Source organism: Chenopodium quinoa, unplaced genomic scaffold (assembly GCF_001683475.1).
Source record: "Chenopodium quinoa cultivar QQ74 unplaced genomic scaffold, ASM168347v1, whole genome shotgun sequence".
NCBI lineage: Eukaryota > Viridiplantae > Streptophyta > Magnoliopsida > Caryophyllales > Amaranthaceae > Chenopodium > Chenopodium quinoa.
Genome location: NW_018745177.1, coordinates 3,173,736 through 3,244,378, shown reverse-complemented (window position 1 = coordinate 3,244,378; position 70,643 = coordinate 3,173,736). Strand labels below are relative to the sequence as shown.

General features: G+C 36.9%; 6 protein-coding genes and 1 long non-coding RNA gene across 9 annotated transcripts; 4 read left to right on the top strand and 3 right to left on the bottom strand.

Annotated features, from left to right (window-relative positions):
* The first annotated feature begins 12,963 nt into the window (after positions 1-12,963).
* On the top strand, positions 12,964-16,912 carry LOC110710869 (ferritin, chloroplastic-like). The gene is made up of 8 exons (XM_021889210.1): positions 12,964-13,366; positions 15,244-15,327; positions 15,443-15,503; positions 15,632-15,719; positions 15,866-15,927; positions 16,194-16,259; positions 16,369-16,432; positions 16,581-16,912. Exons 1-8 carry the CDS (start codon positions 13,068-13,070, stop codon positions 16,613-16,615), a joined length of 759 nt encoding a protein of 252 aa, XP_021744902.1. The 5' UTR covers positions 12,964-13,067; the 3' UTR covers positions 16,616-16,912.
* Positions 16,913-24,563: 7,651 nt separating this feature from the next.
* On the bottom strand, positions 24,564-25,644 carry LOC110710852. Of its 2 annotated transcripts, none has more exons than XM_021889191.1 (3): positions 25,325-25,644; positions 25,103-25,132; positions 24,564-24,970 (listed from the first exon to the last, which is right to left on the bottom strand). In XM_021889191.1, the coding sequence occupies exons 1-3, from the start codon at positions 25,437-25,439 to the stop codon at positions 24,798-24,800; spliced, it is 318 nt and encodes a 105-aa protein (XP_021744883.1). In that variant the 5' UTR covers positions 25,440-25,644; the 3' UTR covers positions 24,564-24,797. The 2 variants fall into 2 exon arrangements, with proteins under 2 accessions (XP_021744883.1, XP_021744884.1); XM_021889192.1 differs by having other exon boundaries at positions 25,103-25,129; positions 25,325-25,643.
* A 3,086-nt stretch (positions 25,645-28,730) lies between these two features.
* Positions 28,731-31,926, bottom strand: LOC110710707 (40S ribosomal protein S4-3-like). Its single transcript, XM_021889039.1, has 5 exons — positions 31,778-31,926; positions 30,617-30,694; positions 30,351-30,531; positions 29,805-29,902; positions 28,731-29,528 (listed from the first exon to the last, which is right to left on the bottom strand). The coding sequence occupies exons 1-5, from the start codon at positions 31,778-31,780 to the stop codon at positions 29,097-29,099; spliced, it is 792 nt and encodes a 263-aa protein (XP_021744731.1). The 5' UTR covers positions 31,781-31,926; the 3' UTR covers positions 28,731-29,096.
* A 16,444-nt stretch (positions 31,927-48,370) lies between these two features.
* LOC110710878 lies at positions 48,371-48,966 on the bottom strand. The gene is made up of 2 exons (XR_002509217.1): positions 48,661-48,966; positions 48,371-48,513 (listed from the first exon to the last, which is right to left on the bottom strand). It is a non-coding gene; the product is annotated as an uncharacterized LOC110710878 (long non-coding RNA).
* A 3,919-nt stretch (positions 48,967-52,885) lies between these two features.
* Positions 52,886-55,806, top strand: LOC110710689. The gene is made up of 5 exons (XM_021889021.1): positions 52,886-54,299; positions 54,383-54,531; positions 54,627-54,817; positions 54,870-55,113; positions 55,270-55,806. The coding sequence occupies exons 1-5, from the start codon at positions 52,886-52,888 to the stop codon at positions 55,804-55,806; spliced, it is 2,535 nt and encodes an 844-aa protein (XP_021744713.1).
* A 1,533-nt stretch (positions 55,807-57,339) lies between these two features.
* On the top strand, positions 57,340-58,398 carry LOC110710688. Its single transcript, XM_021889020.1, has 4 exons — positions 57,340-57,407; positions 57,608-57,911; positions 57,999-58,235; positions 58,324-58,398. Exons 1-4 carry the CDS (start codon positions 57,340-57,342, stop codon positions 58,396-58,398), a joined length of 684 nt encoding a protein of 227 aa, XP_021744712.1.
* A 1,783-nt stretch (positions 58,399-60,181) lies between these two features.
* On the top strand, positions 60,182-64,338 carry LOC110710779. Of its 2 annotated transcripts, none has more exons than XR_002509211.1 (6): positions 60,182-60,452; positions 62,921-63,373; positions 63,457-63,726; positions 63,806-63,949; positions 64,041-64,130; positions 64,235-64,338. XR_002509211.1 is itself a non-coding variant. In XM_021889120.1 (6 exons), exons 1-6 carry the CDS (start codon positions 60,201-60,203, stop codon positions 64,240-64,242), a joined length of 1,158 nt encoding a protein of 385 aa, XP_021744812.1. In that variant the 5' UTR covers positions 60,182-60,200; the 3' UTR covers positions 64,243-64,274. The 2 variants fall into 2 exon arrangements, 1 of the variants encoding a protein (XP_021744812.1); XM_021889120.1 differs by having other exon boundaries at positions 64,041-64,071; positions 64,235-64,274.
* The last annotated feature ends 6,305 nt before the right edge of the window (positions 64,339-70,643 follow it).

Sequence of the window (70,643 nt, the reverse complement as noted above, 5' to 3'; positions counted from 1 at the left end):
TGGTCCTGACTGATCAGCCGCTGGAAAAAGTTCTCGGCAAAGTTGAAAAATCTGGTAGGCTGGCCAAATGGGCTTTTGAGCTCACGGAATTCAGCATCAACTACCAGCCGAGAGCAGCCATAAAGGCTCAAGCTCTAGCGGACTTCCTGGCCGAATGCTCATACCAGGAGACGTTAGAAGATGAAAAGAAAACCTGGACCGTTTTCACAGATGGATCCTCCACCATAAATGGTTCGGGGGCAGGGGTGGCTATAACCTCTCCCGAAGGCAAATCCTTCGAGTATGCACTAAAACTTTCTTTCAAAGCTTCGAATAACGAGGCCGAATATGAGGCAGCAATTGCTGACCTAGAATTGTGCATTTCGTTGGAAGCCGAACATGTTTGTCTAAAGACAGATTCCCAGGTAGTTGCATATCAGATTGGTGGCAATTACGAGGCCAAAGAGCCCTCGATGATAACCTACCTTGCCAAGATCAAGACAATTATTGCAAAGCTGAGAACTTTTGAAGTTAAGATGATCCCAAGGGGTCAGAATGCACAAGCCGATGCGCTCTCTAAACTCGCTAGTTCAACTCTCACTAAGCTGAACCGATCTGTTTATGTGGAGGTGCGCCGGGAGAGAAGTGTCGACGAAGCACCTGAAGTGTGTTGCGTTGACCAAGAACCAAGCTGGATGGATCCCATCCTAGCTTTCAAACTTCGGGGAGAAATTCCCGAAGATAAAATTTTGGCCTCCAAATGGAAGCGAACCAGTGCAAGGTTCATCGTCTTCAAGGGGGAACTTCTGAAGAAATCCTTCTCAGCCCCATTGCTGAAGTGTGTGGGCCCGACAGATGCAGATTACATCCTTTGGGAAATCCACCTCGGCAACTGTGGGAACCACATTGGGGGAAGGACCCTAGCCCACAAAGCATTAAGGGAAGGGTACTACTGGCCAACCATGATCTCAAACGCTAAATAGCTGGTAAGAAAGTGCGAAAAATGTCAAAAATTTGCACCAGTCATCCATCAGCCAGCCGAGGAACTTCAGCCCGTGCTGAGCCCACTTCCATTTGCCTAATGGGGGTTGGATATCCTAGGCCCATTTCTGGATGCCGCATACCAGAAAAAGTGGATGATAGTCAGTGTTGACTATTTCAGCAAATGGGTCGAGGCCGAAGCAGCCTCGAACATCACAGAGCAAACTGTCAGGAAATTTATCTGGCAGAATATCATCACTCGTTTCGGCATCCCGAAAGTATTTGTCTTTGATCATGGAAGGCAATTTGACAATCTACCGCTGAAGAGGTATACAGATCGGTTCGGCATCAAACTGGCATATTCAGCGGTATGCCACCCGCAAAGTAATGGACAGGCCGAAACTGCAAATAAACATATTCTTAATGCCCTCAAGAAGAGGGTGGAGGATCAAATATCCAAGTGGCTAGAGGAGCTCCCAGGAACTCTCTGATCTCTTCGGACAACCGAAAAAGAAACAACGGGTCATTCACCCTTCGAATTGGTGTATGGCGCCGAAGTCGTTCTCCCAGTAGAAATCGGTTCTTAGAGCCTGCGATTGCACCACTTCTCAGCTGAGAATGAGCAAATTATGAAGGAATCCCTCGATTTCCTTGACGAAGTAATAGACTCAGCCCGAGTTAGAATGGCTGCATACAAGCAGAGAATCAGCAAATTTTACAACCGAAGAGTTCAGGCAAGGCCTCTCAAAATTGGAGACCTCATCCTTCGGAATGCTGCCGCGGTCCAGAAAAGCCGAATTCATGGGAAACTCTCAGTTGCTTGGGAGGGGCCCTATGAAATCTATGATGAACTTCAGCCGGGAACATACCGCCTTCGGCAGTTGGATGGAACTGAGCTGAAAAATCAATGGAATGCAGATGTACTTAAGAAATATCATGTGTAAACCCTTCGGGGTCGAATAATCTTTATAAGTACATTCTGAATTATTAATGAAAGGCCTCCGAGCCACTATTTTCTACAAACATGTGCAATCTTTACTCTTTCATCTTTTCTTAATGCTATCTACTCTTCAAGGGTTTCCTTCGGCCCTGTCCGAAACCTTCGCCCACAGGGCACCAGGTTTTGGATTGCCGATAAACTCGCCTTTTTAAAGAACACTAGTCTTTCAGATGAGGTGAAAACCTCAGTAAGACTTATTCTACAAGGCAATGAGTCCATGGACAAATCTGGGATATTGCCTTAACTGAGACCTGTATCCCAGAGAGCCATTATTTGAAACACTGCCTTCGGTTGGCCCAATGTTTGAGATATCCATTTTTTCATATAAATAGAAAATCAAGAGCAAAAGCACAACTGATAGAAAATAAAAAAATGTAACGAGAAGCGATCTCAGAAATCTGAAGATCAAGTCTTCAAATCTCTGGGGGGGACAAGAAGCACTACAAGTGCAGACTACCTCAGCTGAAACCTTCAAGCCAAAGCTTTTTACTTAGCAACTTGCGCAAAAAAAAAAATCAAAATCAAGTCATCAGAATTTAAAAATTCAAATACGCAAGCATGCAAATTCAAAGCAAGGCAATAAGAGGAAAGCATCAAATTCATAGATGGAAATTATGCTCGGATTGCGAGCTACAAACATGAGTGTCCGAATAACTAGAAAGAAAATATCGGCAGCCGCCCACAAGCAAAAAATAACAGCTGCCGAAATACGTATAAAGACAAAAAGTAAACTGTTTGTACATCAAGGCAAGCTGAAGCAAAAAACAAGGCAAAAAGAAATATTCAGAAGGCGACAAGTTTAAATTTAAGCACATGTCAATCCGCAAGATTCTGAAGACGACTTCCCGAGTCCCTATGCTTCAGCCGAAGGGTCGGGCTGGTCAGCATTGCCTGGTCCCTGGGGAGACTCAGCTCCGGCAGCAGAAGAGGCAGGTTGGACTCTCGTCTGGGCGTCAAAAGCTCTCTGTTCAGCCTCCATCTCCCTTCGTTCGGATTCCTCCTTGGCTTCTTCAGCTTTTAAAATCTCAAACTCAACGGGAGTGGGGTACTTCATATGGGGATCTTCGGGATCCTAAACCCAGAGAGCGCAGTTAGCCCAATCCAGGGAAGGCTCAGCATGGAGAGCCAACCTCCTGGCCACCCTAAACCCATTCGTATAGCCCATCTCATATTCTTCCTGGGTGTAGAGACGAACTTGGAGCAGGGCTTCAGCATCAACCAACTTCTTTTGACTCTCCTCCAAATCCTTTTTAAATTTTTCCAACTCTTCAGAGAGTTTGGAGGAAGAAGTCTTCTGTTCATTAAGCTCTGATTGGACCTTCAAAGTTTCGCCCTTGGCTTGGGACAGATCATCCTCCTTAGCCTTCAGCCGATCCTCTAGACTCTTCAGCTTTTGATCCTGGTCCTCAGCGGCAGCTTGAGCAGCGGATAATTGGGTGTCCCTGGCCTGATGAGCCTCCTCAGCAGCCATCCTGCTAGATTCAAGGGCCTCCAGCCTCTGCTCTACCTCTTGGACCAGCCCAGCCGCTTCGTCAGCCACTCGGCATGCAATGGCTGCCCTGAAGCTAGGGATGTCGAAAGCCCCAAGCTCGTTGATGACTTTCTCCCCAGCCATTAGAGTTGGGAAAACTTCAGTCTCCATGGCGTGGTAGAAGGTATGAAGGGCTTGAGCAGCTTGCTTCTCATACTTTTCGGCTTCGGCCTGCTTCTCTTCAGCAGCCTGCTGCTTCAGCACTGCCAGCTTCGCCTCTTCCTAGGCAACCTTGGCATCCTCCCAAGCACTTTCCAGCTTGTCCTGGAGGGTGTCTGTCAGCTCTACAGTAAGAGTCTGATTGTGCACAACCTGATTATAGGGGCACGTCAGTAAAAAAAAACAACTTTGAACTGAAGAGCTGAACTAGCGAAAGGGAAAAATAAAGGGCAAAGTACCTGCATCAGCAGTCGTTGATTGTCTCTGGCAGGGTCAGGGACCCTTCAGCTGGACTCAACCATTCCAGCAGTGGCCTTCAGCGACCATACCCTAGCTCGATCTACCTGGACATACCAGTAAGGTCGCCGAAGTAGCCCGCAGCTCCTTCTCGGTTCTGACCCCAAATAAGTTCCCAAACTAGGTCGGGGATTATGATGCGGGGGGCCAAGAAACCCATGTCTCCAGAATGTAACGTCTGGAATGAAGGAAAGGAAGACGAAGGAACCTCTTGAGCCTTGTCAGGCTCGGCATTCTTTTCCCCTTCGGTGGAGCCCGGCTGATCTCCACCCAGGTCAACAACGGCGACCTCTTCTTCCTCTCCCAGCTCAGGTTGACGAATCAGGGCGTCAACCTCTCTCTCAATGTCATCTGAGAAACCCTCAGCGGCGGGTTTCTCAGCAGCTTCAGTAGAGTGCCCTACAGCACTCCCTTGATTCGGATCTTCTCCCTGAGCCCCTCCTTTCGGGTCAGGAGTTCTTTGATCCACCTCCATTTCTTGAGTTTCGGGAGGTGGGGGAGGGGTTCGGGGAGGCGGGTTTTCTGGCAGAGGTGGAGCCCTCGGCGAGCCTATACCTTCATCAGGCTCCCTTATGCGTATGCCTCCGGTAGGCATCGGCCTCGTCTGAAACTGACGAGGACCCAGTACTGCTATCCTCGTCCTCCTTTTCTTGGCCAAGGGTTGTTCGTTCATTTCTTTAGATTCAGATGAAGGCGAATCTTCAGGACGGGCAGGCGCTTTCCCTCCCCTCCTTCTATCTCCTTCCTCAGACTGCAGAAGTAGGGGGCAGTAAAGGCTTGAGTAAAAAAAAAAAGAAAAAAAAAAGAAAGCAAAGATTAAGGAACTCACCGAAACCCTCGGCTGAGCTTCGGCTGCAGAAGTCCCCTGCTCGGCATCACCAGAGGTTCCTTCACCTCCTTCCAAGGAGTTAATCGCCCTGGTCACGTCCTCGGTTGTCTGAGCAGCTTGCGCTTCTTCGGGTAGGAGGGGCCTCAAAGGATCCCGCTTCTCCCACCAAGGCTTCTGTTTCAGATAATCTGCAGCAGCCTCGATCTGAAGGCCCGTTGAATGCAGATGCAGCGGACGGTCCTTCGGATTAGTGATCGCGGGAGCCCGGTCTAGGATGACCCTTTCAGCATTCACTCCCAGCCGATCGTGGTCGATCCTTGAGGTGACCTCGCTCAGCTCTGAAAGGGCAAAGTGAAGGTTAGCCTGAAGGAATGAACATAAAAAATAAAGCGATAAGAAAATAAATAAAACAAGTCCTCGGCCCCAGCCGAAGATACTTACCGCCTCTGTGCTTTCGGCTGAGGCCGACAGCCGCCAACATCTTCTCTTGGAAGACGTAATGGTTATCCGGAAGCCATCTCGTTGGGATGAACTTCATTCGGCCAGTTCCCCCATGATTTTCCTACTTCCCGAAGAAACTCATCTGCTCGTAGCTAGGATGACGAGCGGTATCAGGGTCTTCGGGGCCCAAATCCTGCATGTTCGGATCGGGCCTAGAGAGGTAGCGGGGAGCCCCAAAAAAGTGGGGGTGCTCCGGATCTGCTGGTACCCTTACCCAGATCCACTGGCCTCTCTAGTCCTTATCCGAAGAATCGTTCGGCCACATGGTCAAATATTGTGGATGGCTCTCAATTCGCTACCAGCCAGGCCCGTGCTGACCATATTGGCTCTGAGTGTTCTGCACCAACTTGTGTATCTTTCGGAAGCAGTGCAAGTTCGGTTCAACGGCAAAAAACCGACGTACCCATAGATACGTCATCACCCGCCGAATGCTGACAGGCGTCAGCTGGCACAGGGAGATCCTATACTTTATCAGAATGTCCCTGACGAAGGGATCTAGAGGAAAACGAAGCCCATACTGCAACTTCCGAGTGTATACCCCTACATATCTAGGAGGGGGACGATGAATTCTATCAGTCGGCGAGGGAATTCGGCACCAGTACCCATCCTCCTCGAAAATGCCGTAGTGCAATTCTATCTGTTCGGCAAACCGATAAGCTTCGGCATGCCTGACCCACCAAGAGTAAGGGGCATTTTTCCTCATAGCTCGCTGGGCTTCGGCATTTTGCCACTCAGCGTGCCCAGGGAGCAAATTCCAAAGCACGGCGGGCAGATCCTCCACCTGTTCTGCGCCATTAGCTAGGGGTGAGCAAAAATATTGGGTACCCGTAACCGGTTAGGACCCGCCAGGTCCAGAACTGGAACCAGTACAACCAGTTCCAGTTCTGGGTCCAAAAATTAGGACCCGGTTATAACCGGTTCCGGTTCTAAGTCTTGATTTTTAGGACACGGTACCCGGTGGGTACCCGGAACCATTTGCATTGCCACATAAATGTTCATTTCATAGCCCATTATAAGGAATATATTATCTCATTGGGCCAGTATATTACTTGGCCCACTTTCTATTCTAAATATAAGGAGTATTATTTATACTTAACCCTAAAACTCTTTTCATTTTGTCAGCCACCTAACACCAAATTACCCACCTTTCTAGTTTCATCCGCCCCCTTCAACTCCGTATTGATGATATTTTTTTCAAAAAATTCACTCACCCAACTTTAAGAAATCACTCTAATCTTATCTATTTTTAGATTCTTAGATCTAAACACCCCTTTTCACCATTAATATTTACTTTTGCAATGAAATGAGGTGAAAGATAAATTCGAGAAGACGATGCTGATGAAGATGATTTTTTTTCTTTAAAGATAAATCGAGCTCCATAATATGAGTTTTAGGATGATTTTGTATAATTCCAGCTAATATATTTACAAAAAATTTATACGTATAATATGAGTCTAGCTTGTTTGCTAATGTATATTCTTTAAATGTTTTGATCTAATTTTTCCTTCTTTCTTGTTTGCAATTTTCGTATAATATGTTTGGGTTTGATTTTGATTTTGTTTTTTTTTTTTATTATTATTTTTGTTAAAGGACAACTTTGATATTTTTTTTCTCTTTTACTTTGTATAAGCCAACCGGGTACCCGGTTCTGGAACTGGTTCCTACCAGTTCCGGTTCCGGATCTGAAAATTATGGACCCGGTACTAACCAGTTTCGGATCCGGTTCCAAAATCTTGGACCCGGTACTAACCAGTTCCGGGACCGGGTCTTTAGTTTTACACCGGGTACTCGGTAGTGCTCACCCCTACCATCAGCCCCGGCGTCTTGCTGGGGTGCCGCGGCGTTCAAAGGGACGGCCGGAATACCCCTCTCTGGGTCTTCCCCGACTCGTTCCCCATTCCAGACATTGGCGCGACCCCTCGGGTCCCTAGCCTGACCCCGTCGTCCGGTTTGGCGTCCTCTTCCTGGAGCCATAGTTGAATTCGAAGGGAAAAAAGTTGGGAAAAGGGGAATTCTTTCAAGAAACTAAGAAAATCAAGGGAAATTCGAAGAAATTTACCTTTATATGAATCGAAATTCGCCGATTATTTCAGTCGGAGCAACGGATTCGAGTGTCAAGCTTTGATTTCGGGGTGTGAAATAAAGTTTTGAAGCGGAGAAAAATGGTTTCTTAGGGAGTTCGAGCGTGAATTGGTGAAAAAATGAGGAGAGAAGGAACGAATTTGGCCTTATATTTCCAAAAATTGGAATTTCGAAGGTCAGAGTGTTTAATTTCACTTAAATACCTCCTTAAGTAACCGTTAAACACACTCTCCCTTAATTAACCGCCCATTATCCATTCAACTTCCCACTAATTATCATAATTACAGTTATTTCGTTAATGACTGTTTAAAATTTAAATCTTTTGATTTGATTAAATCATTTACTTCCCTCCATTTTTATTAAATTCAAACCCGCCCGTCATCATTCCAAATCGGGTCTGGGGGGCAAGTTGTTTGGGGTCCAATTATGCCCAATCGGGCCCAGTCATAAAATGATTTAATCCAAGCCAAGGTCAAGGCTCAAGCCTCCATTTTTTCAAGTCAATGAAAAGTCAGCGGCCCAAGTCATCGTGGTCAGCCCATGTGATGTCCAGCCCGTCCATTCTCCTTGTCATGCTAAGGTATAAAAGCCTTCAATTACATCATTTATCATTCATTCACATTCAAGCCTCGAGCATTAATTCTCTTGCATAGCTTTCTCTCTCTAAACACTATTTGACTTCGGCATCGGAGGGGCCTTCCTCGGAACCACCCCCGAGGCCATTTTACGTGTGTTTGCTGTGCAGGAAACCCTCGGCCCAGCATCAATGTGGACCGAGCAAGTCTTCATCCACTTCTTCGGACCTTCGGCAAGGTCCCATTGTTTTCATCCGAAACATGGAGTAATTATTTTTACTCATTAGACTTGATTAAATTTAATTGAAAGTGAATGACGAATTGACAATCTTGATTAATTCTGATTACAAGATAGTTAACTTGTTGAAGTTGATTGAGATTTAATTAAACTTCGATTTAGCGACTCGATATACCCCAAAAGCTCCGCTTTAGCATGTAAACAGCTTTTCCATATATATAGAAACTTATACTTTCTCTGATCCTAACTATGCAACGTTTTCTCCTATATGCACCTTGAGTTAATTTTGTTATATTATAGAGCATCCCTTTGTATTAACTATCTAATCATTAAGTGCATCACTTTGACTTTTGCATTAGATCTTTATTAGCTTTGACTTGATTTGTGCTAATATATAAAAACTGAATGTTATGTGTAAATTTTTGTCGTACTAGTTGTAACGTATTTTTTAATAACACAAACTATTGGGTGTGGACATCCGCACCTAATAGTTCGTGCGTCCGTACCATTTTGTCTTCTCTTTCTCTCTCCTTTAATTTGCTTCTTTTTTTAAGATCTAAATCAAAATCAGAATTCACATCAATTATTGCATTGAATCAAATTGCTATTGAATCAAAACTGATGATTTTCTCCGTTTGAAAGTAGATGACGGATACGAAGGTGAAGACGTTTGTTAGTGCTGGTGGCATTCGCTGCCTGGGTTCGAATCACTAGTGATGGTGGTGTTCGCGGAGGTGGAGTCGTTCGCTGGTGGTGGTGTTCAGTGGTTTGTGGGTGTAGTGGTCTGAGCTCGGTAGCTTGTGGGTGCAGTGGCCTAGGTTTGGTGGTTTGCGGGTGCGGTGGACTGGATTTGGTGGTTTGTGGGTGCGGTGGCTTGGGTTCGGTGGTTGAAGGAGAAGGAGAGGGAATGAGGGGCGTGATTGAGAATATCGGCCAACATGAGAGAGGAAGAGGAAAGAGAGTGAAATAAAAATAGCTATACTTACACATACTTTTGGAAAAATGGAAATAAATAATCTCGCTTTTGCTTGGTCTGACAATAACAATCCCACTTTTTGATTATTACGAGACAGCCCCACCTTTGCATGTCACCTTCTTTTAATAGACCCTGACTTGTTAGTGACCAATTTTTGTAGGTTATATGTCACATGTCAATATGTAATATGTTTATTCCTTTTTTTTTCTAAAAAAAAAAAAAAATCCAGCCACCAACCCCTACTGTGAAACCATATCCCCTACCCCAACCACCACCAAAAATCGGCCGGCCACCCTCCTTAACCTCCGAAAATGGCCGGCCGGAACCAAGGATGTGTTTTTAGGGTGTTTAAGGGGGGTTTTGGGGCTAGGGTGGGGATATTCGAGGTGTTTATGAAGGTTGGGCGGGATTTTTAGGGGCTGGTTAGGGAGGTTTGGATGAATTTGTCTGCGGTTTTCAACGAGTTATTGGCAGCTGGGTCTGTGTGGGGTTTCGGCGGGCTTACGACAGTTAGGTGGGGTTTTCATGGTGGTGGTTTTACCTGTGGTAGTTTCGAGGGTGAGGTTGTGGTTCACGAGGTAATTTCGGGGGTAGGTTTTGGTCGACGGGGTGGTTTCGGTATAAGAAGTTTCGACCGGCCGTTTTCAGGGGTTTAGGCGGCGGGCGGCTAGGGAAATGATTAGGGTTTCACGGTGGCTGGTGGTGGTGGACTTTTTTTTTTTAATTTCTTTTACTTTTATTGTTCAAATTTTTTTATTTTGACCAATTATTGAATGAAACGTGGCTGTAAAAAAAATATTAATAACATTTTAACCTGTTTAACAAGTTTTAGGTAAAAAGGTTTGTTCAAAGAAGATGACATGCAAAGATGGGATTGTCTCGTAATAATCAAAAGGTGAGATTGTTATTGTTAGACCAAGCAAAGGTGAGATTATTTATTTTCATTTTTCCTATACTTTTTACATCAGCTAATACAAGTAACATATTAGCCAATTGAGGTTTGATATTAGTCAACATTAAAGACATTATAAAAATGTATCAACCAATAAAAGAAACCTATGAGCCAACAAAAGATACATATTAGCCAACAAGAGGAATATATCAGCCCACAAAAATTACAAATAAGTCAATAGAAGGAACATATCAGCCAACAAATAAAGCATATCAGCCAACAAAATGATGAAATCAGCAAACAAAAGCAACAGGTAAGCCAACAAAATAAACATATCAGCCAACAAAATAAAACATATAAGCCAACAACTAAAATATACATATAAGCCAACTAAAAAAACATATAAGCCAAATGATGTCTTATATCAGCCAACAAAAGGAAAAAAAAAAACATATCAGCCAACAAATGAAACATATTAACCAACAAGTAAAACATATTACCCAAGCCAGCCGCACGTAAATTTGTGTGCGGAGACATCTGCACGCAATAACGTCTCTTTAAATTTTTATAAGTTTTAGCAATGAAAAATTTAAGTTATTAATGGTCAAATTTATAATATATGTGTTTGTAAAAAAAAAATGCACTTATTAAAATGAGAATGTTTTGCGTGAGATCGGATTCACCATGAGTTCCAATATATCTGACATTAGTAATCTAATACAATCTGACATTAATAATCTAATATTTTACATGAGAAATCTAATACTCTCTTTATTTGTAAGTACTTGCTCCATTTCTCCATGTGTGGAGTTTTAGGAGAAGTTGAAGAAAGTAATAAAGTATGGAGGTCGTATGATAGGTGGAAAAAATTCTACAAAACAAAAGTAATTGAGAGAATTAGAGAAGAAAGAATATAAAATCAATAAAATATGATTTATGTTAGGGAGAGAAATGAATTAAAAATTGTAAAAAATTTCCAAATAAGGAAATGAAGCAAGTATCAATAAATAATCAGAAAAAAAAGGTGGAGCAAGACAGCAAGTATTTAAAAATAGAGGGAGTATGACATTAATAATCTAATTATATACTCTCGCGTTTCAATTTATTAGTCCCATATACTATTTTGGGCGTTTCAAAAAAAATCTACCCATATTGAACATATTCCACTTTTAACTTAGTTTTTATTTCCTATTTTATACTCCCCCCATCTCCAAAACTTTAACCCTTTTGAGTTATTTTGCGGTTATTAAGAAACTTAAATAAAAAGAAATAAAAACATATTAGACAGATAAATTTACATGGGGTTTGTAAAAAAGTAGAGAGATAAAGTATTAAAAATACAGAAAAAAATAAAATTTTATATGGGAAAGCTAATTTTGCAAAAATATTGTTGTAAATTGGTGGGTATTTTGATGCAAATGGGTCGATTATTTTAGGACTAAAATTAGGCTAAAAGGGTCGAAGTTTTGGAGACGGGGGAAATAATTTCTTAACTTTTTACGATTTTCAAGTGTAAATTTAATGCTTATATGTAGCCCTAACGACTATGTATAATATTTTCCAAATTAAAATAATGTCAAATATATTGGACTCACCGTGAATTCGACTTACCTAATTTTTTTTGGGTTTTTCTAAGCTATGCCCCCCCAAGTTATTGAATTTCTAAGCTGTACTCATGCTTTTTCAAAGTTACAAGACGTGCCCTCCACTTCACGATATTTTATCAACAATACTCTTTAACAGTCATATCCGTTTATGAAAGTTAAGTTATTTTATCGACAATGGTGTCATGACGTTATTTATTTGACACGTGTTTCATTCTAATTATTTTAACACTTTAAAAAAAAATTAAAAAATCAGAAAATAAAATAATAAAAAAGGTTGTTGTTAATCTCAAAGGTTATTGTTAATAAAAATTAGTGAGGTTGAGGGCAAATCTTAGACGTTTGAAAAGGCCTGGACACAGGTTAGAAAATGAAGAAGTTTGGGGACATAACTTTTTTTTTATTAGCAAAAATATTTCAGTTTGGGGGCACAACTTAGAAACCCCCCCCCCTTTTTCACGAATTTAGATATTGAATGAGCATTTAAAAATACAAATTCTTAAATAGACTTGGTTCACACTAATTTATTGTGGACCACTAACATTAGAGAAAGTATGGTTGTTTTATTAATAAAAAAAAAAGGTCACTATAATTAAAAAAAAGTCACTATATTGAAATAAAAATCATTTTGGTAATATATAGGCCTAAGTGGTTATTTTTGTAATGAAATATTTTATATATTGATCAATATGAATAATAAAGGCCACTATGTTAAAATTAGGGTAATAGCGTCGTATTTCAAGTTCACAATATTTTTAAACGTTGTAGTAGTTTTAATAAAGGTTACTAGGTTAAAAATAAGGTTACTATATTAAAAATAATGGTCACTTTGTTCAATATAAAGTCAGTTGCGTGTGTATAGACCTTGGGTCCACAATAATATTATTGTGGACCAGGTCCACGCAAGTCTTTTTGATTTAAAAATTGTTTCATAAATCCATATTATCCTATTATGTAAACTCTAGATGACGATCATATGAGTTGTTATACTTCAAAATTCCACAAAATTCCATCCCCTAATTTGAAATTTCTCCAAAATAAGGCGGTGATTAAAAAGGCGAGTACCCAATCTTTCCCGAACAAAGCGAGTAACAAGAAATTAAAAAAACGACAAAAGCATAAACAACGAAGAGATAAATTAATGGACAACGTGGATTGGATATTTCCCAGATTCTCCATGTGACACGAGCTCACCACACGCCCTTTCCTGCCTTTTCATCTCAACCGTCCACTCCACCACTTCTTCCAACGGCTCATATCCTTCTCCAATGCCACTCATACACTTGTCCTCCTCCTATATAATCTCCCCCCTTTTCTCACCTCTTCTTCACCCTCACCTCTTCTTCCCTTTCAATTTTTATTCTTCCCATTTTACCCTTCCGCCATTGTTATACTTTCAAATTCCTTCATTTTCAGCCCAGAAATGATGTTGAGGACAGTTGCTTCAGGTGGGTCTCCTTTGTTCAGCTCATCCCCTGTTTCAGGGAAGGAAAATGGTTTCTGCCATGGATTTTCTTCGAGTTTTGTGGGGTTTGAGAGGAGAAATGGGTGTGGAAAAATCATGGCGAATGTTAAGGAAACTGAGCCTATGACTGGGATTGTTTTTCAGCCTTTTGAAGAGGTTAAGAGTGATAATTTCATGGTTCCTATTTCTCCTCAAGTTTCTCTTGCCAGACAGAAATTTGCTGATGATTGTGAAGCTGCCATTAATGAGCAGATCAAGTAATCTCTCTCTCTCTTTCTTTCTTTATCTCTCTCTTTAATTACGTTTTTGTGTTATTGGTTTTGATATATGCGGCCGTATCCGTAACCCGTGTGGGTTATAGGGAATTAGATTGAAATTATGCATCGATTGGTGTTATTAATGTTTGTATTTAATTAATGACTGAAATTATGTGTCAATTGATGTTATTAATGTTTTTTTGTTTGCTTTTAATTAAGCATCTTTGTTTTTTTACCTGAATTTGGCTTTTCTTTTCTTTATTTATTGGAAAAAGTAGTTGTGTCTTTGGTGGTGAAAAGAGTTTTATTTTTAAATGATGGGTAAAAGTAAGGTGAAAAATAATTGATAAATTGTACCGTAGAAGTTTTTTTAATTTTTATGTTAAAGTTTATGCGCTATGATATTTGACATAAAGAAGATGCCTATCAACTGTTTGTTAAAATGGTTCAATGAAATTGAAAAATGTCGTCAGATTATTAGGTTTTAGTCTCTTCATGTTCTTGATGTAATCTCTTTTGTCCGTCATAGTTGTTTCATAGCTTCATTATATGCCTTTTTACCATGGAAGCTTATCGCTAGATTATACATACGAGAGCATGATCTACGTAATGTTAGTTCAAAGTAAAAGAATGAGTATATTAAAATATCACACGTATTTCTAAATAAAAGTACAAAGTGACAGAAATGAGATACTACCTTCTTTATTTTTGAGAACGTGTTCCTTTGATTTGAAGTTTTGAACTATTAGTTCTTTTGGCTCTAAAATGCCCATCATGTACTCACATATAGGATCTAATTACCGTGTAAATAGCTCCATTCAATTCATGATTTTGACATAAATTTAGTAATCAAGATGGTCTTACAAAATCATAATTATGTTTGTACAAAATCCGTAACCTATTTGCTTATTTGAGGTTTTAGTTGCTTAATATGGTCCTTGTAGAATAATTGTGTAGTATTACTAGTATTTTCTTCAGTGGGGGATGCATAGCAAGTTACCTTCTATAGTTCGAATGGGCGGGAGTCCGGAAGAAGAAGTTGTATATAAGGTGGCTAATGTTTTCTTATGTAAGGGTGTTGAAAGGGACCAACGGGTATTGGTATAAGCATAAGTAAGCTTAGAAAAGGTCTTAATTGTAGCTAGCACAAAAAACTTGTATCAAGGTGGCTTAATTGTTCGTCGATTAGTTAGTTTTAAGCCTTTAATCAATCAACAAGCTAGGCCTATAATTTAATACAATGAGTATATGGTAAAAGAACATGTTATTTAAGGTGGATTTACAACAAAGTATTGCAAGACATTAAAAGTTAACCCTTATATAGTAACCCTTGTAATTAAAAAAAGCCACAATAGTCTTGCCATTAGTTCTTTTTAGTATGCATCAAAGAAGCTGCCAAAAGTAAGATGTTGGGGAGATATTGGGAAGTACTGTATTAGAGAAAAAGAAAGCCATATAACTCTTGTGTGTCTCATCCTATACCCCATTATTTATAAATATGCCATTATATTAATATGCACCAATAACATTAGAAAAACGTTTGTAAGTTGGTGATGAGTCCCAATTAGAAAAGATGTGGAACACTGAATATGACTCAAGCTGAGATATGTTATATACTGATATGAGCTCGCTATTGGGTGAATTAAGTTCCCTTATGCCAAACTACCAAAGTATGTGTATTGTCAACAAATAGTCCTCGTACATGAACCTAATTTTGATGTTATCAATCACATCTTGTACTCAGGGAAAAAAAAAATATAGGAAAAAGATGGATTGCAAAAATAAGAACCTGAATCTTTAAAAAACTATGATTTGTACTTTACATTAATCTTTGTCAAGTGATTATTATTTACTTTATTTCCTGGTGTGATTTGCAGTGTGGAGTACAGTGCATCCTATGTGTACCATTCGCTGTTTGCCTACTTTGACAGGGACAATATTGCTCTAAAAGGCTTAGCCAAGTAAGTACACTATTGGTTCTCTTACAACGCCATTCAGTTGTGATTTGTAAAATTCAGCTGCATTAGTTGAAGGGATGTAAATCTTTATCATATATTGTCGTGTTGGCATCTTTAGGTTTTTCCGAGAGTCAAGTGAAGAAGAAAGGGAACATGCTGAGAAGTTAATGAAGTATCAGGTGAATAGCAACGTCTAATAGTGTCACTTTGTCTGTTAGTTCTATAATTTTTGAAATGGTAGTGATTATTGTAGCCGGGATGGTTCATGATATTATCTTTATTATCTACTTCGTATTTGTTGATTCAGAACATGAGAGGAGGAAGGGTGAAGCTGTTTTCAATCCTTATGCCTCCATCAGAATTTGAGCATGTTGAAAAAGGAGATGCACTTTATGGTAAGGCCTTTATCTATTTCCAATGTTTTATCGGGATGGCAGTGAACAACTGAACATCGACGTGTCTTGTAGTACACATATTTCTGTATATAATATTGAGCAACATCTTTCATTCAGTTCTAATTTTGAAATATATCTTGTGGCAGCAATGGAGCTAGCATTGTCATTGGAGAAGCTTGTGAATGAGAAATTGCTGAACTTGCATGGTGTAAGTTAACCCACCCACCCCCACAAAAAAAAGGAACCCTAGATGGATACTTGTCAATGTTGTCTTACTTCTACAACTAGGCAAAAAAATATGAAAAATTTAATGGCACTTCATATTGCACCTTAAGCAACTAGCCATCTTTATCTTGTATATATTTTATGACTATTGACCATAGATTTTAAGCTTATCACGTTTCCTGTAAATTAGATTCAGCAGATTTTGTGATTCATTTTTCCTTTCTTTTTTTAAATAATATTGACCAACAGGTGGCTGAGCGAAACAATGATGTTCAGTTACAAGAATTTGTTGAAGGCGAATTTCTGAATGAGCAGGTAAATTTGTTTTACTACATCCTGTTTCAATCTTTTGAGAAAATTCTTTACCCCTTTCATTCTAAGTTTTTCTTAGTGGCTCATTAACCTTGTTTTCTATCTTACTTAGGTTGAGGCAATTAAGAAGATAGCAGATTATGTCACTCAATTGAGAATGGTTGGCAAGGGACATGGTATGAATCACTCTTTCAATATTTTTACACTTGTAAATTGTCATCGTCGTTACTCTTATTCTGCAAAAGAACGTGTATTTTTTATTTTTGCTATAGTTATGATTTTTAGAGATGTACACTCTAAAAGCAACCTATTTGCTTTTTGCAGGAGTTTGGCACTTTGATCAAATGCTCCTTAACTAGGGAGATGCTCTGCTCTGTACTGATCCGAAGTTGAAGATTTCTCCTAGCTCTAGGTGTAAACTATCTCTCATCCAGGGAAAAAAAAACCGCCTTCAGTTTGAATGGGAATGGCTAGAATATAGGAAGCTTGTATAAAAGTATGTATCTCAGTCGATGTTTAAGAAGATAATTGTAGGTAGCCACTTCACATTTCGTCTGATTTCTGAATAATGAGGATTGTAGCTGATGTCTGAAGTTACTTGCTAAATTTTTCTCTAATATATTCTCTATTGTTAAATCATTTGGTTTGTTCTAAGATGCCCTATGTGTTTGTTAATATTAATAATACCCTTGAATTATAACCAGTGTTGATATATTATTATAAATGTTACTGTCAGTTTGGTGGTAAGAACTAAAGACAGTAACAAGTGGAATGGAATGATGAATGCAGGGTACTAAGCCTTCATAAAATCATGTATGCAAAATAATCTGACGCATTGTCAGGAAGTTATTCTTTTACTATCGATAATGGTAGTCATCTTCAGAGCTGTGATCTGCAATTGTAATGTATCACTTTTTCGTTTTGATAAACCTGTTATATGTGAAGATAATAATGCATCTCATCCTCTTCACTCCCACCTAAAGCCACAGGAGGTGGTTGCAATTCATTAACTTTTTCTATCTTTACCTCAGTTTGGAATTTACACTATTTTAGGATGTTCGGAAAAAAAGTACATTTTGACAGCTAATTTAGAAGTAGAGAGTATGTAGATGACTTGTCTTTATTAGCCACTTACCTTCTATATTCCATTCTATCTTTACCACAGTTTGTATTATGTTATTTATAGTCGTCCTTTGAAATAAAACTACGAGTACATAACTTCAATTAGTGACAGCTAATTTGGACGGAGAGAGAGCTATGGTTAGGAAAATGTGTTGGGGGGTTACCGGGTTAGGGAAGGTGTGAGGCTAATACTAAATCGGAGACATGAAATCTCTGTAATGAAATCTTCTTTAATTGATTGTACGGAGTAGATATTATTCGATGATGTGCATTCATATAAAACATTACGGCCTAATAGATAGTTTATGAAAGCTTGGAGTTTAAAATCATCTATATCTCTCAAATTTTGATGTTTTATAGAGTGAATGAGGTATTTCTACAAATGTGTAAAACCTGGTACGAGGGACATTGGAGTAATGGTGTTATAACTAAAAAAAAGTAATGGTGAAATCTTATTATTTATGGGTACAGTTCAAAGTTGTGAAGTTTTGGACAGTGATTTTGACATGAACGATGAGATCTCGTCTTATAATTAATATTTTCTCTTTAAAGTTTGTATATTATAGTTGTCAATCCTTTTCCCTCGGGCTCTCCTAATTTGCCGACTGTATTTATTTAAGAGCATGTAGCATTCGTTAAAACCATTTAGCCATGGTTTATTCTGAGTACTGTCCTACTGTACTTTGTTATATCTTATATCTTATATCTACTTTGCCCAAAAAATGGATAATTCAGGAACTTTGCAAGTTATTTGTGGTCTATATCTGTGTAAAGTTCTGAGAAAACTTGAAATCAGAGTTGTGAATTGTGATCATGTTCTAAATGTTAAATTCAATACTTTCTCATCGTTATACTGTATGTGTAAAAATTTAATCTTGCATCGATAAATCTCATCAGTCTTATACTGTTATACATACATAAATACATTGTGTTGAATTTAGAATCTGGTTCAAGTTCACTTAGCAAATTATCTCATTTCTCAACAACAGATGTTATGTACAGTACAGAACTTAGAAGTTATTGGTTAAGTAATTATGAACTTTTGTCCTGTTTCTTTTTGGAGCCGATGATTTAGCCTTCAACAAAGTTAAAAAGCTAATAAAGGTGACTTTTACGAGTGAATGAGTGACTTTTACAGACAACAGAACTCTATTATGGTGGAGGTTGCTGTTAATACCAAAGGTAAATATGGAAAGTTTCTTTTCGAATACAGTATAAAGTTATTAGGCTTTGACATGAAGGGGGTGTCAACTAACAATTTGTTAAATGTCTAAATTAAATAGCATCAGGTTGTAAAACTCTGCTTTCGTGTTTGATTGTTTGATGGTAATTCCTTTGCATTTGATAATTGCCTATTCTTTTCCTTTAGGTGGTCCTTAATTGTCTGCTGTTATAGTTTAAGAGCATGTAATATTCCATTAACTTTTTTTAATCATGGTTTATTTCGACTCTTTTGTAGTCATTTGTGATTCTTATGTTGATTTTACAGACTAGGAGGTTTTTTTTTTTTTTTTTTTTTTTTTTTTTTTTTTTTTTTTTTTTTTTTTTTTTACACAAAAGAGCTATCAAATAAAAGGAACAACAACCAAAAACAACTGTCAACCCAAAAAAAAAAACTAAAACAGAAAATATAACAACTGACGACGTCGGGCACAACCAGCCAACCAGTGAGCAGGATTGACCCACAAACAAGGAACCTTTTGAACCTGGCAAACTAAAAAAGACTGAACCGAACCCCGCAACTCCTGAATGAGCCACCAAGCAGAGATTTCCAGTGAACCAGAAGGAGGAAGAAGAGCAAGGAGGGCAGCACAATCTGTATAAATCCGAATTTTCAAAAAACCTTTATGAATCGCAAACTCCAAACCCCATATACAAGCCTGAAGCTCAGACTGCAACGCTGAACTAGCCATAAAAGCCCGACAACCACCTCCTAAGACCTCAGAAGAATCAAGATCACGGACTACCCAGCCTGCACCCGCCCTGTTAGTAGAACAATCCCAGGCCCCGTCTACAATCAAACATGTCGTTGGAGAAATATAAGGTAACCCCCGCAAACACAACCACTTGGCCTCCAAACTAATTGAACGAGAGGACCTCACAAGCCGCTTCCAATCTAGAGCATGCATATTACGAAGAACCCAATCTGACGCCAGGCCAACAATTGACCCAGGCGACCAAACAGCTTTCCTAAACCTCAAATGATTCCGAGAAATCCAAATCGCCCAAAGGAGAGCAAATAACGAAGCAATACCCTTCCAATTTCTCGAAGACAAAAAGAGAGAAATTGTTCTCGAGAACCAAATACTAAATGGAGGAAACTGTTTAAGATCCCATTGGATGTCCAACGCTCCAGACAGCCAAATAGTACAGGTAGCAAGACAATCTCTGAATGTATGAGACACAGATTCCACATCCATATGACAAAAGGCATAAACTGGATCAAAAGGGAGACCTCGAGAATTGAGAATAGACGCCAAAGGAAGTGCGTCGTATAGCAATTTCCATCTAAATATTTTCCACCTAGGAAGAATTGGTAAAGCCCAAAACTTCCTCCACCATGCTTGAGAGATTTGAGATGGATTACCTAACTTGACCCCAGGCTCACAAAGAAGGGCATACGCAGATTTCGTTGTAAAAACACCATCCCTGGCAAACTTCCAGTAAACAAAATCATCGATTAAACGCACAGGTCGATCCAACGAAAGAATTCTAGCAGCAGAGCTAGAATCAAACAACCCATGAATAATAGTAGCATCCCACGCGCAAGAACGCGGATCAAGTAAAGAAGACACAAGAGTCGAACGAACCAACTTGGACGAAAGATCCTTAAAATGAATTGGACACCACGGGACCCAAGAATCCTCTAAAATACGAACTCGAGAACCCGAACCAACCTTCCAACACAAACCCTTCGACAGCAAGGACATCCCTGAAATAAGACCCCTACAACCCCAGGAGGGACAAGAAGCCGAAAACAAATCAGTAGAACGAAGAGCCGGATACTTCGTCGACAGAAGCCGAGAAACCAACAGTTAAGGGCACTGAATAATTCGCCAACTCTGCTTTGCCAACAGGGAAGAATTAAAAGGGAAAATACTACGAATTCCCAATCCTCCTAAACCCTTCGGAAGATGGAGCAACGACGAAGACCGAAGAGCTAGCCCTCGATTAGAAGAAGAAGATTTCCACCAGAACCTGGCTAACAAATTATCCATTCTGGAACATATAGAATCAGGAATTTTGAAAACAGATAGGATGTGATTAAAGGAGGCAATGAGCACTGAGTTAATAATAACAACCTTAGCTGCCGGCGAAAGCCGGAGAGCTGTAAAGGCCTGTAGACGTTTGGCCACCTTGTCCAAGAGAAAACCAAACTCAGAGCATTTACTACGACCTAAATCAACAAGAAGGCCTAAATAAGATCCCAATCTAAATTCAGAGCACATTTTCAAACAACCAGACAGATAAGCTCGGTAATCCTCAGGAGTATTAGGACTAAACTTGACAAACGACTTTTGCAAATTAAGCATTTGACCTGAAATATCACAAAAATCAGAGAGCACCTGCAACACCTGTTCACAAGCCGGAGGAGAAACCTGAAAAAATAGCAAGGAGTCATCGGCAAAGAACAAGTGTGAAATGGTAGGAGCCCCCTAGCAATTTTAATACCCTGAAAAAGGCCTTTTGATTCTGCCTTACGCAGCATAGCCGAAAGAAACTCCATGCATAACACAACAGATATGGGGATAGCGGATCTCCTTGACGTAGACATTTGTAGTACATAAATGAAAGACATTTTGTTTCTTTTCTATCAGTAAGTTCTGGTTCACCGAGGAATGTCCTTCCTACGCTCAAGTTAGTAAGGTACTTTCTAGGGAGAGAAAGTAGATAGAGCGAGAGATGGAAAAAAGTTACCCATGATAAACCATTGGCTTGTTATATATAGATGTACTTTCATGTGGAAAAATTGTACAATCTTGGCAAATTATAGGGTAAATTCGTACTTTAGAATATTTAATGGATGATTAAGGATGTGTGGTATGCATACGAAATGGACGCACACTCAGCTTAGTTTGAAGGGTAAACTCTCATATTTTGATATCAAAGTGGATCTTTCTTTATTAGACCTGGCAATCTTGACCCAGACCCGATGACCTGACCCGAATGACCCGACCCATGACCCGAAATCGACCCGAAACCAGTGACCCGAAATTGACCCAAAACCCAATTAATCCGACCCGACCCAAAGTGGAACTGACCCGACCTTGACCCGAAACCCGAAATGACCCGACCCGAGATGACCCGACCCGAAAATGACCCGACCCGAAGTTGACCCGAGACCCGAAGTTGACCCGACCCGAAAATGACCCGACCTTTAACTTCTTTTAGTAAATAATTTTATAAATTATAAAAATTTTATATTAGGAAACTATACATTAAAATAGACCCAACATCTTACATGACTACATTGACTTTCATATAATAGGTAAAAAGACGGTCGAAGTGAGATGTGTAAATAGTGCAAAATGTCAAATCGTTAAGAGTAATTTGGGACGGAGAGAGTATAAGAATAATTCAAAGAAATTATTACAACAATGACAATGATAATAAGAGTACGTATTAAAACTAAGATCAATAAGAGAGTGATGAGGTATAACTCAATTAGTTAGAACATCCCTCTTAGTTTCAAGAGATCCTGAAAGTGATTCTCAATCTAAACACACACAAAACAAAAAAAAAAGTTAATATAAGTCTAACAATTACTATATTCCATGAAAAAAATAGCCTTAATAAATATAGTGAGTTTTTCGTCAAAAAGTAAATAAATAAATATATATAGAGAGTTGAATTTAACCCAATGAATCACCCGAAAATGACTCGACTCGAAGTTGACCCGACCCAAGGTTAATCCGAAAATTGACCCGACCTGAACTGACCCGGCCCGAAAATTGACATGACCCGACCCGAACTCGACCCGAAGTGTTGACCCGATACCCGATCCGACCCGATTATCAGTTGACCCGAAACCCGAAATGACTCGACCCGACCTGAACTTGACCCGATAACCTTTTGACCCGAACTTGACCCGACTCGAAATGACCCGACCCATACCCGACCCGAATGACCCATTTGCCAGGTCTATTCTTTATTATGTGTCTGCTAATCTTTTGGGGAAGAAACGTTATGTTTCAATCATTATCAATACTAAAAGGAAAATTTGTGAGAAAATGACCTTTTAAAATAGAAAATACCAATTAATCAATTTGATAACAAAATTTGTTTATGAAATGGCAAAATTGTAAATAAAACAATATATATGTTGAGTCATCATGGCATTTGATAAATAAAATTGTTGATTTATTTACCATTTTTCCATTCGATAAACAAATTTGATTAATGGGACTACCTCCTTTTAAAATGACTTGTTTGTGAAAAAAGATATATAAAAAAATTGGTAGATTGAAACCTTTTTTCAAAAAAAAAAGTTGTGAGATGGGACCTTATATTAGAAAAACATAGCAAAATGGGAACTTTTGATGGATTTTGGTGTGATGGGGGTGGTTTTCGAGGTGGTATTCGGGGATTTGTGTGGGATTTTGGCGAGGTGGAGGTGGTTTTTGAGGCTCGGGGTGAGATTTGGGCTTGGTGGAGGACTGGAGGTGTTTTTCGAGGGGTTCGGTGTGGGATTTCAGCGAGGTGGAGGTGGTTTTCGAGGGTTAGGGTGGGATTTCGGTGAGGTGGAGGTGGTTTTTGAGAGCCATCCCAATTTGCCACTTTTGTTATATAAGGTCCTTTCTTACAAACAATTCACTAAAAAAGGTCTTTTTTCGCAAATTTTCCTTACTTAAATGACTTAAATTGGTTTTGATTTGCTATACGCCTATACATACACCTTCAGACATGCTGTTTCCTGATAGCTCCATGATTCCATTTGATGTCACTTTTTACATTTTTTAGATGTTGCAAATTGAAAGTAATTTAGAAAGACAAAGGCATCCAGAAGCTGATAAAATCAGGTGTTCAGCAAGCTGCAAGTGGTCGTAATCTGTGTAAAGTTCTAGAAACACTTGAAATGGGAGTTGAGATCATAGTCAAGCTGTTAAGTAAAGCAGATTTGAATAGAGAATAATACCATCTTCAAAGATTCAGCATTTTGTAAAAGGAGACGCACTCTATGCTTATGCTATATATCTTTATTCTAACTCTTTCACAAGGACTGGTGAAGAACATTTGATTTGATCATAGTGGAATCTCTACTTTCTGTAAATTTTTATCAATATTAACCACTAATTAGACCAATATGGATGGAGCATTACTTTTGCACCGTCACAAGTCACCCTGAAACAGGAAACCAGGTAGGTAAAGTGATATTTTGTGTCACTCGGACTCTTCATTTTACCTCAAGTATCCATGTCAACTCCTCGACATTCCAACATGTTTAAGGACATATGACTGCTCATACAAGTACAAGGAGTAAAGGAAATTTTCACAATATAATCAAGCCTACAACTTGGACACATATGCCATGTACAAAAATGTACAGAAAGCTGATTTCGATTGCTAATCTATGTCGGTTTTAAATAATTTGTACTTGATCTCAAACTGCAGGGAAAGTTTTAGCAATCGAAGCACTCTTATCTTACTAAGAGAACTACTAGATGTACTTTTTGGCTTTGTTTCTCCTGTGAGCAAGGAGGGCAAAACTCTCTTTGGAATTAAGCAGCCTCACAGTTTCTGCTTTTCAGTGTTTTCTTTCTGGCTAATCAATCCTTGTTCAGTTTTTTACCTTGCTACGTAGGTTGAAGCATTACAGAAGACTTTAGATGATGTTACTAGATCAAAATGTCTCAGTAAGGACGTGTATTAAATTGGTGTCCTTAAAATCTTTTCTTGCTGTATGCCCTGCTTTTAGTCTGCGAAAGAGCACGTATTTGACTGTTATTTTTTTCCCTTTCCTGCTAAGTTTTTTTTTTAGTGATATGGTCATCTGAAAGTATTGTATGTACTAATACTACAACAGTACAATTTATCTAGTTTTCCCTAGTTCTGGATTTTAGGATTCTGTCATCTAAGTAAGCCGGTTCTTAGTATTTAAATGGCTAGAATACAGGTGTTTGCATACAAATATGTACTTGAAACTTATTATGCTAATGCAAATTGATTGCACATTCTTGGGCTATATGTAGTTTTTGACAGTTAAAAGTTAAAAACTAATTGAATTCTCTACATATAATTGTGTTTAATTTTCCCATTCATCAGCTTTGCAGAAATGTTCTTCAATCTATCTTGAGAAGAACCTGATGGGCATAACAAAACACAACATCGAGAGAACGAACTAAAGACAGTAAATTAAACCTAATTGTTGTACAAAACAATAAAACTGAAGTAAGCCAAATTATCTCTTTCAAAAGTCACTTAACTTGGCTTAAAACAGACTACTAAATATCTCGGTCTTTTGCAGTTTCTGTTGCTGTGTATATCCTTAGAACAGGTAGAATGAATCATCTTCCACATCATTTCGATATCAGCATATCCTTCACATAGCTCCTTGTCTTTAGAAAGGCTCACAAGCCCTTTTCTTTTAGCAGCTGCCAAATCAATTATACCAAAGTAAATTATCAAAAACTGAACAAATTTATAAGCCTGCATTAAACCACTGTGACAATAATAACATAACTAGCATCACTCAGAAAAAAAGTTATACAGTTTTTTATATTTACCTTGTTTTGCTCCAAAAACAGCATATCCTGCTGATTTAAGCAGAAAAAACATTAGAATATGGTATCTTGATGATTGAACAAGATATATGAATATGATTTTACTTTTGAAATGAATCTAACGTAGTTTCGTGAACAAGAACATATTCTATATCGCAATGTTTTCAGACTGTTCCTAACGAATAAACGTGTCATTATGCAAAGAAGGGGAAGGAGGAAGCTTACCTTTCGCCTTATGCCAAAATCGCGAAGGAAGCTTAGTGAAGAAGGTGGTTGTAATTGGAAAGACTATTGATGGTGGAGAGGTCTTGAAGCAGAGGAAACTCCTTAGACTATCCATATTTTACTTAGCTACAAATAACTATGTTTTCTTACACTCCTTTTATATATTCTCTCAAAGTCAAATGTTGTTCTTTCTATTTGTAAAATCATTCCACAAAAATTAAATAAAATCCAAATTACCTAGAAAAATACAAAAGTTGTAAGAAAGATAGGTTTTTTCATATTAAATCAAGGCTTTTTCTTTACTAACTTTGCCCTTTACTTTTAATATAAGATTTCTTAATATATAGTCTTACATAAAAGAATATTAAGGGAATAAGCTGAAGGTTCTAGGGTTAAACCTATTTCAACCAACAAATTATGATATGTACCCATAATAATTATGATTAAAGTGGGGTTTTTAATCACCTTCATTAGTGGATACAGTTGGTTGAAAATTCAACTACTGACCAAGATTACATATTAGAATAGTATTTTTGTAAGAAGTAAAGTTATTAGTGGGGTTTTGTGATGTTAGTAAATACATAAAGCATTGTACTAAGATTGTGAAATGATGACAAAGTATAAAGCACACCATGAACTTTTGAGTTCACTAGAAATGTGGTTAGAGGACTGTTTTGTCATTTTAGAGTTTGAATTTCTCATATAAATTGGATTATGTAATGATGATTAAGGGTACCATCAAAATTGAGTATATAGTAATCCTATACAATTTCTCATATATATTGTGGCTACAAGATATAAGAATAGTGAACAAAAGTGATTTATTGTACTCCTGGTGTGCTTTACAAAATTGGAACAATTTTATTTCTAATCTTTTAGAAATAGTTTATCATTTTTAATTAGGAATTTTAAAGATTTATTACATTGGTATTGCTAAATCTCACTATGGTACAAGACAAAGAAGATTAGCCTCAACTCCTTTTCCTAGCCTCGATTGCTAAGTTGTGAGCCTTAAGGCCTGTTCTCGTACGTTGAAATTCAGTTCAGTTCAGTTCAGCTCATTTCAGCTCAGTTCAGTTCAGCTCAGTTCAGTTTAGCTCAGCTCCTAATTTCCTTCTCTTATAAAATATTCAATTCAGTTCAGTTCAGTTGAATTCAGTCAATGAGAACAGGCCCTTAGTCATGGCTATTTTAGGAACATAACAACAACATAATAATAAAATATGTAGTACATAGGAATATGAAACGGAGTATGTAATATTATCACAAACATGTTAATTCATTAAGATTGAGTACTAATATTTAAAAAGTTCCCAACAGTTTTGTATGAGATTTTTTTTTTCATGGTAATAAAATTTCTCAAAAATGCCTCTTAGTACTGGTAGTTGTTTACATATGCCCTTCAAAATACCTTAAAGTGACCAAAATACCCCCAACAGTCCAATAAGTTCTATCACTCCATTATATTCCTTGTAAGCTACCTACGTAGAACTTCGTATATGACAAGCCATGCAGGTAAGACCGAATTTCTCAAAGCCAAAAAAAAAAAAAAAAAAAAAAAAACATATGATATGATAAGAACATTTGGTAAGGTCTAAGGTGGAATTACCTTTGGAATTTGCTTTTGCCATCTTATCTTTCTTTTACCAAAGATTCCCAGTTGCAATGTTTTCAGGTAAGGGTAGGTCCAACTTAATATTGTATTTTGGTGCCTTAATATCATCCTTAAATAAACATCTCACACTCTAATGTTTATAAATCAAGCTAATTAGATTCCACTAAAATAATATTCTCTGTTTATATATACTTCACAAATGTATCCTCAACCTAAACGATTTTTTTTTACTTGGTATTTGCGGGTCAAACACTTTAAGAGTGAGGAAAAGAGGGTAAGGGATCGGATACCCACCCTTAAAGTGTCTCTAGTGGGGATTGAATTTCCAACCTATACTTACATTCCTTACCACTAGACCAAACTTAGCTTGGTTATTTATCGCAAATTATATCATCAAAATTTTATACTCCGTAATTATTATATTATTGAGAGTTACAGGTATTACAATACATTGACAGGTTTTAAAATATAAGTGTTGTACTTTTCCATTCGAACTTTTAAGTATTAAGAAACGGAGAAAATACGCTATTCACTTAATGGTGTTGAATTGAATTTCATGGGTGGAGATTATATTGGAGCATGTAATTAAATCATAAGAGACATTTTGGGTAGCATCAACAACCTCAATGCTGGTTCCATGTGATATTTACCCACTATTTAGTGCTCATAAACCAGGTAGTAGCAAGTGAAGAGGATAATGTTTCCTAGTCACTTCATTTCCACTAAAGCCACGGAAGTTTGTTGCACTTCTCTAACTTCTCCCTTTAAATTATTTTAATCACCAATTTTGTGAATTAAATATATTGAGAAGCAAAGTTATGGTTTATGACTCATTTTAGATATTCTTCTCATGCAATGATAATCGGTGGCAATCAGGTCATTTACATAATTGCAAAATTGAGTCATTTTAGACGAGTTCTTCGAATTCAAACTAGTTTAGATCTATTCAATTCAAGTAATTTTCAATTTATTCTCAATTTGCTTGTTAAGATAAAATAATCAAATAAACACGATAATTTGTTAGAGTCAAGTCAATTCAAATCAGGTGAATAGCGTTATAGGTTGGTTTCACTAAAAACACATACTCGCGTAATGGTCAAAGTACTTCATGTATGAATCTCAATATAAGCAAATGTCAAAGGTAAAGTACAAACCGATACTCGATTGAGTTAATACACCTATTCAAACTTCCACCTCACAACTCAAAACACTATTACATAACTCAAGGCATACACCTTAATCAAAACATTTAAAGCCTATAGAGTTAATCTTTGGGCATGGAGGGCAAAATCCATACATCAAACAACATTAAGCAACGCCGCCACCCTTGTGGCCTTGTCCACCATCTAAATTAAACCATTCATTCATACCAGCACTACACAAATGTGCTAATCTCAACCATCAACTGCTCAAAAGTACCACCAGATATTCCCCAGAGACGAACATCAGGCATTCAGGCGTTGGCTTACCTAACAAACATTTTCACTAAAATCCCCCACTGCCATTACCAAAACCGGGCGTTGGCTTAGCTAACAAACATTTTCACTAAAATCGCCCATTGCCATTACCAATACCAATTTCCCATAGTATCAGGAAAAAAATGAGTAGATTTGTAACAATTGTAAGATATTGCAGAGATTTTGATAGCATGTATACTTGTGACCAACAGTAGCAACACAACAAAGTGTCAGGCTTTTGATTTCTATTAAACAAGATTGGGTTGCAGGCTTTTGAATTCGTAAACAAAGTTGGTTAACTCCAAAGTGTTGTGTAATATGGCTAAAACACAAATGGAACTCAACTGTCATAGGCTGTCAAATAAAACTACAGAAGTTTGGGGCATTGACAGTTTTACATGAAATGAAATCAGAAAATGACAGTTAAAAATCCTTGATCTTTGCAATGCAGCAAACTCAAATAACAAACACTTCTAAACATCAAAATCCTTCTGCAAAGGAATCAAAACCTTGCAATAAACAAGAAGATTCAAGCTACAGTTACGTTCATCTCCAATAAGAACAAAGAGCATCTATCACAGCAAGTTTTAAAGCCAAAATTGTACTGACAGAGGAGTAAAATAGGGGGCATTCACCTTAGGGAAACTATGTGAAGCTGTCTAACTTCTAAGAGAAACTATCCTCAGTAGCATTACATAAATTATGCAGTAGCAGCTTCCTTTTGTAGCCTCTTCCTAGCCTCCTCGATAATTGACAACTTGATACCCTTACCCTTAGGAACAGATACCCATGGCTTGGTGCCCTTACCAATGATGAAAACGTTACCTTGTCGGGTTGCAAACTCATGGCCAGCAGCATCTTCGACATGGATGGTCTCAAAACTTCCCTTATGCTTCTCTCTGTTCTTGAGGATTCCAACACGCCCTCTGTTTCTACCACCAGTCACCATAACAACATTTCCGACATCAAACTTGATGAAGTCAACAATCTTGTTTGCTTCCAGGTCAAGCTTGATTGTGTCATTGGCCTTGATAAGTGGGTCGGGATAACGGATGGTACGACCATCATAGGTGTTCAGATAGGGAATGCCTTTCTGGCCAAACTGAATAGATCGAACCTTGCAGAGCTTGTACTGCAAAGCAAAAAGGTCTTAGTATGGATGTACTAAACAAAACAACATAAGAGGCTTAAGCCAACCAAACTATTCTCTCTGGAAAATTAGTAGGGAGGAGGAAGAATAAACGGTGGCAACATAGCAGAACAACAAGGCAAAAAACATCAGGCAGTCTCTTCCAACAATAATATCCCACACACACATTAATGCTTGAAATATAGCAATTAGAGATATTAATAAAAAACAAACGGATAAGAACTTAATGGGTTAAACTATGAAAGAAACACAGTATACCTTTGCCTCTTCATCTCTGATAGAGTGCAGGCGAAAACTTCCCTTTGTATCATAAAGCAGACGGAAATTTTCATTTGTCTTGGGAATGGAGACAACATCTGAAAATAAATACATTTCACAGTTAACAGGTGCAAAATGAGTTTAAACATAGGAACTCAGGTATACGTTATACCAAAAAAGATCATTCTCACACCAATTGGACACTTACAAAACATATAACTCTCTCTATCCCTCATAATTTGCCTTATTTTAATCTTAGGCCACCCCTAAAAAAATTGGCCATTCTATAAATGTCCACATACATAACATTTAGTCCCAACAATTTCTCTCATGAATTCCACCCAACCAAAACTTAACAAAGTTCAAAAAAAAAAAAAAAAATTAGGGCAAACAATTGGGGACAGAAGACAGCAGGAGTATGTGACAAAACACTTATTATGGCATCCGCTTTAGCAGATTGATGTACAGATCATGTAATGTCTAATGAATTTTACATCAACTGCTAATAAACATAAGCGGATACACAGATATCAAAAGAGAACATACCCATGAAACCAGCAGGGTAGGTCTTATCGGTCCTGACCTTGTTATCAACAAGGACATGTCGTTGCATCAAAATAGCTTGGACCTCTTGGTATGTAAGAGCGTACTTTAACCTATTACGCAAAATAAGGATCAAGGGCAAGCATTCCCTTGCTTTGTGGGGACCAGATGATGGTTTAGGAGCCTGCATATCACATTGGAGCAAACATAAGAACAAATTACAGTGATGTAGCAGCTAGTTAAGCACGGCAAAAAGTCATATCACTTACAAATGCACCACCAAGTTTGTCAAGCATCCAATGCTTGGGGGCATTGAGCCTCTTCAAATGCTTCTTCAATCCTCTCGCCTGCAATTCAAAACAACTAGCATTAGATGAAACACTCATAAATTGGGCATAGAAATTGATTACATAAATGATACGACGGCAGGTACAATAACAAACGATCAAATTATAAAAACCATAATCCATTCTCTGTAATTAAGACACAACGTAACCATTTTAAAAAAGAGGATAGCTATGGATCATTTATTGAAAATTCATTTTGCCTTGCAGTAACATCATCCTACACTGTGTGGCAGAAAATGAAAATGACCAACGGACACAGTTTTTACACATTCCCCACCTGAATCTAATCTCTACAATAATACACTCCCCCTTACAAAAGAAGATACAATTGTAACACACCGACACTAATACCAGCAACATGTATTGGAATTTTCATGTCAGCGTTGCAATCAGTTACATATGCAATTTCATCGAAAACATAGATTTAAAAGGCCTACTTTGGCACAAAATGTAACTTAAATCATTCGGCGAAAAAATTGAAACATGCCCCTCAGCAAAGTCATTGAAACATCATCATTGTTCGTCGAATATATTAAAACAAGCGCTGACAAAACAATCTTCATCTACCTCCCCACCCGAGAGGTCGTATGCACCACATACTGAATACATACTACCTCCATTACATATTATTTTGGGGAATATCCTCGACTCAGAAGCAACACAAAATGTATCCAAAAATACAGACTTTAGGCCATTTCCAACAACAATTTATCCAGAAAATCAAAAATCAAAATCAATAGATCAAATTGATTATGCAAGCGACCTCCTTTATCTAAAGAAACTCATTAGCATTCTAATCAATTCACAGTTCATCAATTTCACCACCCAATCACCCACTAAAACTACCATATAAAACATACCCAGTTCACATTTTTCCATTAGAGAACCATGGAAATTAACAGGAATTACAAATAATCCAAACAAATTAAGAGCCCAGATGAAATGTAGCATATCCAATAACAACAATCAACAAAATAAAACATTGGAAAAACATCAGATTATACAATGAACAACAATCATATTACCATGTTCGATAAGCATAAAATGAATTGTATAGAATAGAGAGAGAAAGAGAGGACTGACCATGGTTGAAGATTTGGAAGGAGGAGAGAGATGAGTGTGTCTCTCTTAAGCTGCGCTTCTTCAACAAAGATAGTGAGAAAAAGAGGGGAGATCAGCCAAAACCCTAATTTCTGTCTGTTATTAAAAGCTTTGCTAGGGTTTCTGTAGTTGGGCCGTTTTATAATTGAAATATAATTCTATATTTTAGCCCAACTAACTTCCATATGGACTTGCTCTTCGTTGTTGCTTTTATGTTTGGTTTTGATCTGTCCGTATATGAGTATCTGAATGGAGCAATTGGTCTTGGCTGCACTCTAGTGCAGCCAAGATAGCTACAATAAGTGAGATCCAAAACGCGCGGTCCAAATAAAAAATAAACATTTAGTTAAAAAATATGAACATGAAAATAAAAAGAACATTTAATAACAAAAAATAAACATGTTAAAAAATGAACATTTAATACTAAAAAGTGAACATGTTATAAGGAAATGAGCATTTATTAAAAATGAATCTGATTATCATATAATCATAAATTTGCTAGACCACGACCTTAAAAGTGAACATTTAGTTAGAAAAATGAACACATATAAAAAAAAAAAAAAAAAAGAATATTCAGTAATAAAAATGGACACGTAAAAAAATGAACATTCAGTAATAAAAAGTGAACATCTCAAAAAAAAAATGAACATTTAGTATATTAGAAATGAACCTTTATCATACAACCATAAAATTGGGATCATATACATCGGAAATTCTCCAACTTAAGGGCAAATTCATTGTACATATCATATAATTCTTCATCACTTCTTACTTGTTTCTTCACTAATTCAGAGTTTTTGTCTTCTACAAATATAATTAATCTGTACTCACTAAAATATACCAAATAATCAAAATTTTCATAATCATCACAACATGTGTTCATAATAATTCATATGCTTCTTCATCACTTCTTACTTGTTTCTTCACTAATTCAGATTCTTTGCCTTCCACGAATACAATTGACTGTACTCACTAAAATATAACAAATAACAACAAATAATCAGAATTTTCAATCATAATCATTAAAACTTATGTTCATAATCATCACATTATATGTTCAAAATGATTATTTAGAATGTTCATAATGTATAATCATTAATATAATAGTTAAAAATATAAATTATCACTCTATATGTCATTTGCGTTCATAATCAATAACAGATATGTTCGTAATAAATAATAACGAAACATATATGTTCATAATAAATATGGAAATTGTTCATAGTTTCAACACTAAATGTTCAAATAATTCAACTTTCAACCTAATGAAATGAACATTTCATAAAATATATACACTTTAAAAAATGAACAATTAGTATTAAAAAATAAAAAATGTATAAAAATGAACATGTAAAAAAAATTTATGAACATTTAGGATATTCAAAATGAACATGATTTTCATATAGGTTCAAATTCATTGTATATAATTATTAACGAAAAAAATAAAGATATAATAAATTGTTGAAATATGTTCAATTTTTATGTACTAAATGTTCATTTTCTATGTACTAAAAGTTCATTTTCTACTAGATGTTCATTTTTAAATTACTACGTGTTCATTTTTTTTACAGAAATTATACTCAAGTTCGATCGTAATTATTTTAACTCCAAAAAAGTTGAATATAATCAAATTAATCCTGATTCATCATAGAGAAAATAATTATTGATTTTTTCTTCAAAAACAATAATAATTATTTATTTTCCATAGAAAAAATAGTTATTGATTTGTAACATGATTGAGAATCTAAAAACCACCAACAAAAGAGAGAAAAAGAATACCAAGAATTTAATTATTTTCAAAAAAAAAAAAAAAGCAATTCCATTACTATTCACATCAAAATCAGAATACCAAGAATTAAAATTAAATCATAAAATCAAAAACCAATTTATCAAGAGTATATTGAAACTCATCAAATTATAAATTCAAAAACAATTACAAACTCATCCAAAGTCTAACTTAATTAAACTAATTGTAAACAACACAAAAACTAACCTTCATTGATGATCTCATTAAGATTAACAACCAAATCCATAGTGTTGCATATAATAGAGGAGCGAGAAAATGTCAAATGAAAGAGAAGAAAGAGGAGAGAGAGAATTTCGAATGGAAGATGGGAGAGAGGAGAGAGAAAATTGAGATCAAAATTACTATTATGAAAGTGAAGAAAGAGAATCATAAAAAATAAAACTTGAAGAAGAAGATGAATTAAGTTTGTGTTTCATTCAGTGGAGGCTGCGTTTTGCCTTGATGCAGCTATCTTGGATGCATTAGAATGCAGCCAAGAATTTGTACTGAATGGAGTCTAGGTTGACCCATGATGGGTCGGGTCTATTTGGGTCAAAATTACTTACTACCTCCATTTCATATTTTTTACAATATTTGTTAAAAATGATGCTACACATTATTTGCAACTAATATTTTCTTTCCATTAGAGGTTGTCATATGTTTCTATCTCTCTTTTCATCACATTCATTCCATTTTTCTCTCTTTATCTTAAGGCATGTTCTCTTTAGATTATTTTCAGTTCAGTTCAGCTCCAATAAGTTCGGTTAAGTTCAATTCTTAATTTCTTTTTCTCATAAAATATTCAGTTCAGTTCAACTCAGCTCTAATAAGTTTAGTTAAGTTAAGTTCAACTCAATTCAGTCAATCAGAACAGGCCTTTCCACTCACAAACAAATTTTGCCAAGGAGTTCATGCATCCTTCACAGTTGCAAAAAATGTTAAACAGAGGTAGTTTTTAACATGTCAGATTGAGTTAGGATCGTATTTCGGTCGGATTAACTTTAGATCATTTCATATTTAGTTCATATCCCTACCTTATAAAAAGTAGAAAATAACTCTTAGGAATAGTGTGCTACCAACTATACCCTCAAAAATATATACAAAACTGTGTACAAAAATATATATTTACTTTTTTACCCTCAATAATATGTTTACTCTCATTAATATATTTAATTGGGTTTTTTTTCATTAAACATACCATCAATTAATACAATTTTTCAAAAATGTATATTTACTTTTTTACCCTCATTAATATGTTTACTCTCATTAATATATTTAATTGGGTTTTTTTTTCATTAAACATACCATCAATTAATACAATTTTTTTAACAAAAACTTGTAATGCCTTTTTTAAAAATAAAAAAAATTATAATGGTTTGTACTTCATATGTTATTATAGTTATTTAAAAAGGAAAAAAAATTGTATGTACGAAGACTTTGTTTATTACCACGAGATGATTTATTTTTACTCCTTTGCGGTTGCTCTTCTTATTTACAATTTTGTTGTCCTTTAATTATTACAAATATTGTTCAGGTTTGTTAGCTTTTTAATTGTACATTATTTGATGGCACGCACATAAACAACGTGGAATTTAAATGACATTCATATTAAATAATGATATTTGAGCAGATGTTATCAAGAGGTATAAATAACTTTAAAATCCTAAAATCGAAGGAAATCGATGATAGAAAAAAAATGTATTTAAATATGGAGAGAATTTAAGAAGAAAAATATAACTAAGTGGTTATTGCTTTAGTATTAGATACATATATAGATATTAGATGGTCGTAGAACATTGAACTTACATTATTAAGTTTTTAGCTACAACGAACATTTCACATATTATTACTCCGTATGACCAAGCTCACAAAAAATTCGTTTGAAGAAAAATATGTTAAGTATTATTGAATCATGCAAATCAATTAAGAGTTCTAAACTAGCTTAAAATATGAAGGAATACAAATCAATTAAATATTATTTAATAATAATTTTGAAATAACATTGTTAAACTTTTGAGGGTTTTAAAAAATAATTATCATTAAAGATTTTGATGGATTTTTTATATTTCTACAAAACCACTATATAGGCCCATAAACCAAATAGTACGTATTAAAACTACCAGATCTACCACCCAAACCAAAGGTGTAACTACGCGCTTATACAACTTCTATGCAACAACTAACTCTTTCGCGCGCATCGCGCGCGTAGGATACCCTTAAATTCAAATCTCGTACAAAACAAGCTTGATTTAGTATAGGGATTAATTCCAATTCCTTTTCGGTTTTCGCTGAATTTGGGTTGAATTGACCAAATTCAATATTCAAATAATGTCATTTTTAAATTAGAATAATTATTAAGTTATAACCTTACTAGGTAGTACCCGTACGATGCCCGGGATTTTAACAACGTACATCTTTGTTAAAAATGATCGATATGATAAAAATTAGGGAGGTGATAAAAATAAATAAATAAATAAATAAAACCACAAGAATTATAATTGAAATCATTAGTGTTTCGGGGTTTTCTGATGTCCTGCGGGAGAGTTACAATTCCGGGACTGGTATCCTTGCGCCTGTACCTGCAAAACAACGGAGACTCCTTGTGGTGGGAGCTCCGCCTCCAACGGTCAAGTTAGTACTTGTTTGAGGAGTAATAAATGCGGAATGTAAAGGTGGGAGATCTGGTTCCTCTAGGGGAGGAGTGATCAATGTGTCTAGACTTCTCTAGGTGAGAGTCATCAATTGCTGAATCCCCTTTAATGAGGATTAATTAAGTATTTATAGTCTTGAGAAGCGTGCCAATTTTAGGTTTAGGTTAACCAGGGCAAATTGGGCTTCTCTCGGACTTTGGGCCTTGGTGGCCATTTTGCCTATTTGGCATATGGGAGGCCACGTGGCGTGGCCTGATTAGTCCATGTTGGACCTCTTAGGGTGACAAATGGCGGACGCTGATTGGCCCACGTGGTGGACACGTGGCAGGTCCGGATTGGTCCATTTGTCATGGGTAATTTTTACCCTAAACATTTGCCCCTCGGAAGGAGTAATTTCTCTTTCCAGGAGGGATTGCTCTTTTCGAAAGTTAGACCCTCGAAGCTTTGCTAGGTCGGCATCCTGTCTAGTTCTAATGGGAGATGGACTTGATTAACTTAGAAAATTTTGATACCTTGGGCGGTATGACATTTTCAAAGTTAATCAATCATAATAATGATTGCCGCCGAACTAGACAGATGCCGATTCTTTGCCCCACTATGCAGATAGCCCCTGATCAGGTGGACTGTCAACTATTGCATAAGGGGTAAGCGTTTAGCATTATTCGGCCATTGGCCTCTTTTGATTCAATATACTAAGTTTGGTACTTAGTTTATTTCGTTGGGGGATGGCTGGTCGTTTGCTTTGGTGGCTGCATAGAAGCAGGCGTCAGACGGGACGTCCAACCGAAGTAGCTACACCTGTTAGGTTATAGAAGACAACTTTAAGTATAGCCAACCTAGTAAGAATAGTGGTGCCAAAATGTTTTGGCATGGTTTCATAATATTTGGTGAATTTCACCAAGTTTGATGGGGACAGGTCGTCTGTTTCTGTGAACGGGACGCCTGGCCAGAGTAGCTATGCCTGGGCGGTAGCTTTTGTCAGATCTAGTAGGAATAGTGGTCGAGAGCCCTTGTTTGCCAAAAAACAGGCGGATCTCTCATACCTTTTAGGTTCTGTACTAAGGAGGGCGACTGGTTAACCTTGAGGTTAGTCAATCACTGCCTATTTTGTTTGAGTAGTAGGGAAACCAGGCGGCGGAAGCCGGATACATGGTCCCTTTGTTTCGCCAAGTTTTGCTTGGCTATTAACTCAAAGGTTGTTAACCTAGCAGGAGTAGTGGTTGAGAGCCCCTGTTTGCTAAAAACAGGCGGGCGACTCATACCTTTTAGGCTCCATACTAAGTTTGAGAGAGTGACTATAAGTTAACATAGGAGTTACTCAGTCTCCGTCACACTCTAACTTGAGTAGTAGAGGTACCAGGCGGCGAAGGCCGGCTAGACCCCTTGATTCCCCAATGTTTGTTGGCTATTAACTCAAGAGGTACCCCCTGCATTTATCCCAAGTAATACAGGCGGTCATCTGACTCAGATGCCAACTGCTACCACTGGTTTGGTTAGTGATAGAGTTATCCTTGTCTCAAAAACGGCTACGTGGTTGCCCTTGGGGACAGTCGTATAGGTGCCCTGTAATTAGTTTATAGAGCAATGTTCCACCCAAAAGGGAGCTGCTCTCTGCGACGAATTTCATCCGGAGGGATGCCGCCGGACGCTTGCTATGATGTTGGGACAGGTCGTATTAGTTTTGAAGATTGGATCAGTTGGCTTGGCGCCTGGTCTGATCATTCGGCCTGTGGCCTTGGTTAGTCCTTTGGTGGACGCAGATGCTAAGTAAGAGGAGGGCAGCTGCCTATTTAGGCACAGGGTCGGCCAGGCCACCATCATTTTTTAGCTAAGTATAGGAGGGTGGTCGTCTGTCTTGGAATCGACTGTATGTCCAGACGGCATGCCCCTATGGTGATAGAGTAAAATATTCAATGGAGAGTAGCCGACTGTAAAGGTACAGGCGGCATGCCCCTCTGAAGATAGAGTAAAATACTCAATGGAGAGTAGCCGACTGTAAAGGTACAGACGGCATGCCCCTCTGATGATAAAGTGAAATACTCAATGGAGAGTAGGCGACTGTAAATGTATAGGCGGCCTGCCCCTCTGAATCAGTATCAAGTATTGAAATCATTTCAAGTGTTAGAGCAGATGGATCACCTAGTTCCCTTCCATAAAGGATGGATGGTGTTATTAATGAGAGTCGGCTGCTTTCATAGCTACGAGACTTCATTGTATAGGGGGCCGGCTACTATTCATGCCGCCTCTCTTACTGTCACACAAATAAGTGGAGGTAATCCCTGAAGGGAGACGGTCTTCAATTGGTTACTGACTATGCTGCCGGGTTTAATAACCTTAGGCAATTTTTTTTTTCGAGGGAAAATCATAATAATGATAAGGACCAATGTAGTGTTATTTATTAATGCCAAACATTGAAGTGCCGGCCACTAAAGTTCAAGCGTCTACGAGGTGGTACTTGATTTCATTGAGTCATCCGACCACTAAATGCCGACTGTTCTTGTGACCATAGAACTCTTGTTGCCATAAGAATTCCTAAAATTTATCATGCTTGGTTATAGGCCGGCTGTTACCATGATGATTTGCTTGATGATCTCGGCCATCCATGCTTATTATGGCTTGTCTAACAAAATACGAAGGTTGCTCTGTTTTTCTCATATCCAACCAATAAGGGCTGCGCACTTTAGTTAACCACTGACTTTTAAGTGAGCATGTGCCACTTGCTTTGTAACATTGCTAGCTTCATTGCCGGTTAGTGGCTTTCTTGCTTTCCTTGCTTAGCCAAGTTCGAAGGTTAACCACCTTACCGCCTGTTTACATGTGAACAAAGGTGTCGTTTAATCATGGCTTTGTTCATTGCATCACAATACAATAAGCCATAATGTAAATGTCGGCTGAAGCTAGGTGACTAGCGCATGATGCCGGTTGCATGCTATTTACGTGCTTGGCATTATTTAGACAAAAATGATCATAAGACTCGGCCCCCATTTAAAAAGTATGAAGACCCACTTTTGCTCATGCCCTTTCAACCAAGTGCCGATTGTTTAAGGTGAGTCTAGCTGGGACTGGGCTTAAGTCTTGAAGAGCACTTGTGGCCGCCTGTTTTCATTAACAAGGGTGGCCGACTATTTGATTTTATTGAGCGTCTGAGCACTGAATGCCGGCTGAAATAAGAGCAATGAGGATTCCCTAACTTAGCAAGTTGAGTTATATACTCTTGGGCTCATAAATTTGGCTTGGATGATCACTTCATGCGGCTCTTCAAACACATGGATACACACTTGGTTGGACGAATGGATAGCTTAGCATCTACTTGGCATGTACTCGTACCCAGCATCAACGTCAAATCTCAGCATGATATTTGAACTTAGCACGATAATTGTGTTTCATGTGCCGCGTGTTTTACTATGGCTAGCTTCTTTGGTTGCAAGTGCCCCCTGCTAGCTTGAGCTACGACACCTAGATGTCGCCTGCTCTCGAATGCTTCGACCATCTGAACTCAGCCAAGCCGGATGTGTTTTAGAGCCGCCTCCTTGCTGTGTTGCTAGGACTAGGCCGGCTGTCTATAGACATACAAGGGACTTGCTGTTGCGTGCATACACATGGCGGCACTCATTTTGAGCTTACATGGTGCTTTGGTAAGGATGCCGAGCTGCTCTTCTCAATGGAGCTAACTTTCAAAATTTTATTCGGCCACATGATGCCGTATGATCAGCTTGCCGCTTGTTTTAATTATGTTTTGATCGTGTTGGGCATTATTTAGACCAAAGTGATTCAAGACTCGGCCCTCATTACAAAACATGAAGACCCATATCACCTCACGCATTGCTTGATGCGTTCGCTGTGGATGCCGCCTGCTTTCATGAAAGACAAGTGGTTTGTTGGATTTACTTGATGGCTAAACAGCCGGTTTCAATGCTTCCCATACATAAATACAGCTGCCTAGCTGCCTATTTTTTACATACACACGAACTCATTCGTCTCGACCTTTTGAGTTGCTTGTTCTTGAAGTGATCAATCCGGCTGTTTGGTGGCTCGGATTGGGCTGGCTGTTTAGGTGTCGCCTACATTAGCATGGCTAGCTGATTTGTCATGCTTCGTGGCTAGGACTAGGCCGGCTGTCATCTGGCCGCCTGCTTCCTTGGGCGAGACGCCAATGCCCAACTTTCACAATAAGAGACTAGCACATGAACAAGTTAAAGCATTCACTCTCATGGCCAATTATATTACTACGAGCCAAGCGCTACTCCTCTCGGCAGGCCGAGAGATTTTTATATGTGCGAGTATTTTGGCTGTTTGCTTTTGGAAGAACAAGCTGGAACCAAACTCATTTGTATCAAGTATACTTGGCATTATATTTTGAGCAAAAACCTTGATAAAACATCATATAGAGCCGGCTGTTTATGCGAGAATGAGGGCTGCTCTTATGGTTGCCGCCTAAAAGCTCAAAGGCTCGACGTTGGCATGCCACTACTGCACTCACAGTCGGGCCTTTATCGAAGGAAAAACAGCAGGCTTCCTAGACATGTAGAACAACCGACCGAGGAAGCTGTTCGTGACAAGCATCATGGGAGCCGGCTATGTATATAGCGATGTGGGCTGGTAGTTATGATACTACTTATGCCACTTGATAATATCAAATGCTAAGATTAAATTTGTAGTAGGTTGCCACCTAAGGCTCTTAGGTGGAGCTTTGCCATACAAAATCAGTAAGTTAGGCGCATGTGGCCGTATGATAATGATTTGATAATAATGAATTTTTTTTTTATTTTTTTATTTTTTTATTTTAAAATCAATATCATAATAATGATTTGATAATAAAATTAATAATAGCTTACAAGCCTATCCATACGACTCTTGGCATCCGACCGTACGACGCTTGTAGTACTTGGCTGTCGGGCCGAATGCCGGGAGGCTGATATTTTGCCGGATGTACCCATTGAGTGTCGTGCTAGGCGTATGTAACTTCAACTGGGAGTGGTTTGATTTGGCCGACTGTTCCTTTGCAGGAACAAGCGCCCTTTGGTTGATCAAGTCTTGGATCTCCCCCTTGAAACTACTCATGAGGGTCATGAGTTCATTCCTGGTGATAGGGGCAGATCCCTCGGCCGCCTGTTGATGATTAGGCGGCGGGCCGACTGGTTTACTAGATTCAGCCAGGCAGTCTCCCCGTTCCTTCCTTTCGATGGGACGGGTGCGTCGAGCTCTGAGGGACCCGTCAGGGGCTGTGTGAGTCTCGACTTCATATTCTTCGTCGGTACCCTGGTCTGACTGGACCAGGGGGTCGTCCATGGGACGCTTCTCACTTAGAATCGGTACAGACTGTGCTACCATCTCGAAAGTACTCTCCCCACAGACGGCGCCAAAATGTTTCGGGGTTTTCTGATGTCCTGCGGGAGAGTTACAATTCCGGGACTGGTATCCTTGCGCCTGTACCTGCAAAACAACGGAGACTCCTTGTGGTGGGAGCTCCGCCTCCAACGGTCAAGTTAGTACTTGTTTGAGGAGTAATAAATGCGGAATGTAAAGGTGGGAGATATGGTTCCTCTAGGGGAGGAGTGATCAATGTGTCTAGACTTCTCTAGGTGAGAGTCATCAATTGCTGAATCCCCTTTAATGAGGATTAATTAAGTATTTATAGTCTTGAGAAGCGTGCCAATTTTAGGTTTAGGTTAACTAGGGCAAATTGGGCTTCTCTCGGACTTTGGGCCTTGGTGGCCATTTTGCCTATTTGGCATATGGGAGGCCACGTGGCGTGGCCTGATTAGTCCAGGTTGGACCTCTTAGCGTGACAAATGGCGGACGCTGATTGGCCCACGTGGTGGACACGTGGCAGGTCCGGATTGGTCCATTTGTCATGGGTAATTTTTACCCTAAACAATTAGTGTAAAAACTTTGATTGGATAAACTTGGATATCAAACTAACCAACCAAATGGTAGAAAAAAGATAAGAGGTGATTAAAAAAAACAATAAGGAAATAGACGAGAATACAATTCTTTAGGAGGGGAAAAACTGTTTTTTCACCATATACCGCTGAGTTTTAACATAATTCATCAAATTCACCATATAACATTCAGTTTTATGAAAATCTACCAACATGTCATAATTAATGACTAACGGACGTTAACACCGCTAGTCATTAAGGCTAATAATGTCAGTTGGCAACATATAATTGGTTCCCTTCTAAATTATTTAATTTTATAAAATTTATTATTTAATTAATTATCAAAAAAAAAAGAAAAAAAAAGAAAAAAAAAACCCAACCACCACCAACGACTGCCGACCAGAACCCCCGCTGGCGCTCATCCCCTTCCCCTGAACCACTATACCCACATCTCCCTCGAAAAATCCTCCCCTAACCACCGTACTTGCTTCTCCGTAAAAAAAACCTTATCTCCTTAAAAAAAAACCTCCTCTAACCACCGCCTAGCGCCCAAACCCTCCTCCATGACGTCGGTAGACAAATTCACTCGTCCCAGTGTCATCTCCAACCCACTGAACTACCATGTATGTCGAAACCTCTAAACTAAAATAATTTAGGGTTTCAATTTTGGTGTTTTAGGGTTTTGTGGTGGTGGTTATCGGCAACTTGGGCGGCGGCGACATGTGGGAGAGGGTTTAGGCTGCTGTCAAAGGGGTTTCAGGGGGGTGATTGGGTTTTCGGCTAAGGTGGAAAGGCGGGGATAGGTTGAATTCGGCGAAGGTGATGGTTGGGGAATTTGGATAAGGTGGTGGTTGGGGTCGGGGTTGTCACCGGTGGGGGAGGGGGATGGTCACTGGCTAGCCGGTTGGGGTAGGGGTTATCGTCGACGGTGGCGGCTAATGGTTGTGTTTTATTTTTTAAAAATAATTTTTCTAAAGTTATTAACTAAATAAAAAATATTAATAAGAACCAATTACAAGTTGCCACATGGCACAATTAACGTTAATGACTAACTGTTATATGGTGAATTTGAAAAATATTAGTGGTATTTGGTGAATTATGTTAAAACTCAGAGGTATTTGGTGAAAAAACCAGAAAAAAAAAGTATCACTTCAGTATAGTAATATAAATTATTGGGTCACTATCAAGTCATTCAAGTATCAATTTTCATAACATTTCATTTACATTGAGGGCGTGTTGTCATTGACTGAAATGAGCTGAACTGAACAAAACTTATTAGAGCTGAACTGAACTTATTAGAGCTGAACTTAACTGAAATGAATATTTTATAAGGGAAGGAAATTAGGAGCTGAACTGAACTGAATTTATTAGAGCTGAACTGAAAATAATTGTATGAGAACATCACTAGTGGAAAAAGTCTATTTGTAACGACTTAATCGTAACGGGCATGTTGTTTCCCGTTACAATAACATCATTCGTAACGGGCGAAATTAAGGTCCGTTACAAAAAATTATCCATTTGCGTAAAAAAGTAGTATTTGTAACGGGCGGTAAGGTGTCCGTTACAAATAAATACTTATTCGTAACGGGCATCTTTCTGTCCGTTACGAATAAATATTTATTTGTAACGGACACCTTACTGCCCGTTACAAATACTAAATTATTCGTAACGGACATTTTCTGTCCGTTACAAATAGTAAAGTCAAAACGTGATTGACCTACTTATTTGTAACGGACATAAAATATCCGTTATGAGTAAAAGTTGGAATTTTTTTTTTTGCACGAATTCGAATTTAGCTAACCTAAATTATTTCCAATTCCCCCTTTTCAATTCATTTCGCGCATGCCTCATTCACTTTTCCTCATTGAAGCGCAATCTAAGCTACGATATGTTCCCCGTTGAAGCACAATCTCTTCTCTGGTGCCTTCTCCGTCGCCGGTCGCCGTCCATTCTCTCGCCTTTTCGTCTCTTTCTCCCTGTTCCCCATTGAAGCGCAATCTCAGCCTGGTCCTCTCTTTCTGGTTTGTCCGTTGCCGGTCTTAGGATTGTTGGGCCTGTGTGTGCTGGAAATTGTAGGCTGCCTGGGTTATCAGAGGAACTCCGGTGGGTTGTGGTTTGTTGGGTGGTGGAAATTGGAGAAGCTTTGGTTAGGGCGGTGAAAATTGAATGCTGATGTTGGATGCCCTAAATTGAAGACAATTGGCTTGAAATGTCACAGGTGATTTTATGAATTTCTATCAATTTCATTTGCATGTTCTTGAATTTTAATTTTAGCTTTAATTGTTTAGAACTGAAACCGTATTGTTGGGATTATAGCTACAATGCTTGGTTTGATGTTTGGTTTTGTGTGGGGAGCTTCTATGATGTTTGTTTGAGCTAACTAATATTCTAGCTTCAATTGTGTTAAGCTTTTTACTATTTGTTTCTCAGCCTTTGTGTACCTCTTAGGTAGTTAGTACTGTGTAGCTTGTTTTGTGTGCTTCTGGAAAACTGTTTTTGAGTAGAAGTATCTACGAATTTTTACTTGTTCAAGTATATTTCTTGGCTACTCTATGTAATGTATCTGAGTTAAGCTAATTTGTGCGACAACTTTTCTTGGCTTTAAAACCTTTTGTACTTCTGAATTTGTGATTTTGAACTCATATTTGCGAATGAGGGCCAATGTGGCAACTGTTGTTCTCAGAGTGTCTGATTATCATGTCCTGTGAATCATGTTAACTCAACAATCTCCTAAAAAAGTCACATGCTTAACCTATAAGTATTTAACATCTTCCGCATCAAGTTTTCCATCTTATGTGTTCAAAATTCCATGGTCTAATTCTGAATGGATTTTGACTGCTGTCTATACCATAATAAGCAACATGGGAACTATTTTTGACTTTGTTTTTCCTGGATTCATTGTGGTTCCCCTGGAACCATCAAACTAAATTAATAGGTGTAAACACCCATTTGTGTCTCCCCAAAACCAAACCCAGTGATGAGTACCTTTCACGTCGAATCATAATCGAATGAAACGAAAGTGTGGAAAGGTCTAGTGTTGCGGAAAGTTTTAATTTCTTTTCTCTCCTCTCTGTTTTTGAAAACTTATTTTAAGAAAACATCCAATCCAGTTTGGTTGGTCCATGATATGGGTCCAATAGTAGTGTAGTTGGATGGGGCTTGCAAAGACCTTTCCAACGATATATTATAAGCCCAATTCCGATGAATATTGAGGAAATTATTGAAAATTTTACCCTACACCCTAGTGTAGGGTAAAATACCTACACCCCCCCCTCAAAACTACATTGTTTTGTAGCTAGTGTGGGTAGCACTTACGAACAACTTTGATTCTTTTTTTTTTTTTAAAAAAAAATCCATATTTAATTCCTTCCTTTCTTATCATTCAAGCTATGTATATATATGATTTCAAACCATATATTTTCTCTCTCCTCAATTGATTGTAGTACCTTCATTCTCTCCGCTCAATTCATCTTCTTCATTTGATTTTCATACTAATTTTTCAGTTTATTTTTTACGATTTTGATAATCGTTGTTGATCATCAATGTCTAATTCTTCCTCTGCCCGATTTCGACGTGATTGCGAAAGTGTGTTTCCATCTGGAGTTCGATTCATTGATTCGTTTGTTCAACAATGTATGATCATAATTTTGTACTTTTTGATTATCAATACTGTGTTATGTGGATGTTTTGTTTAATTCTACATAATTTTGTACTCGATTTTGTTGCTTCAATTTATGTGTAATATGTTTTCATTGCTTCAATTTTGATATTTTGATTATGATGATGATGAACATTTTTGGATTGTTAATACTCTGTTGTGATGACGATGAACATTTTATGTTCATTTTCGATGTCATATTGATCATTTGTTTTTACAATTTTTTTCATGATAATATTATGTGTTAAAAATTTTCAAATTGAACATGTGCAGTTTCGTTATTGAACATTTTATGTATTAACTATTGATCATTTTTGAAACCCTTTATGTTCACTTATAATTGTATATTAATAATGTGTGCAATAGAAAAAAAAGGGTGATATTGTTGATGAAGAATCACTTAAGTCTAAATTAACAATTTAAATCCAAAGAAGAACCTTTTGAAATCTATAACGAATATGCTTTTAGGAACGGTTTTGGAATTCGAATTGGGAAGAGTAAGAGGAGAAAAGACAATTCATTTTTTATTAAAAGATTTGTTTGTTGTAGTAAGAGTTATAAAGATGATAGGTGTAGGAATAATAGTGTTATGATAAGTGTAGGCTTATAGTGAAGCACTCTTCAGTCCAGCATATCTGGTGATTTAAATATTTCATCTCTTGGGTTTTGTTTTCTAATCTATTTATATAAGTATTTGTAATTGAACATTTATTGATTTAATATTGATCATCAATTAACTTTTTTTTGCGGGCGAAGGATTTAAATGTTGTTGAAGGTGTTTTTGTTGTTCAAGCTTGTTCTAACGTTTTTACAAATAAAGGTGTTGTTGGTGTTAAAACTAATTCTCAACTTTCCAAGAGTTCCAATTCATACTAATGCGTCTACAAAATCTCAAACTGGTTATTTTGTTCCAACCATAGTTCTTGGCATTGTTCAAACTTCAACTCGGGATTGTTCAAACTTCAATCGAGAAATGCTGAAACCCCATTCCAGAAATGTTCAATCAACAAATGTTTAAGTTATTCCTCCCACGGTTCCAATAAATGATCAAGGTGCTCTTGTTCAAAGTTCTTCAAGTGCTAAAGACATAAGAATTTGTTTCTATATAGTACCTTTTTTAGTATATTGTTTTTTTAAATTCAACATATATAAATGATTATTTATTAATTTGAAAATGAACAAAAGTAAAGAACCAACAACCAATTCATAAAACCTAAATTTTTTTTTTTTTCATACAAATAAAGATTAAAATGAAATATCAATTACAATAATTCTTTTAACAAATAAAATCTATAACTCTATTTTCCTTCAAAAAAAAACATCTATAAAACTATTTATAAGATATAATCATATACACATTCATAAATGAACATATACACACATTCATAAATGAACATATAACATGTACTATTCCTTTGCAAACTTTCTTGCTTATCTTCTATTTAACCTAGATTTACGCTTTGTTTGGATAGCAAAGAAGGAAGGAAAAGAAGGGGAGGGAAAATGGAGGAAGGGAAGGGAAAAGAAAGGGAGGGGGAGGTGAGCTCCATTTTCCCTCCAAATCTCTCCAATTTTGGAGAGATTATGGTTATTATAGAGAGAGGGAAAATGGATCCCTGACCTCTCTTTTCTTCCCCTTCCTTCCCCCAATCTTTTACCCAAACAAGAGATTTTGTCCCCTTCATTTCTCTTCTCTTCTTTTCCTTCCATTTCTTCCTATTAAAACAAAGTGTTAGTGTTTTTCTTCAAATAGCATCAGTTCCGCATCCTTGCTTCATAATTTGGTCCACCTGTTGAACAAAATGAATTAATAAATGTTAATTATTATATATACTGCTTTATAAATGAACAATATATCTTACATTATTGAACATTTATCACTTTTACAGTGTTTGGTTTCAAATCACAAATCTAACTCTCATTAAGTTTAGTAGCGAAGGTTTCTATATGCTTCATAATGTATACTCCGCAGTTTGTATAATCACCGTTGTTAAGCCATTTTATCTTCTCCAAAACAACTACATATTCTTTAATTCCATGTGCAAATTTATATCAAATGTGTAACTTTGGACATCACTACAATATAGCTAGATTGGTTGTAAGATATTAGTTTTAATGCATACAAATGAATATTATCAATATTATAGATGTGCATAATGTAAAAAGAAATGAACATTCGTTTAGGCATATAAATATATATGTAAACTGAAATGAACCAATATTAACATATATTTTAAAATGAACATTACTTTATATGTAAATGAACATTATGAATTTCATAAATGATCAAAAGGTTTCATAGAATGAATAAGTCAGTTTCTCAACTTAAATGAATGAATATTTATGCATTTCATAAATGTGCATAACGTATCATAAAAATGAACATTTTTTATTTAGGCATATAAACTCAAATCTAAACTCAAATAAATTCAAATATACAAATGAACATTTATAATTCAGTATATGTTCATATATTACCTCGGAATCGTAGAAATGTTAACATCTATACCATAAGACTTTTTAATATCTTTTAAAAGTTCTAGATCTACAACTTGAGACTTTTGTTCGTTGTTTTTTTTTTTTTTTTTTTTTTTTTTTTAATTTTTCTACTCTTGTTTAAATAGGTTATTTAAATAATACTTACGTTTCTTCAGAATCTGCCTTGTTGTGTTCAACGAACAAGATTCTTCTCTGAATCATCATTCTCTTTATCTCTCTACTTTGAAACATATTTTTCGGTTCTAAAAAAAAACACAAAACACAATAGATTTTAATGATTTTTGCATAAAATAGTTCTAATCAAGTTAGATTATGTTTCCAAACATGTAATTTCAAAATAAAATAGAAAAACTAGGGTTCGTACAAAAAATTGTAGTAAAATTACTTACTCTTTCTGTGAATGTTGTTGCGATTGTTGAATTTCTTCGCAAATGTATACATTTGAAGCAATTTAGCAGTATTTTAAAGCAATTTCGTAGTATTTTGAAGCAATTTCGTAGTATTTTGAAGCAATTTTGGTTCAAATTTTTTGGTTTTGATGAGAGAGAAAGTCTAGAGAAATAAAGAAGAAGGTTTTAGAGAGAAAATGATTTGGTGGGTAGTTACTGCAGTTAATGGGTTATGGGATATGTGGGTAATATGATAAACACGTCGTTTAAAGGGGGGTGTAGGTACCCCTACCTACACTAGGGTCTAGTGTATACCAATTAGGAAATTATGGCCAATTTACTAAACTGGGCCCGGTTTGAGCTTTATGTACGGCCCAATGATATAGGGGAGGGCCTAATATGATTTATCATTCCTAATGCAATTAGGAATGGTTTTAGTCTTCTAAAATCTTCTAGAAAGTTCTTTTCATTCCTAATCCAATTAGCATTGATAAATTGACTTTCGTTGACTTTTCAGAGTTTTAATCAAAATCAAATAGCATTTTCGAGGAAATTATATTATTTTATCCTCCAGTACGGTAAACTTATCGGATTTTAGAAAACGCGTTGGTATCAGGCTTGGCGCCTAACCCCAGGCCTTGGCGCCTAGAACTAGGCCTAGCGCCTGGCGCCAACTAGCCAGGTTTGGCGCCAGCCTTGTTTTCTGAGCGTCAGACTCTGTTTTGTTAATTTATCTTTTTTGGCTGATTTTCTCTATAAATATCGTATTAAAAACTCCGTTTTCATGGATCATCTACATCTGTCATTCACCAATTCTCACCAATTGTTTTCAATTCTCATCAATAATAATTAATTCTTTAACATTCTCTAAATCATTCATCTCTCTTCAACATTCTTTCTTTCTAAACCTTTGTTTTTTCATACAAAATTCCGCATTCACAAGATCTAGAAACACCTAGCCATATTCGAAGTTGCCTTCGCCCTAGACGTGAAAGGTTTAATTTCTGAGGGTTTGGTCCCAAATCTCTATTTCAATTATTTAATTTAATTGTTTGTTTATTATTTTCCTTAAAGTTACTAACGTGTGTATTTTGTTATTAGAAAGAGGTACGGGGCATCAAAGTAAGTACTTTAATTGATTAATTGATGTTATGATGTAGAAATCATGTTTACATTGTTATTATGATATTCCTAGTATCATGTCTAGGGTAACTTTAATATTAAATATGATTCCTGCGATGCTTCCTATGTTCTTCCTAATATTTATGATTGTTAGTATCATGTTAGGGCTAAAGATTTGATTTTTATTGCTTAGTGACATGCTAGGGTTTGTTATTAATCTTGTTAGTATCATGCCTAGGATCTTGCTATTTTTATTATGCTTTAATATTAATATGAACATGATCATGAATATTATTATTGTTATGATTATAATTTTATTGTCATGATAATGATTATTTATTATGTTGCTTGATGCTTATTTATAATTATTGCTTGATCACACCTTTTATGCATGTTAAAGAGAATTTGTACTTGTAATCATGCTTAATAAGATAATTAATAATCTTGTTTAGGGTTAATTTGATTATAATTCAAGTGATCGCCAATAATAGATTTATTTGTGCATTATATTCAACCAACATAGATAAACAGGTTTAGGGTTAATCCTATTGATTGCATGTTAATCAGAAAGCGCACATGAATACGATCAGAATAAAGTAGAGGCCTATTATTAGGGCAGGTTCAATCTCTTTTAGGTTGTATTTGTACCTTCATCCCCGAACCCTTATTTGGTTCATGACCTTATGGAGTTGATGATCTCTTGGATCGTTAAGGGGTGTAACCTTCACCTCGTGAACGGTTTACAAGTTCCTAAAAAAACTTGTTGGCGACTCTTTTGCTCTATCTTCTTCCCTTTTGGACGTCACCGTACTTTAGTGTATGATCACAGTGGGGTTCAAGCTAGTGGGATTAAAGGCTTGAAATTATTCCCTACAATAGGCAACCTTCTTATTATACCTGAGACGTTGATTCGGACTTGTTTAAATACTTGATATTATTGTACCAAATATATGGTCATTGATATCTTACAATACAATACAAGAAGGGATAACATCATCCTAAACACGAAGACCAACCTGCCAAATAATGTGCTAAAGTGTGAGCAACTCCATTACCCCCTCCCCCTTTTCACAAATTCCCAGCTAACATAATCAAACTTACTACTAAAAAGTAAAATATCATCAATGACTAAATGGACAGCACTGAAGTCTTTCATCTGATCACGCAGCATTCTAATAACCACTAAATTTTTTGGTTAGAATTGTATGTTCAGATTCATTCTTTGGTTGAGACTAAATTTTCTGGTTGGTTTGAGGAATGTTTGTAGTTGGATTTTTTTTTTTAATGTTCTTTAAAGTAGTATAATCAATTCATAAATTTGAAAGCATTAGTAGCTAGAATCTTGTAGCTTACTATTTCTGGCCTTCAAATCATTATAGCAATATCAATTCACAGTTTTTCTCAAATTTAAATATGTTGGATAATCCTACTAACAAAATCTCCCACAATTTTTCTCTAAAGTTCTAATCTTTCATTGCAGTAGGGGTTATCCTGAACCCTTTCTCCCTCGCAAGTTCCTCGTTTCCCCCTCGCAACTCTGGTGGGTGGTGGTATCTTGCGGTTTTTTCCGGCGGCCATGTGAAGAACTCAAGGTAATAAGTTTACTTTACTCAAAGTAATAAGTTTTATTTTTTTTCCTAACCTTAATTTTTAGAAAAATTAAATCTGTTAAGGTTTTCATATAATTTTTTTGGTAGTGAGGTGAAGAACAGTTGAATTTTTTTTCAGTTCAATCATTTTTTGATTTTTTTCAGTTGAATTTTTTAATTAATTTTTTTTATTATTTCTGTTCTTTTTGAACATGAAGTTTTAGTTTTCAATTCATTGTTTTTGCTATAATTGGGGAAAGTGATGCTGAAAACACTGAAATAACCAGAGTATTGTCTGCAGCTACCGTGTGGTAGTAGTAATGAGTCTTGGATAGCCAGTTTAGTGAAGTCAAGACAAGCTCCGGCGCCTTTATCAGCAAGGCAAGGTCTGACTTTAGTCTTAATTTTCAGCATTTTTGATGTGGTGTAGTGTATTTTGTTGATTGAAATTGTTTTGTGTTAAACTTTTAACGATGATTTGTTTAGCTAAGAGAATTGAAATTAAACTAAGATTGATTGTGTATTAAAGCGTAGAAATTTTGAATCCAAGTGATGATGAAGAATGAGTGTGTTAATTGGGTGTGTTAAATGAAGAATTAGTGTTACTATGTAAGAGGATAAGAAATGTTATTTATGTGACGAATTCCTAAGAATTAGAGGTAGAGGTGAATATTTATCTCGCATTTGGAAATTTTGAAGTATGTTGTACTTTATATGGATACTTTTAGTGTATAGTTTTATTGGTTGGTCTATTTTATTGTATGTGCATAATTTATTTGCATCAAATTATAAATTTTCACTTTTAGGTAAATAACTCATGTTTATGTGTTTGGTTACTTTTATTTGACATGATTGATCTTGAATGTGTTAATATTTATTATGCATTACATCTTCATATGCCTAGATACCCGTTCAAGATTTACTCATTAGGAGTAAATCTTGAATAGTCCCCGTTTGGGACTGTTCTTGGAATTGTATTCTCACTTAGGATGTAAATGGTTATTTGTTTTTCGGAAGTAAAGGTAATTTTGTGTTAGCATTCCCTAATGTGTTCTCGGGGTACATATGTAATTAAGAAATTAATTGCATCGTGTACTTTGAGAACCATAGGGAAATGCTGTCGAAATTTCCTTAGGGCCGAAAAATGGTCAACCATTTGCTAGTGAGAATACACTTCCAAGGATGGGTTAGGTTGGAGCGATAAGGACCTTTGGAATCATGCATTTGGAATGTGTTGATATGTGATGTTGAATATAATTTGTTTCTTGGGTTTTAATCATACATTTTTAGAAGTGGACCGTCGTTGGATGTATAATGGTTCTCGAACCACACCAGAATACTTAGCCGGGGTCAACGAATTCTGTAGAATCGCAGTGCAACACCAATAGAATACTCTCGTTGAACAAAGGCTAACCAAAGCAAGACCTATTTTCTGCCCTTGTCGTGATTGTAACAATGTGAAGAGGTGGGAAGACATTAAGAAAATAGAGGACCATTTGATTATTCTTGGGTTTATGCCGGACTACAGTATTTGGTATTGGCATGGTGAAAAATTTCCTCCCACGGATAATTCTTCTTCTATTAACGGCAATGAAGCTGATGAGAGAGAGCCGAATGGTTTTGATGATAATGAAGTGGGTTTTAATGATGACATGGAGGAAGACAGGATAGAAGAGATGATAGACGGGTTAGGCGATCATGTTAATGAAGATTCTCATATATATGAGAATGTGTCGAAAGCAGCTGAGACACCGTTGTATCCCGGTTGTTCTAAGTATTCCAAGCTTTCTGGGATTTTAACTTTATATAACTTGAAAGCGAAGAGCGGGTGGACCAAAACTAGTTTCACTTTGTTGTTGGAAACCCTCTCTGATATGTTTCCAGAAGGAAATGACATTCCTAAGTCGACTTCCTATGAGAAGAAGTTGATGTGTCCATTGGGTTTAGAGTACACCAAGATCCATGCATGTCCTAATGATTGTGTGCTATATCGAAAGGAGAATGCAAAATTGGACGCTTGCCCAAAGTGTGGTGTGTCACGATACAAGCGAGAGGGCTTAAATAAGGATCCCTTGAAGTGGCCACCAGCTAAGGTAGTGTGGTATCTTCCTATAATACCAAGGTTGAAGCGCCTGTTCTCAATTAAGGATGAAGAAAAGAAGTTGGTATGGCATGAAAATGAGAGGAAGAAGGATAGGTTGATCAGACACCCAGCTGATTCGTTGCAATGGAAAGACATTGACAAGACATTTCCAGAATTCGGGAAGGAGCCAAGGAACATAAGACTGGCATTAATTACGGATGGGATGAATCCATTTAGCACTCTTAGTAGTCAACATAGTACATGGCCTGTTCTTTTGTCAATATACAACCTACCTCCTTGGTTGTGCATGAAGCGCAAGTACATCATGTTATCACTTCTAATCCCAGGTCCTAAACAACCTGGCCATGAGATAGATGTTTATTTGGAGCCCCTTATTGACGATTTGAAACTGTTGTGGGATGAAGGTGTTGTGACATTTGATGCTCTTTCGGGTACAAATTTTAGATTAAGAGCCATGGTGTTTTGTACCATAAATGACTTTCCCGCATATGGAAATTTGTCAGGGTACAAAGTCAGAGGAGAAAAACCATGCCCTATTTGTGAGGATGACATGCAAATTACACGTTTGACGCATTGGGGGAAGAATGTGTACATGCATACCAGACGATCACTTCGTCGAAATCACCCATACAGGAAGATGAGACAACAATTCAACGGGCATGTTGAGAAGGGAGTGAGTCGTGAGCCATTGACAGGAATTGAAGTGTATGAGAAAATTAAAAATGTTAAGACAATCTTCGGTAAGATGCACAGAGAAAAACCAAAGAAGGGTGTGTTGTGGAAAAAAGTGTCTAAGTTGTGGGATCTGCCTTATTGGAGCACTTGTCGGTTCAAGATTGTCTTGATGTTATGCACATTGAAAAAAATGTTTGTGAGGCACTTATTGGGACTTTGTTAAATATCAAAGGGAAGACAAAGGATGGTGATAATGTGCGTAGAGACATGAAGGAAGCCAAAATTCGACCTAAGTTATGGCGTGAGGATAATGAAGTGACGAAAAAAGCATTTTTTCCCCATGCGTGTTATACATTGTCTAGAGAAGAAAAAAGGATCTTTGTGAGTGTTAGAAAGGAATCAAGGTGCCGATAGGGTATTCGTCGAACATAAGGCGTTTTGTTTCTACTACTGATAAGAAAGTTGTTGGTATGAAGTCCCATGATTGTCATGTGATGATGCAAGTGTTCATGCCAATTGCACTCCGAGGCCTTTTGCCAAAACATGTTAGGCATGCTATTGTGAAGCTTTGCTTGTTTTTCAATGCAATTTGTAGTAAGGTGATAGATCCAAAAACACTCGAAGATATGGAATATGATATTGTTGAAACATTATGCAAATTCGAGATGTATTTTCCTCCTTCCTTTTTTGACATAATGACTCACCTTGTTATGCCAAAGTACCCATTTGCCTCGTGAGATAAAGGAGTGTGGTCCTGTATTTATGCGTTGGATGTACCCTTATGAGAGGCAAATGGGTACTTTGGTAGATAAGGCAAAGAACAGGGAAAATCCTGAAGGGAGCATCGTTAAAGGGTTCATAGCAGAGGAAGCTGGGAACTATTGTTCAGTGTTTTTAGCTAAGGCTAAAGAAATTGGGATTCCGACTTCTTGTCACGAGGGAAGACTTCAAGGAAAGGGTACAGTAGGTCGGAAATTGGTTAAACCTCCACTTGATCGATATAAGAAAGCCCACCGATTTGTGCTACAAAACCTATCTGCAGTTCATCCATATATTGAAAAACATCTTCATGAGTTGAAAATTCACAATCCCAGGATCAGCTCCTTTGCGTTGATGTAGGAACATAATCGCCACTTTGTTGAGTGGTTTGAAGGCCAAGTGAAGCTTGGATTGAGTAGAGATGAGAATGTTTCTGAAACGATCAAGTGGCTTTCACGAGGTCCACAACCACTTGTTTATACTTATGAGGGTTACGATATCAATGGATTTACTTTTGCCACTTGTCGTCAAGATGAAAAAAGTGTGCAACAAAATAGTGGTGTTTTCGTGGTTGCATCTTCTACTGAATACTCAAGTTCTAGGGATACAAGGCCAGTTGAAGCTACACAGGCATATTACGATGTCATTCAAGAAATCTGGGAGTTGGATTATGTTGATTTCACAATTCCTTTATTTCGTTGCACATGGGCTGATAACCGTCGTGGTATGAAAACCGATGAGTTATTTGGATTCACCTTGGTTGACTCTAGTCGATACATTGATGGTGAAGAGCCTTTTGTATTAGCTTCACAATCGAAACAAGTATTCTACATCAAGGATAATATAGATCCGCAATGGCGTGTTGTAGTTGAAGGAAAGAGAAAAATCACTAGTTGAAAATAAGTGATGGGAAGCCCCAAATGGCAAGCGGTTTTTAAAATCCGCTTGCCATTAACCTTTTTTTTAAAAAACCCTGTAAGTTTAAATGGCAAGCGGTTTGGGGTTGAACCGCTTGCCAATATATATAATGACAAGCGGTTTGGGGTTGAACCGCTTGCCATTAGATATATTGGCAAGCGGTTCAACCCCAAACCGCTTGCCATTTAAAAAAAAAACCCTAAATGCGCGCAATTCACCTTCCCCTTCTTTTATTTCTCTCTCTCCTCTTTCTTTACTCAGCTCTCTCTCTCCTTTTTCATTTCCGTCGAGTTCCATCTCTCTCCTCCTTCATTTTTACTCCCGTTTTTCCTCTTTCTCCTCTTCTCTTCCCTAATTCGTCCCTTTCTTCTCTTTCACTTTCTCTTTGTTCTTTCTCATCTCCTTATATTCGAACCAAAACCAGGTAATTTCGAGCAAAATCAAACAAAACCCCAAGTAAAATCGAGCAAATTTCGAACAAGATCGAGCAAATTTGTGCATGTGTTGGTGTTCATGTTTTTTAGGTCAAATTCGACCATGAAAACCCTAGATCTAGATTTTTTATGGTCGAATTCGACCTTTAAAACCATAATTTCAAGCCCAAATCGGCTTTTTCTAGTCGTTGTGGTTAGATGGTATGTTTTTTAAGGTGGGTCGAATTTTTTTTTTGTCCAAATCGGCGTTTTCTTGTCGTTGTTTGGGTGGGGGTGTGGTTGTGGTGGGCGGGGATTGTGGTTTGGGTTAGGGTCGTGGTGGGTGGGAGGTGTGGTTTGGGTTAGGGTCGTGGTGGGTGGGGGGTTGTGGTTTGGGTTTGGGTCGTGGTGGCTGTTGTGGTTTGGGTTAGGGTCGTGGTGGGTGGGGGTTGTGGTTTGGGTTAGGGTCATGGTGGGTGGGGGTTGTGGTTTGGGTTTGGGTGGGGGTCAGGTCGTATTTTCTACTACTGTTGTGGTGGCTGTTGTTTGGTGTTGGTTGTTGTTGTGGGTGGTGGCTGGTGGTGTTTGGTGGTTGGAAATCACAAATTTTAATTTTTTTTGTTGTTGGTGGTGTGGGGTGGTGGCTGGTTGTTGGTGGCTGTTGTTGTTGTGGGTGGTGGCTGGTGGCTGGTGGTGTTTGATGGCTATTGTTGTGGGTGGTGGCTGGTGGTGTAAATTAAATAATATTATAACAATTAATTAATAAAAATATTAATGTTTTTACATTTGGATTGATTATGTATCAATTTAATTGAAAAAAACCCAAATTTTTTTTAATTTTATTTTTAATACCCCTAATGGGCAGTGGTTTGACGCTAAAACCGCTGCCCTTTCACTACAATTGGCAAGCGGTTCTGAACCGCTTGCCATTTTAAAGACCAATTGGCAAGCCCCCTAAGGACATGCGGTTCAGAACCGCTTCCCATTAAGGGGTTTGAACCGCCTCCCATCACTTATTTTCTACTAGTGAATTGTGGGTGTGGAAGATGTCGTGGATGAAGAAGAGTATGACTAATTTGATGACATCCCGCCTATAACAATGGGAGTGCAACCTCTACAAGAAGGGGAAGATATTGTTGATGATGTAGAGTATGATCGTGAGGAAGGGTTAGTGGTTCCCATAACTACAACCAAGGTTTGTGTTATTGTATTCCTTTAACAATAGTATTTTTTTGCAATAAATACTGAATTTATTAAATTGGTATATATCTAAATCATGAATTTCTTTATTGTATAGTATTTACATTAATATGATTTTATTGTTATGATTTTGATTCTAATTCTTATTAATTTCATTCTTTGTGTAGGTGTATGCAAATAACAATGGAAGAAAACATAGATGATCATGATGGACAGGAACAATCTGTTGACATGGATGCCTCCACTTCCCAAGTAAAATCTTCTACAAAAAAGGGACGAGGCCCGTCTAGAGCAATCCAAACAACTACACCCATGTTCCTCGAATTTGATGAGTTTGACATGCCTATTGGAAAGTGGGAATCTGCTTATGGGAAGCAAATTGGTAATTGTGCTCAAAGAGTTAACGTTAATGTGAAGGGATATCCGAAGTATGATAAAGTTCAAAAGCAAAACTTGTGGGAGGAGAGTAAGGTAATTACGATATAAATATGGTTTATTGCTCTAAATTTAATGATACTTATAATTAATTATGAATATTAACATTCTCTAATTTTGTAGCGGAAGTTCCACATTGATGATCCCAAGGGTAGTAAAGAGAAGAAGTTCCACGAAGCTTTTGGTGCTAGATTTAGGAAGCACAAGTCTTGGTTAGTTTCACGATTCATTACTAAGGAAACTGCACCTCCGCCTGACCCACCAATTGCAAACATTAAGCCCTGGGAGCTTTATGAAGGTTACATCACAGAAGAGCAATGGAAAGAGTTTGAGACATATTGCAATACAGATGAATTTAAGGTGTGTAAGATATTATGAAAGTATTTTTCACATATATACTTTATTTCAACTACAATACTACTTACAATAGCTTTTCATTTTGTAATAGGCTCTGAGTGAAAAAGGCAAGGAAAATGCAAAGAATAATAAGCATCGCCACTATAGGGAAGATTTCAAGCGCTAATCCCTAGCTTGAACTCCACTGTGATCATACACTTAAGTACGGTGGCGTCCAAAAGAAAAGAAGATAGAGCAAAAGAGTCGCCAACAAGTTTTTTTTAGGAACTTGTAAACCGTTCACGAGGTGAAGGTTACACCCCTTAACGATCCATGAGATCGTCAACTCCAATAGGCCTTGAACCAAATAGGGTTCGGGGATGAAGGTACAAATCCAACCTAAAAGAGATTGAACCTGCCCTAATAATAGGCCTCTACTTTATTCTGATCGTATTCATGTGCGCTTTCTGACTAACATGCAATCAATAGGTTTACCCTAAACGTGTTTATCTATGTTGGTTGAATATTAATGCACAAATAAATCTATTATTGGCGATAACTTTAATTATAATCAAATTAACCCTAAAAAAGATTATCAATTATCTTATTAAGCGTGATTACAAGTACAAATTCCCTTTAAACATGCATAAAAGGTGTGATCAAGCAATAAAAATAAATATCAAGCAACATAATAATAATCATAATAATGTTAAATCATAATAATAGTAAGATCCTAGGCATGATACTAACAAGATTAATAACAAACCCTAGCGTGTCACTAAACAATAAAGATCAAAACTTTAACCCTAACATGATACTAACAATCATAAATATTTGGAAGAACATAAAATGCATCATACTTTTAATCATACTTGATATTAAAGTTACCCTAGACATGATACTAGGAATCATAATAACAATCTAAGCATGATTTCTACATAATAATATCAATAAATCAATTAAAGCACTTACTTGGATGCCTCGTACCTCTTTCTAATAACAAAATACACGCGTTAGTAACTTCAAGGAAAATAATAATTAAAACAATTAAATTAAATAATTGAAAGAGAGATTTGGGACCAAACCCTCAGAAATTAAACCTTTCACATCTAGGGCGAAGGCAACTTCGAATATGGCTAGGTGTATCGATCTAAGTCTTGTGAATGCGGAATTTTGTATTTGAGAAAAGGCTAGTTTAGAAAAAAGAGAGAGAGTAATCAAGAAAATCTTGATGAGAGTTGGTGAATGAAAACGAAGTTTTTAGAAGACTATTTATAGAGAAAATCAGCCAAAAAGATAAAAAAATCAAAACAGAGTTCTGACGCGTAAAATGAGGTTGGCGCCAGACGTTGACATTAGCGCCAGGCGCTAATGCTAGCGCCCGGCGCCAAGCTTAGCGTCAGGCGCTAATGCTGGCGTTTGGTGCTAACTTAACTATTGATGCGTTTTCTAAAATCAGATAGAAATTGCCGTACAGGAGGATAAAATCGTATTTTCCTCAAAAATATTCTTTTGTTCTGATTAAAACTCTAAAAAAGTCAACAAAAGTCAATTTATCAATGCTAATTGAATTAGGAATGAAAAGAACCTTCTAGAAGAATCTAGAAGACTAAAAACATTCCTAATTGCATTAGGAATGATAAATCTATATTAGGCCCTCTTCTAGATCATTGGGCCGCATATAAGGCTCAAACCGGGCCCAGTTCAGTAATTTGGCCGTAACTTCCTCAATATTTATCGGAATTGGGCTTATATTATATCGTTGGAAAGCTCTTTTCAAGCCCTATCCAACTACACTATTATTGGAACCATATCATGGACCAACCAAACTGGATTGGCTATTTTCTTAAAATAGGTTTTCATAAACAGAGAGAAGAGAAAAGAAATTAAAACTATCCGCAACACTAAACTTTCCACACTTTCACTTCATTCGATTATGATTCGACGTGAAAGGTACTCATCACCGGGTTTGGTTTTGGGGAGACACATATGGGTGTCTACAACCACAATCTAGGCTCCAAGAGTTATGAGAGGGCTCGAGTTGATTGGAGTAAGACCAATAGAATTCCAGCAGAATCTTCAACCTCAAGCACCACAGAGTCCACGACAAGCTGTGTAATGAGTGAAAAGCTTAAAAATCGGTCTCTTTATTGGATTTTGGCCCGTCAAAATCGTAATGCAGATGGATCGTGGGCTATAGACCCGAAGAATGCCGAAACCCAGCAAATAGCCAATGCTATTGTAAGTGTTGTTCTAAGTAACCAAGTATAGTTTTTTTTTTTCTCAGTTGTTTATACTTTTGAGCTGATCAGTTCTGATCAGGCCTTTTCTGTTTATTGCTCATTTCCTGCGTTGTTTAATGGGAGGCCTTTTCTGTTTATTGCTAATTTCCTGCTTCTTGCGTTGTTTAATGGGATTTGCTAAAACTGAGGCCTTTTTTGATCAGTTCTAATCAGTTCCGATCAGTTCTGATCCATTCCGATCAGTTCTGAAATTACAGTTCTGATCAGTTTCGATCAGTTCTGAAATTGTAGTTCTGATCAGTTTTGTTCAGTTCTGATCAGTTCTGAAATTTCAGTTCCGATCATTTCTAAAATTTCAGTTCTGATCAGTTCCGATCGGTTCTGAAATTTCAGTTCTGATCAGTTCCGATCAGTTCTGATCAGTTCTGAAATTTCAGTTATGGTCACTTCTGAACAGTTTTGATCAGTTCTGAAATTTCAGTTCTGATTAGTTGTTGCTTGCTTAGTTGTTTTTAACCCTGCATAAAGAAAAAGGCAAGGACCTGTGGATTTGTGATGGTGCTAATACTTAGTATGTCATTTAGCTGGAAGGGTGAATGGGTGATGCTGAACTTCTGACTTGTGGATTCTCATAGTAGACATTGATGCCAACGCATCTGTTGTTGCAAAGCTCTTGTAGGAATTCTGAGAGAAAGAAAAAGTAGGAAGAACAGAAACTTGCAATCTTATACATTGAAATAACAAAAAACTACCATGTATGATTCCTTCTTTATCACAATGCAGTCGTACTTAAATAGGTGTAAGTAAATGATTCACTTGAATTCCTGCACAAATTGTTCATTATCTGCTTATGTTATATTTCTTAAATTAATTAATCAGCTTAGCCACATTAAGGGTTTAAACATGACACTTCAAACTTGGGGTATATTATGGTGCTGGTCTAGTTGGCTCCTGTTGTTTTGTTTGATGATATTTGTTGTTCTAGATTTTTATGTGCTAGTTTGGATTATTCTTCACAAGATTTTAATGTGTTAATAGACCATACTCGCTATTGATGGATGACCAATGTGCCTGAAATTGCCATGGAAAGGATATTGCAGTTTGCTAGTTTAGGGAGGTCTATATGGGCCTGCTGGTATGCTGATAGCTAGCTAGTTCTGTTATGGTAAGGCTGTAAGGGTAATGAGCGAGCTAGTTCTGTTATTTAGATGCTTACCTCTGTTTTAAATTTTGCTTTTCATCAGAAGTGCTGTGCTGAACTCCTGATGATATTAAATAATTAAGATAGCTAAGAGAATGTGTCCTTGCCTTTTTCTTTATGCATGGTTAAGTAATTTATGCAATTAAGATAGCCTTGATTGTTGTTTCTTGCTTAGTTGTTGTTGTGACCGTTGTGATCCCTTCACCATCTCAATTAGTTGATGAAGGCCTTACTTATCAACCAATTTTCCAATTGTTGACACATAATGGGGGTACAGATTATCTAAATTTCTTTACTTGCATGAATTATCATCTGGGCTATTGGCAGTAGAAGATTGAGCGCAAAGTTGCCTTAATGATAAACAGAGATAGGCTACAAACTAAAAGTTGTAAGAAGGTCCTTTATAAGCACTTTACTATACAAGCTATTGCATTTTTAAACAGGCCCACAGTGTAATTGATTTCCATTTCCATGTGCACAATTTTGTTTATGTTTTCATATTATACAGATTGCGCTTGTACTTGACTGTATTATACACTCATATTGGCGTTGTACATTGAGATTATTATATAATAATTTCTACCCCCTACTTTCTGTCCTGGCTCTTGTTTGCACTCTTCTTCTTTGTTTCTCCTTATTTGTTTACTTACTTCTACTATATTCTCTGTTTTCCCTATGTTCCCCTCTGTCCCTAATCTGAATATGTGGCTCACCATGTCGTAGTAGTGGTAAGTACCTGTCTTTGTGCAAATAATCAAGTCCAGCAATCATGTCATAAGCTCTTCTGAAATTTCAATTTCGATCAGTTCTGGAATTTCAGTTCTGATCAGTTTTGATCAGTTCTGAAATTTCAGTTCCGATCAGTTCTGAAATTACAGTTCTGATCAGTTCTGAAATTTCAGTTCCGATCAGTTGTGAAATTTCAGTTCTGATCAGTTCTGAAATTTCAGTTCCGATCACTTCCGATCAGTTCTGAAATTTCAGTTCTTATCAGTTTTGATCAGTTCTGAAATTTCAGTTCCGATCACTTCCGATCAGTTCTGAAATTTCAGTTCCGATAAGTTCTGAAATTTCAGTCCTGATCAAATTGATCAGAATTAGTTCTGAAATTTCAGTTCCGATCAGTTCTGAAATTTCAGTTCTGATCAGTTCTGTTCACTTCTATGCTATATATGTTGTAGGCTACAAGTCTATTTATGCATATCATTTTTTTTCAATTCAGGTTCTTGTTCTGCCATATCTTATATATGTTTTTTTTTAAATAGTTGGAAAACTTGCAAAAGAATGATGAAGGAAACAATTCAAGTGATGGTATTGGTATGGATGCCCTCGACAAGGCTTTAGGAAAAAAGGATCACCGCGGGCATGTAAAAGCACTAGGAAGGTATGAGGTTGGAGTTAGACACACACAAGTATTTGGGAAGGGATGCAAAAAGGGTAAATCATCCGGCCAAGGTGGATGCTCATTAGAAGACTTAGAATCAATGAAAGCTACCGTAACTCAAGAATTTGAGGCGAGGCTAGAAGAAAAGGTTGAAGAGAAGCTTCAAGAGAGGATTGAAGAGAGGATCGAAGAGAGGTTGGAACAACGGGTGGCAATGGAGGTGAAAGCTTATCTCGCCAATTTACTACCACAGATAACCGGTGACGTGGAGGCATTTCAAGGAATGCAAGTGATGACGAACATGGAGGCAACACAAAGCCCTCGTGTAATAGAGGTATATATCTTTAACTAATACTAAAGATATGACTTTACATGGTTAACATGTATAATATTGATCGAGTTTTTTGTAACATGTAGGTAGCCACTAAATGTCGCCTAGCATTGAAAGATGAGTACAATCAAAATTTAGTGGTTGTGGCAGATGGAACGGTATACCCTGTTACCGGTGAAGTTACTCACAACTTGAAGATGTTACCTGATCATTACAGGGTTAGTGTGGACAACCCTTATCCCGATCGTGCCCTCCTCGATATACCGGTACCGTCTCCCGATGGTGTGACTAAGTTGGGAAAAGCCAAGTCTTCCTTTGTACTATGGCCTATAAACATGGTTTTTTTTGAAGAAGAGGTATATTCTCCTACTATTAACATTAAATCCCATCATTTTTGTATATTTTATCTAGACTAATATTCACCTATTTGTAAAGGTTTCACCATCGCCCAAAAAGAAGCATAGATCTCGCCAAAGCAAAGAAGGGGACGATAGTTGTGGTGTGAAATCAAGGCAATCTACCATCAAACAAAATTCCTACCACTTGAAGATAAAACTGTCGATACTTTTGGCAAGGGATGTGAGTTGTTGTATTGGTTAATGAATTCTGATGATGCAAAGTATGATACAACATTGGTACTTATAAAGGCCTCAATGTTTAATTTTGATAGCGACAAACAGATTTGGGTAACCGCTACCGATGTACGTGAATTTCTAAGAGGATCGTGGGCTAATGTTTCATTGATTCATGTTTATATCATGTAGGTTACTTAATCTTCCTTTACTTTGGTTCTTATATTCACTATAGTAATATTCTTATTGCTATAATGCTGAATTTTTTGTTTTCTATGTCTTTATCATGTAGGTATTTAGTAGACAACTTCATCGACCTTTTCAACAGGACTGAGATCACGTTCTTTTGTCCTCAACTCATTTCTGAATCTTCAATTGAGAATGATTACCTTGAAACTTATACATATGTGAAGAATACATTTTTGCATGAAGTAAGAAAGACGAGTAAACGTTGCAAATTCATCGTGGCTCTATATGTCGCAAGGTTCGAAATATGTTTTTTATACTGCCACTAAACTTAATCATATAGATGATATGTTTTTCACCAATTTTCCAATACTCTAACTTGTGTTTTCCTCTTAAATAATGTAGTGGTCATTGGGTTCTTGTGGCGGTCGATCTACAATTAGCTTTAGCTTATGAGTTTGACTCTATGAAGCTACCTAAAGAAAAACCACGACAATTGAAAATTGCCGAAATTATGATGACGTGAGCCACAACCTTGAAATTATGCCCTAGTTTCTATATCATTTTTGTATGTGGTGTTGTAGATTATTTTGTTCTAAGTCTTAGAATATATATTATTTTTGTAGGGCTTATAAAGTATATCGGGCGAATCTCACAAGGAGTGAATTGAAATCACATAGGCAAAAATTGAAATTCATACAAATGGAGGTAAATACACTACTCACCCCATATTGTTATACATTGTTCACTTTGAAAACAAAATTTTTAACTATTTGTTATATATACTAGTGTGCTCAACAACAAGGAGGCGTTGAATGTGGCTACTACATTATGAGATACATGTATGAAATTGTTACTTCTCACTTGGAGTGCAAAGGTGTCTTAGAGGAGGTTAGTAGTTTTTTTTTTTTTTTTTTTTTTTTTTTTTTTTTTTTTTTTTTTGCAAAATTTGAAGCCTTTTTAGCTCTATACGCTCCCAAGAGTAAGATAATGGTCAATTTTTATTGATTTCAATTCATAAAAACCAAAATATAAGGTAATTAAGGATGTTTAGTGTTATATTGTGTTAATTTGAACAAATACTTGAAAGATGGGAAAGGTAGAAGTCCCTTAGGCAATTTTGAAGCGTTTTTGGCTCTATACGCTCCCAAGAGTGAGATAATGGTCAATTTTCATTGATTTCAATTCATAGAAACCAAAATATAAGGTAATTATGGATGTTATGTGTTATATTGTGTGAATTTGAACAAATACTTGAAAGATGGGAAAGGTAGAAGTCCCTTAGGCAATTTTGAAGCGTTTTTGGCTCTATACGCTCCCAAGAGTGAGATAGTGGTCAATTTTCATTGATTTCAATTCATAGAAACCAAAATATAAGGTAATTAAGGATGTTATGTGTTATATTGTGTTAATTTGAACTAATACTTGAAAGATGGGAAAGATAGAAGTCCCTTAGCGCAATTTTGAAGCCTTTTTGGCTCTATACGCTCCCAAAAGTGAGTAAATGTTCACTTTTTATTGATTTCAACTCATAGAAATCAAAATATAAGTCAATTAAGGATGTTATGTGTTTTATTTCTATATTATGAGTTTTATTTCTATAATTTGGTTCATCACATTTATTCTAATGATTGTTTTTATTATGGATTGTTTTTATTTTGTAACCTCTTTCATATGTTTTTTTTTCAATAGGATTTTTGTCCAAGGAAAGCCCCGTATGATGTTGACGAGTTGAATGTGGTTCGAGAACAGTGGGCGCAATACTTTAGAAGTAAATATTTATTGAATGCATAACTATTAGATTAGGTAGAACAACGTAATATTTTTAGTGTTGTTGTATATGTTGGATAAATTTATACAAGTTTTTATTTGTAATGTGTCACTACTTCAATTTTTATATTACGTCGTATTAATTTTTACGAAAGATTGTTCGGTATAATTGCTTATTTACAGGAACAGGTTTATTATAACAGGTTTTAATTAATATATATTAATTATATATAAATACATGTTGTCGAAATTAAATAAAATGAAAATTTAATTTAATAATTATTTGTAAAGGGCAGCAGAATTGTCAGTTACAAATAACCAGTTATTCGTAACGGGCATTTTTGTTGCCCGTTACAAATAAGTGTTAAATTATATAAAATAAAACTTTATTCGTAACGAAAATTTAAGATGTCAGTTACGAATAATCACTTATTCGTAACGGGCGTTTTAGGTGCCCGTTACGAATAAGGACTTATTTTAATACAAAAAAGGATTTATTCGTAACTGACATTTCAGATGTCCATTACGAATAACCCCTTATTCATAACTAACATTTCAAATGTCCGTTACGAATAATGGGTTATTCGTAACATACATTTTAAATGTTAGTTACGAATAAAGGGTTATTCGTAACGGACAGTGCCCGTTCCGAATAACAATGGCCATCTGTAACGGCCGCATACGTAACGGACGCTGCCCGTTACGGATGGGCCCTTTTTGCCCGTTACGGATGGCGTTTTTCCACTAGTGCATGCCCTTACTCTGTATTAGTTTCTCATTGGATTAGTTCATGTATTAGATTTATATCTTTAAGCCAAATTTAGCTATATAAGGGAAACGATATGTAATGAACTAATAAAGTTTAACAGATATAGCCATATGGTCAAGTTATATTTAAGTAAAAAAAGTTCTTAACAATTGATGAAAAAAACAATTAAATGCATCAAATTAAAGTGATTAAGTTAAAAAAAATAATGAAAGGTCAATTGCCTAGTCTTGATTTAAAATTAAGTTTAGTTTGAAATCGTATCAGGTTAAAAGGAGGTCAGGTTACAATCAGGCCGAGTTAGCAAAATAGATCAGAGTGAATCGAATATTTGATGGGACAAAACAAATATCAAGTCAATTAACCATAGGAAAAATGGAAAAGAAAAATCCAACCTTTGCACTTTTTTCTCCTAAAAATCCAACCTTCAATTTATTCCTCAAAAATCCATTTGACCTTTAACTTGTTAAACAGGTTGAAGTTTTTTTTTTTAATTCTCTCAATTTCCTTTCTCACTCCCCCTCTTTCTCTCTCCACCAATTCCTCCACCACAACAACCAGCACGCCACCAATACGCTACCAACACCACCATAAAGGAGTTATGTCTTCGATAAGTGCAATTACTAGATATATCAAGGATCACGATTATGGAGATAATGAGTTCATTCTATAGGGTCGTCAATGTTTGGTGCTAGATATGACAATTGATCTTTGGGCTAGCTTAATGGCCCAAAGCCTTTATAGAGTGGATCCTACAAGGTCACATATAAGAGTATTGGGTTAAACAAGTTAGAGGCCCATTATTGGGCCTCATGAGTTCATGACATACGATGTTGATTATTGCGCTTGGATAGTTGGAAGAGTCTAATGGGTTTTGGACTTGACATGGTTTTATTTCTAGATATTATCTATAAATATAAACCATGCCTAGGGTTGCATAACAGAACAATTGACATACAGTGAATTGTCACACAAGCAACCAAGCTTCCCAAAACCCTAACTCTCTCTTTCTCTCTACTCGGCCCTCTCTCTCTCCTCCCTGTTTGTTCGACCCTCCTCCTTGGGTGGCGCGTGTGGTGGTGCGTGGGTGGTGTTGTGGTGTGTTCGTGGCTCAAATCTCCGTTGAAGGTTGATTGAAGTGTTCAATCACAACTAACTAGCATTAGTGGAGGTTTAATCTGTGCTCGTGGACTAAGTAGAGGAATCACACGTGGGGTTCTTGTTCTCCTTATTGTTCTTGTTCGATCACTTATGGAATCATGCTTCAAAGGTATACTTCTGACTTCTCTATGAGTTATGCATGAGATCCTTGGTTTAGGTGCTTTATGAATATGATTCATATATTTTCTGCAATTTAGTACCTATAATCTCCTATAGTGGTATCAGTTAGTCTCTTGCAATTACATATATTGAGTATTAATTCATTGATAATCCACAATTTTATTTTAATTAGGAGGGAGAATAATTTAATTATGGGTCAATTATTATATTAAATGTGATTTAACAATATAGAATCATTAAAAGTTGTTTAATTTTCTCCATATTAGCCTTAATTTGATCCGAAATTGCCCTAATTAATTCGAAAAAAATTCGAACCCCCCACCCTATTTCTTCGAAAATTTCGAAATCATAAACCCTAATTTGTGAAATTTGTGTTTTGGTTTTGATTTAATTCGATAGTTATATGTTTAAAGAATATAATCCATTTGATTTCATGTTAAAATTATGAATTTTTCATGATCAAATTATTTAATTTAAAAGTTAAATTGAATTAGGGATTAAATTCATGAAGAACCCGAATTTTAAAATTGAATATGATTTAATTTTAAAATTAGAAGGACCACATTAATTTAATTTTAATAAAAATATTTTGTTTTAAATTAAAATAAAAAAGGGGTTTTAAGGTGCGGCAGCCGCGGCTGGGTGGCGCAGCCACGGCGACTGCCGCACCGGCGGTGGTCCAGGAGGGAGGGCGGGCTGGGCAGGGGTCGAACAGGGGCAGCGCAGCAGTGCACCACCTTGTTGGGTGTGTTGCTGCTGCTGTCCTTGCGCCGCTGTAGGGAAGCTACACCGCAAGGTGTACGGCCACCGTGGCCGGCTTCGGCTGGCCACACCATGGTGGCTGGCGCGTTTTTTCAAAAAATATTATTTTATTTTAGATAAAAATCAGTTTTTCAAAATTAAAAAAAATTGAAAGGATAAATTTTGATTTTGAAAAGATAATTAACAAAGTTTAAGTGGTAAATTTTGTTAAGATAGGATAACTATGGAGCAAAAGATTCTATTTGGATAATAATTGATTAAATAATGTGATTATCCCATAATTATTTTAGGATATTAATTGATTTAAAATATGTGATTGGCAAGTAATTAGGATAGAATTTCCTAAAAGTTAGGATAATCAGGGAAAATAAATATGATTTATCTTCCATAATTAAAATAAGATTTGATTCTATCTCATACCTAAATTAAAATATATGATATTTTATAATTGGTTATGAATTTTATAATTGGTTATGAATAATATATGATATTATCTAATTACAGTAATTAATTAAAATATGAGATATTTAGGAGTCATGTTTCCTTAATTGTGAACATTCGATGTTGTAGTTTAGGAAAGCATGATGAGTGATTTATTATATGGCATTTTATAATATATGATGTTATTTATTGCTATATAGACTAGTATGGCCCATAGATTCTAAATACGATCTGCGCATCGTGATGTATTTTTGTAATCTAAATACCGTCTGCGTACTATTAAGTATTTTTGTAATTTATTTTATTTTATTTAAGTTTTAGATAGAATAGAATAGTATTACAGGTTGCAGTTAATCCAAGAATCCATGGAGTGAAGGCCCGAAGGAGCAAGATGGATGAGATCCATGAAGGTTCAAGTGGGAGCATTTTGCTTTATTAGTTTTCTTAGGATTAAGGGGTCATACTATGTCATGTTTTATTTATGCATTAGTAGATTATGCATGTTAGATTTTATTTATGTTGCTTGATGATGCGCTAGAGTTCACTAAATAATCACAACATAATAAATCTAGGTCCCGGTGTAGACACCCATTTGTGCCTCCCCAAAACCAAACCCGGTGATGAGTACCTTTCATGTCAAATCATAATCGAATAAAGTGAAAGTGTGGAAAGTCTAGTGTTGCGGATAGTTTTAATTTCTTTTCTCTTCTCTCTGTTTTTGAAAAATCTATTTTAAGAAAACAACCAATCCAGTTTGTTTGGTCCATGATATGGGTCCAATAGTAGTGTAGTTGGATGGGGCTTGAAAAGAGCTTTCCAACGATATATTAAAAGCCCAATTCCGATGAATATTGAGGAAGTTATTGCCAAATTACTAAACTGGGCCCGGTTTAAACCTTATATGCGGCCCAATGATCTAGAGGAGGGCCTAATATGGATTTATCATTTATTCATTCCTAATGTAATTAGGAAGGGTTTTAGTCTTTTAGATTCTTCTAGAAGGTTCTTTTCTTTCCTTTATCATTGATAAATTGACTTTTGTTGACTTTTTAGAGTTTTAATCAGAATAAAAGAATGTTTTTGAGGAAAATACGATTTTATCCTCCTGTACGGTTAAATTCTATCTGATTTCAGAAAACGCGTCAAAATCCTGATTAGCGCCTAACGCCAGCATTAGCGCCTGACGCTAAGCTTGGCGCCTGGCGCTAGCATTAGCGTCTGGCGCTAACTTCGTTTTTTCGCGTCAGAACTCTGGTTCGATTTTCTATCTTTTTGGCTGATTTTCTCTATAAATAGCCTCCTAAAAACTCCGTTTTGAATCATATAGAATCATCAACTCTCTAAGCTAAAGCTTCTCTCTCTCTTTTCTAAACCTACCCTCTTTTTTACCAAATTCCGCACTCACAAGAACTAGATACACCTAGCCAAGTTCGAAGTTGCCTTCGCCCTAGACGTGAAAGGTTTTAATTTATGAGGGTTTGGTCCCAAATATATC

Bases quoted from the DNA above. Each gene is read 5' to 3' on its own strand.
- LOC110710707 (XM_021889039.1), bottom strand. The intron at 29,903-30,350 runs GTATGTTCTCTT...ATTTATTTTCAG, and splicing joins CTACCCTGCTGGTTTCATGG to ATGTTGTCTCCATTCCCAAG. The intron at 29,529-29,804 runs GTATACTGTGTT...TTTGCTTTGCAG, and splicing joins TCAGAGATGAAGAGGCAAAG to TACAAGCTCTGCAAGGTTCG.
- LOC110710852 (XM_021889191.1), bottom strand. From the start codon at position 25,439: ATGGATAGTCTAAGGAGTTTCCTCTGCTTCAAGACCTCTCCACCATCA. The intron at 25,133-25,324 runs GTAAGCTTCCTC...TGCTTAAATCAG, and splicing joins ATTTTGGCATAAGGCGAAAG to CAGGATATGCTGTTTTTGGA. The intron at 24,971-25,102 runs GTAAATATAAAA...TTGATTTGGCAG, and splicing joins TGTTTTTGGAGCAAAACAAG to CTGCTAAAAGAAAAGGGCTT.
- LOC110710779 (XM_021889120.1), top strand. From the start codon at position 60,201: ATGGGTGTCTACAACCACAATCTAGGCTCCAAGAGTTATGAGAGGGCT. The intron at 60,453-62,920 runs GTAAGTGTTGTT...TTTTTTAAATAG, and splicing joins AGCAAATAGCCAATGCTATT to TTGGAAAACTTGCAAAAGAA. The intron at 63,950-64,040 runs GTGAGTTGTTGT...TAATTTTGATAG, and splicing joins CGATACTTTTGGCAAGGGAT to CGACAAACAGATTTGGGTAA.
- LOC110710688 (XM_021889020.1), top strand. From the start codon at position 57,340: ATGGGAGTGCAACCTCTACAAGAAGGGGAAGATATTGTTGATGATGTA. The intron at 57,408-57,607 runs GTTAGTGGTTCC...TTCTTTGTGTAG, and splicing joins GAGTATGATCGTGAGGAAGG to GTGTATGCAAATAACAATGG. The intron at 58,236-58,323 runs GTGTGTAAGATA...ATTTTGTAATAG, and splicing joins GCAATACAGATGAATTTAAG to GCTCTGAGTGAAAAAGGCAA.
- LOC110710689 (XM_021889021.1), top strand. From the start codon at position 52,886: ATGCCGGACTACAGTATTTGGTATTGGCATGGTGAAAAATTTCCTCCC. The intron at 54,300-54,382 runs GTCGGTTCAAGA...TAAATATCAAAG, and splicing joins TCTGCCTTATTGGAGCACTT to GGAAGACAAAGGATGGTGAT. The intron at 54,818-54,869 runs GTATTTTCCTCC...GTTATGCCAAAG, and splicing joins ACATTATGCAAATTCGAGAT to TACCCATTTGCCTCGTGAGA.
- LOC110710869 (XM_021889210.1), top strand. From the start codon at position 13,068: ATGATGTTGAGGACAGTTGCTTCAGGTGGGTCTCCTTTGTTCAGCTCA. The intron at 13,367-15,243 runs GTAATCTCTCTC...TGTGATTTGCAG, and splicing joins GCCATTAATGAGCAGATCAA to TGTGGAGTACAGTGCATCCT. The intron at 15,928-16,193 runs GTAAGTTAACCC...ATTGACCAACAG, and splicing joins AATTGCTGAACTTGCATGGT to GTGGCTGAGCGAAACAATGA.